Source organism: Eleutherodactylus coqui, chromosome 4, assembly GCF_035609145.1.
Source record: "Eleutherodactylus coqui strain aEleCoq1 chromosome 4, aEleCoq1.hap1, whole genome shotgun sequence".
Taxonomy (NCBI): Eukaryota; Metazoa; Chordata; class Amphibia; order Anura; family Eleutherodactylidae; genus Eleutherodactylus; species Eleutherodactylus coqui.
In genome coordinates this window covers 174,390,164-174,462,252 of record NC_089840.1, presented here as the reverse complement: position 1 = coordinate 174,462,252, position 72,089 = coordinate 174,390,164, and the positions used below count along the sequence as shown (strand labels likewise).

Here is a 72,089-nt window from a genome sequence, read left to right as displayed (position 1 = left end):
GGCTTTCACCTTTATATATAGATATTGAGAGACAATACAGAAATCTCTCCCATGATCTATTTTACCGAGGATTGTACAAGGGGGTGCTCTAATAACTATATATAGATATATCAGGGGTCAGTACAGAGATTTCTCCCATCAACTATTTATACCCAGGGCTGTAACAAGGGGGCGTTCTAATAACTATGTACAGATATATCAGGTGTCAGTACAGAGATCTTTGCCATTATGCTTGGTCTCCCACTCTGGTCTGTGTTTACAGCAGCTGTACCACGTGGTTTAAGGGACATCACAGGGACTGCAGCCAATAACAGATGTTACGTTCGTCCTGGACTTCAGACAAGACCATGTGAAGATTTGCTACCTGAGCTGTCGGTACGGGTGTGTTTACTTTTTATTCAGATGGCTAGATGCAGGAGCTAACAGAACCAAGGGGTAACAAAGGAGGGTAACTCTGAACTCCTGCAACAAAATCCACCTCAGAACAAAGCACCTGTCCCGAAAGGGACAACCCCACTTCTTCCATGAGGACAGGTCCACGGTGAGAAGGGAACCAGAGTACATAAAACCAGGGGCAGTCAGAGGCTAATAAAAAAAAGACAAAAATACATTGAATACGAAACAAATAGGAACACAAAGGACTAACCAGAAGACAGGGAGCAGACTACCAACAGGAGAACTGAGCAAACTGACTTGACCAGAGCAACTGAAAATAGCCAGCAACTCACAGCCAGGAAAAACTGGATTATATAGGGAAAAGGGAGTAGCTAATTGGCTGACACAACTGTCAATTACCAGACACTACCTCAGCTAACAGCTCTGTAGTGGCCCAGAGTTAGGGTACCTCTAGTTGGTGTCTGTCTACCCCTGTTGGATTGTCTTTGTGCCTTTGTGTGTATGTTGGTCTCTGTACTGTGTTCGTGTTGGTGTTACTATTCTTGGTAGTGTTGGTGTGTCTGTCTCCCTAATCTGCTCTGTGTGACATGCTTGGTTGTTAGAGAGGTTGGGCGCGAGCTAGTAGTGTCGAGCGAGAGTAGAGATGTAGTCGGTGGAGGAGGATGTGTGAGCAGGTGGCTCTGCTGCTTCTGCTTGGGCAGAGCCCTGAGCCTTTTCCCAATTGCTATGGGAAGTATCCCCTCCAGGTTCTGGAGCTCAGAGACCGAATCCTGTGTAAGGAGTTGGCGGATAGTATCACCCCCCCCCCCCCCCCCCCCCCCCCGCTTAGCTAAATGTTGGAGAGAAGGCACTGACTCCACTATTGCAGGTCGGAGGACAATTTTTATGCAAGCAACTACACTGCAAAAATGCCGCTAGAGAAGCAAGCTCAGGGACATAACGGGGAATGAATGAGGAATAAGTGTTTCCCCTCCGTGTCTGGAGTGTTCTCTCAAAAGTTTTACCATCAGATAACTGAGACTGATGATGACTGTACAACAGTAGAAGAGTGACTCCTGATTACCAAAGTTACTGTCTGTCCATGTAGTTCTTAGAAAATCAAAGTTGGAAATTGTGAGTAAAAGAAAACTCTGTGCCTCCGGTTTTTAAACGGTCCGGGCCATGTTTTGTTTTTGGAGGTACCGGGAGGAGAAAGTAGCTCCATTGTGACCTTGCACCATCTTGCATCCCCGCTGTCTGCCCTGGCCAAAGGTCTGACTCTGGCTGCTGCAAATGCAGAACTAGTAAGCACAGGAGATTACCCTAGGTAGTCAGGATAGAACGCACAGTAGCAAAGGTGTGCTGGCATAGACTTGATAGAGCTCAGCGATCGATTGATTTTATAGACCTAGGGTAGGACCACTTTTAGGACCTGAGGTGGCAAGAACGTTCATCTAGCCACACCACAACTCAAATCATTTGCATATTGGCCTGAGATGTAACTGCATGCCGAGTTTCTAGGGACAGAAGTTTTTATTTACAAAGTGTGCATCTTTTTTCAGCCTTACACACTATGGTACTATGTTATGAAAATCTCACATCACTGCTTTCCATGCATTAGAAAACTTGTTGAGCATAATTTTCTTTCCTAAATAGTATACAATTTATACAATAAATAGTATACAATAAATGAGATTCAGTATGAATTATCAGTGTTGTGCAAAGTAAATCATTGCTTAACTAGAAAACTTTGTTCAGTCTGAAAAATGACAATGTTTCACATTTTTGCATATTATGAAATTGTCTTCTTGTGCTTATCAAAAAACATATCATTGAATAGAAAATGTTTTCAGTAGGAAATCTTGCTGATGCAATTGTAGCATCCTGAAATGCTGTTTTATCAAACATTTTACAGGAATCCCTGTAATTGGCAAAGCTTTGTCCTGCTTGCATGCAAATATCTCCAAAGTATGAGCAATTTTGAAGTCTAGGTTTAAAGTGAACCTGTCAGACCCTGTAAGCACTTAGAAAAAACCTGACTTGAAGTAGTTCTCCCATAAAAAATATTGCTCATGGTTAAGTCCAGCTCATAATTTCAAACATTTTTTGCATTTAAACTTAAAAATTAAAAAACATGTTTCTATCCCCAGATATTGCACAACTAATGTTAGAATAGTGCCACCTTAGTAATTGTTCCTTGGTGGTCACACATGCTCAGTCTTGCTTCTCTCTCTGCTCCACTAGGTATGTGGAGGGATTCTGGTGTGGTGAGTTGAGTTTCTACTTCTGAAGTTGTCTGAACCATGCATTATTACTAGTGATGAGCAATTATTGCAATAATCTGGTTGGGAGTGATCGGCTCGGTCTTTCAAAAATGATCAGAAATCAGAGTGATCCAATGCCAATCCCCATTTAAGTCAATAAGAGTAAAAATCGAGTTCACTAGCTTGGTCTCCAAAAGGTTTGTAATGCAGCCAAATGTGCCTAAATTGCATGAGAATAAAGGTTGTTGTGGTGCCTCTTCAATGAATGTGGCTTAATTACATAACCAGTCTAAGCTAATTTCACAGGAATAGCTGCATTCCAGTACAGAGTAATAGCACATTCAGGGTGCGGGCAGACGAGCGTAGGCGTATTTACGTTCGCACGAGCGCAACGTATAATCACCCGAGCGATCGTTTTTCACCGATCACGACCAGAGCTAGAAAGCGTATTTTCGTTTGTTCCTACTTTGCAAACGGTCTTTTCGGCGATCGAATATGCGTTGGCGCGTATTTCGGTCGCATATGTTCCGTTTTTTTTCGAATTGCCGTTTTTACGCGCCGTAAAATCGCCCATGTGAACGAATACATTCGAAACCATTGCCTCAGATGGTCACGTATATACGTTTGGTCGCAAAAACGCGCCGTTTATGCGCTCGTCTGCCCGCACCCTCAGGGTGCGGGCAGACAAGCGTAGGCGTATTTACGTTCGCACGAGCGCAACGTATAATCGCCCGAGCGATCGTTTTCACCGATCACGACCAGAGCTAGAAAGCGTATTTTCGTTTGTTCCTACTTTGCAAACGGTCTTTTCGGCGATCGAATATGCGTTGGCGCGTATTTCGGTCGCATATGTTCCGTTTTTTTTCGAATTGCCGTTTTTACGCGCCGTAAAATCGCCCATGTGAACGAATACATTCGAAACCATTGCCTCAGATGGTCACGTATATACGTTTGGTCGCAAAAACGCGCAGTTTATGCGCTCGTCTGCCCGCACCCTCAAATGGGCATATTTAAGCTGTGTATTTTTTATGCTCGGAATACGCAGCTCTGAATCTCATTGATTTTTCACTGGGGTAGATAGACCTGTGCTTTTCCCTTTTATATTTACACGCGTGAAAAAAATATGCAGCATATCCTATTTGGGTCCATATTATCGATTGAAGTGAATGGAATCGCGCAAATATGCATTGAATATGCATGATACATGCATATTCACTGCATATTTACACATGAAATCAATTGTGCTTGTAAATTTGCAGTGATTATGCCTGCAAAAGAAAAAGCTAGCCGAGTCAAAATATGCAATTAATAGGTCCATTTTTGGTCTGCATAAGCACGGGCCAAAAATAAATATGCTCATGTGATTGAGCCCTAATAACTAGGGTTGTTTTTTGTGATCTACCAAGTGGTAAAATTGGGCCAATTTTTTCAGAATTGGATCCCGCTAGCCTGACTCATTTTTGACAAAAATTGCTAAAAAAAAAGCAGAAAAACAGGAGCTCAGTATTTAGCACTGCCGACTTGCAGTGCTGAGTTTTAGGTTTAATTCTCATTAAGGAAAACATCTGCATGGACTTTGAAAAACTCCATCCAGATGTTGCCCTTAGTCAGATTTGAACCTATAACTCCAGCACTGCAAGACAGCTATGCAAACATCTGAGTTACCACATTTGTTCTTTCTCTTGCAGAGGAGGAGAAGGAGAAACACAAGGCAAACATAAAAACTCCATACAGATTAAGCCACCACAATTCTTCTCCAAAGAAGGAAAAGAAAAAGAATAAACACAAAGAGAATATGCAAACTCCAGGCATATATTGCTCATAGTCAGATGTGAACCTAAAACTCCAGTGCTACAAGGCAACAGTGCTAGCCACTGACCCACCAAGCTTCTTCCTTCTTCCTACTATGGTTTCCTCTTCCTCTGGATGAGGAAGAGAACGAGAAGGGGATGAAGGAGATGATGATCTCCTCTTCTGGAGAATAAACAACAAGTGTAGTGTCTCCGTTGTTAGCCCCGCTGCCTTGCAGTTCAGAAGTTCTAGTTTCAGATATGACCTAGGGCAGTGATGGCAAACCTTTTAGAGACTGAGTGCCCAAACTGCAACCCAAAACCCACTTATTTACCGCAAAGTTCCAACACGCCAGGGGGCGGGGCTTATCACAACATATGATTTTACCCCCGTTGTTCTAAAAAGGACAGGGCCGCTTCAAAATAGACAGCGTGCAGATTTTGACTGCTTTTTGGATGTGGAAATACTGCAGAATGTCCTCAGCGGAAAATACTGTGGAAAATTCTACAGCATCTAAAAAGCAGTCAAAATCTGCACGCAGTCTATTTTGAAACAGCCCTGCCCATTTCTGCCACATGTAAACATACCCCAGCGGTAATAGTGACCCCCCAGCGGTAATAGTGACCCTCTCTCCACAGCGGCCCCCGGTATAATAGTGACCCCCCCCCTCCTACAGCGGCCCCTGGTATAATAGTGACACCCCCCCACAGCGGCCCCCGGTATAATAGTGCCCCCCCTACTGTGGCCTCTGATATAATAGTGACCACCCCCCACAGCGACCCCCGATAGAATAGTGACACCCCACGATGGCTCCCAGTAGACTAGTGACACCCCACAGTGGACCCCAGTAGAATAGTGACACCCCACGGCGGGGCCCAGTGTAATAGTGACATTCCACAGCGGCACCAGTGTAATAGTGACATCCCACAGCGCCCCCCATTATAGGTAAGCCTCACTGGAAAATAACCCTCCAGGACAGGTATAATGAAAAGCAAAATTAAATGCATACACTGACCTATCCTGCAGCGTTCGCTGCCAGCGAGTGTGGTGCTGCCGCCGATGCTCAGTGTCCTGGTACCACTGCCGCTCTCTTCAGCATCTGCTGCCAGCGACTCTGGTCCTGCCACTCCCTGTCCTCATCCTGCCAGGGCTGCATGTGCTGCTGCCGCCGCACCAGCCTCTCGTGATGCCGCCGATGCTTCCTCTCCTCAGGCCACACACGCCCCCAGCCAATCATAAGCTTGGGGCGTGACTACATGTTAAATTTCTGTATTATGTTGCCACCCCTAATTTCTGGTGGTGACATAATACAAGAATACTGACGTCCAGAGGGGGGAGGAGGATCCCGGCTGCACACTGATGTCACAGTTTGTGCCGGGATCAGCACTGCTAGTGAATGCTGGCAGGGGAGCCACGGCCCCTGCCGGTATTCACTAAAGTGGTGAGCGGCCGACGGCGGCGCATGCCAGGAGGGAGGGCTCAGCTTGCCGCCTCTGGCATGCGTGCCATAGGTTCGCCACCACTGAGCTAGGGCAACATCTGTATGGAGTCTTATGTTCTCTTTGTGTCTATTCTTCTCCTTATTCTCCTCCTCTGGAGAAAAAAGAACAAGTATGGTGGCTCAGTTGTTAGCACTGCTAGCATCCATACCAGACTTTTTCTCTGTATTTGAGCAATAACCATTTGGGCCTAAAAATTCCATCTTATATGAGCGAGAGAGACGTAGCCTTTTTAGAGCTGTTCCTTTTGGCTGATGCAGTCTTGGGAAATATTAATACTATGACTTACTAAAAGCCAACATGAAAAAAAAAATACTTTGCTGCATGTAACTGCTTGTCACCCCAGGAAAACAAAGGAAGCTATTCTTATAAGTAAATTATGTAGAGCAAGAAGAAATTGCTCTGATGACACCAAATGGTCAAAAGAGGAATTGTGTGTTTGCAATAGACTGAAGTAACGGCGATATCTTAGGAATGAGCTCAGGGTGCAGGAGCCAATGCAGATTTTTCCACATAGATTTTGCCTTTGAAATCTGTGGCAGAAATCTACAACTGAGATACAAATTGCTAATACATGTATGCAGGTGTAGAGCCACGGTTCCACATGAGGATTTACCCTTTTTAATTGGCAAATCCACATACGTAAATGATGAATAATAATGAGGATATTAACTCCTTCCCGCTCCTGGACGTACCTGGTACGTCATGGCAGCCTGGTACTTCCCGCAACATGACGTACCTGGTACGTCCTGGAGATAGCACGGGATCACATGTGATCCCGCGCTATCCCGCAGCGGGAGCCGGCTGTCAGTCACAGCCGGCGTCCCGCTCCAACAGCGGGGGGGCATCGGAGATGCGAAAGCCGCTGTTAACCCCTTCCCTGCCGCGATCTAAGTAGATCGCGGCAGGGAAAGAGTTCACAGAGGGATCGCGATCCCTGTGTGTCTCCGGCCGGAACTCGCGATGTTATCGCGAGAGCCCGGCCTGTCACCATGGCAACAGGACGCCAGACACTGGCGTCCTGTATTGCCTGTGCCTATAATCGCTGTACAAGCGATAAGGCATGGCAGAGCAGTAGCTCTGCCATGCCTTATGACAGCGATCATAGGCACAGTGATGTAAGTCCCTCAGAGGGACTCAAATAGTATAAAAAAAAAGAAAAGAAAAGTGTAAAAAAAAGAAAAATGTAAAAAAAAAAATGTAAAAAACCCCTTTTTTATGCTTTTTCTAATATTAGCATAAAAAAAGGGAAAAAAAACTAAAACCCCACATATTGGGTATTGACACGTCCGTAACGACGTGTACAAAAAGTTGAACACGCTTTTTATTTTGTACGACAAAAAGCGTAAAAAAAAACGCTAAAAAACAGAGGCAAAATGCTAATTTTTAGCATTTTGCCTCACAAAAAATGCAATAAAAGTGATCAAAAAAGCCGTACATTTCCCAAAATGGTACCAATAAAAACTACAGCTCGTCTCGTAAAAAATAAGCCCCTAAAGAGCTCCGTACATAGAAAAATAAAAAAGTTACAGGACTTTGAATGCAGCTATAGAGAAAAAAAAAAGATTTCCAAAAAAAGGGGGTTTTATTGCAAAAAAGTGTAAAAACCTAAAAAAAATATAACAATTTTGGTATCGTTGTTACCGTACCGACCCCGCAGAAAAAATTTAGTGTGTCATTTATGCTGCATGATTAACGCTGTAAAAAAAAAAAAAAATCTATGGCAGAATTGATGCGTTTTCTCTCCCTGTTATCATAAAAAAAATAAAATAAAAAATTTACGATATTGTCTATATACCCAAAAGTGGCACCGATAAAAACTACAGATCGCCACGCAAAAAACAAGCCCTTACACGGCCGCGTCCACGGAAAAATAAAAAAGTTATGGCTTTTGAAAAATGGAGATGGAAAAATACCAAAAAATCGCTTGGTCCTCAACGCCAAAATAGGCCATGTCATTAAGGGGTTAAAACTAATGATCATCTTAAATGAGTTCTCCTATATAGGGTCCACCAAAGATACCTTTTTTTTATCTGTGCATCACTGATTTTCAGGAATATGTATCTTAAGGATATAAATTGATTACTGTATTAGAGTTCTTTCTGAAACAAGGCTCTATATGTAGTGGGGGTAAGTACATTTTCTGTGGATGTTAATATGGAATTGGTCTTCACTTTGCTAGGAAGGTTTTCATCAAGAATCTGGCACATGGCTTTGGAGAGTCATATTCATTTAGTTGCAAGACCAATAGTGAGGCTTAGAAATAGCATTGGGTATTAGGGTGATCCATGTACTAGTCATACTAATTATTCCACAAAGTGTGAGATGGGGTTCAGATCAATGCCTTGTGGCACTGGACTATCAAATTCACTCACAGAAAATGCACAAATCTATGTATTTATCCGCTTTGTGGCCATGCAATAATAACTGCACAAATGTTTCAAGCATAAAGGTATATTTAGCTGAGCAGTGAATAATAAGTGCTTAAAAATAGTTGCATTTAAAACAACATAAGGCTTTATTGTGGTTTTGCCATGTAGTAATTGGCCACACAAGTTGTATTTTTTTACAGGTGAAACAGATATCTATATTATTTTTAACTATCAAAGTTGTATTGAATTTTTTCAAAATATTACAAACAGAGGTACTACAGAGGAAAGGGAAGGGACAAAAAGTAAGAAGGACAAAGGGGAGACGGGTAAGCAGTACATATAATAATGATTTTTGTTCATCTACAATAGTACATATTACTGTTCCCAATGGGAAATTAAACACTTACCGTATTTTTCGTTCTATTAGACGCACCGATCTATAGGACGCACCCCCGTTTTAGAGCCGGAAAATAGGGGGAGAAAAATTTGAACTCACCCAGGGACAGCGCAGGGTTAGTGCTGGGTGACGGAGCAGAGGGAGCAGCAGAGGTCTGAAAAAACGGCGCTCCATATCACAGCGGCACTTGTGTGCAGCAGAAGGAAGGAAGGAAGCCGTTTGGTGGAGGCGGGGAGCAGCAGTAGTACCCGCCGGCGCTCACGACCAATCAGGGGTATGTATGGGCGGCAATGGGGAGGAGACTGGTCGCACATTTGTTTGTGCGATCGCGCGTTTAACACGCAATCGCGCTAACTAAATCGCGTTCGCGTGTTAAATTCGTGATCACGCTAAAAATGGCGATCGGAACAAATTGTTTGGCACATTCCATCAAAGAATTCCTGCACTTTCACACTGGAGCGCTCCTGCTCTGTTGAGCATTTTTGGCTCCTCCCGGTAGCTGAAGGTGGCGCCATATAGCGCTAGCTGCCAGTAGGAGCCTAGAATGGTCTACAGAGCAGAGGCGCGCCAGAAGGAGCCTAGAATGGTCTACAGAGCACAGGCGCTTCAGTGCTGAAGTGCAGGTACTCTTTAGGTGTTGCAATAAAAAAAAGAAAGAGAGGAAAAACATATTGCCCCTAAGAATGTGAGGAGAAGAGAGAGTAATCAAGTTAGCATTGAAAATTGTAGATAGAGCTTGACTTTAACATTATTTCTGTTGAAGATCATTATATGTAGAGGTTAAATGTAGAGTTTTTTTTAATCTTACCAAGGTCACCATGTATTCAAACAGGTGTCTGATGAGCTTTTAGAATCAGCTAGGAGTTCCTTCATTCTTTGAATATGAAGTATTTCTTGGAACCACTCTGGTAAGTAGATTTGAGTTTTTCTCATCATGTGGGAACACAGTGTGTACAACCAAGGATTATGGTAAGTAATGAGGGACACTAGGTCATTGGGTATAGAGATATCTGTAGTAATATTAGTATGTTCCACCACTTCAACCCAGGTTTGTAGGATACAATCATACATGTGTCATTGTGCCTTGGAATCATCCATATCTTAAATATTAAGCTGAGACATCCAGGTACAGGGAATGTAAGGTCACAGGGGCCCTATACCATCTCAATGGGATTTTTAAAATCGATTTCCTTAGCTTTGCAAGATATTTAGAGTTTATGACACAGGATAAAAGCTTTTGACCAGTCTTAAGAGTCTTAACTGATGAATGTGGGGAAAGTTTGAAAATTATAAGCTTTATAAAAATATAGAGATTGGTGCTATGATAGATACGCAAAGAAATTTGAAAGGAGTGGAGACAGAAAAGAAATTTGTTGGTATTGTAAAAATATTTCAAAGGGAGATATTCCCATATTTCTCCACATTTTGGAGAATTCAGAAGTAATCCAGAATGGAACCCTGAGGCATTGTAAAAATCGAGATGTGAATGCTTCCTAAGAATCTCTAACTTTCACCATGGAACTGTTACGTCTTCCAAACGACCAAACTCAGGAATTCAGACAGAACTCAGACGGCAGGAACTCAGACACAATCACAGAACGGAGAAACAGACTACATACTTGCAGACAGGCATAAACCAAAGACTGCCAAGCGCACAAAACACTCACCTACATACCTGCACACCTAGCCAGATGGAATAATTATAGCATGTATGAGCTTTTCGATCATATTTTGGCCAAGATACTTAAGCCCATGAGCCCACTTTAAGGGTCTTCGTTGTCTCACGAGTCCCTCACGAGAACTTACCCTAGAAAAACCTGCCTGCATGCGGGGTGATTGTCTGAACAGGGGCGACCCCACTCTGGAATATAGGAACTTACCTCATTTTAGATGATAAAGAATCCACAGCAAGACACAGAAAACCTGCACAGACATGCAGGAATATCCCACTGTTCACACTGAAAGCTGCACAGACACGTCCGTGGGCATGAACCCTTATTGAGAAGAATTAGCATCAAATATAGGTGTCATAAAAGCTGAGAATCCACAAATTATGCTTTGGTGTATATATACTTCACGTATAACATCCACACTTATACGCCTGAGTTATGAGAATAGAATATATATAATAAAAGGCTAACAAAAAGTTGCATGTACCCCAACATGGTAGAAATGGAAACTACAGCTCATCTCACAAAAAACAAGACCTCCCACGGCTCATTTGATAAAAATGCTAATGGTCATAGAAGCTGGCAATCCAAATGCAATTATGTTTTTATGAAAAGGAAACAATAACATTTGGAATTGTAATAATCATATTGACCAAAAGAAAAAGTTAACTTAGTATTAATATCTAAAAAAAAAAGACATTGAAAAACTAATCTTTAGGCAACGGTGGAATTTCAGTTTTTTCCATCCCCCATAAAATTAATAAAAGTTAAACAATACACTATATATACCCCAAAGTGGTATCATTAAAAGATACAACTCATCCTGCAACAAACAAGGCCTCGTCAACCTGTCAACAAAAATATAACAATGTAAAAACTGAAAAAAATGTCATTAAGGTGAGAGTTGCAAAATAGGCCAGTCACTAAATGATTAGATTCAACCTAACAATAGAGTCAGTAGAGACATACTGCCAAAGCATTCCAATCTTCTAAGGTTGGCTTCATATGCACAGCATAGATGCTTCAAAATTTGTGCAGTGGATTTTGCTGCGGATATTTGCAACATTTATAGTACAAGTGTAGTGTCCCAGAACATCATTCTGGACCCCTCCATAATTGCCATACATGTCTGTCTTATGTGGATGCACTGAGCAAAACTGTCATGTCGTCAATATTTTCTGTATGTGTGTTGCACAGCTGCGGTGTCTCAAGTGTTAACTCCATTAAAATCATTCCCTGTGAGCTCTGCTGCATGTTGAATATATCTATCTTACAGCATCATGTGACGTGGTGTGGATGAACCTATAAGGAGGAGTGATTGGGTTCCAGTGGAGAGATCCATCTCGTCTGCTGAGGAGCACCCATCTTCCATCTGATGGTTTGCTACCACAGAGGTGCATGAGGGCACCATTAGCCCTTATGTTGCTGAATATGGAGGAGAAAGAAAGACCGCCTTACCGTATGGTAAGCGCATGGGAGTGAGTGAGCCTAAATGTTTTCCCCCAAAAGTCTCATCACCAGAGAGCCATTATAAGTAGTGTGACTAATCAAATTGATGGACTGTTAAAATTTTATTTGGCACACCCAAGATGGCGCCCATCATAATGGCTCTTCCCCTAGCTCACTCCGGCCAACAAATTCCCGCCAAACCCAATTGATGCTAAAAAGACAATACCCTGGTCGGGCGCAAAGTAGGGGGTGGACTCTCCCTGCTTCATGGACTTGCTGGTGCCCACAGTGGAAGGAGGTAACTGCAGCTGCAGACTCCTAGACCCAAAGCATTATCCGCCAGAGAGCAAGAGACATGTCTGCTGTTACAGACACGAACAGCCGCATGATACATGGGGTACTGGCAGGTTACCCACCCCCCGAAGCCCACTACTATTGGGGTGATGAACTGAACCTCCTAGAACTCATGAAAGAGATTACACGGGGACCAACTAAAAGGAAATCCGTCCCTCCGGGGACAATACAGCCGTGCAGACCACGGAAGACACCTAAGCCTGTAGAGGAGGCCACGTTACTACCGGCCATCCCATCTACAAATCTGTCAAGACCCAAACGAGTGCTGCTGCTGTGTCCACAAGGGAGGGAATAGCCACCACTCCCTTGGATAGTGGTTCACAAAGATAATCAGCTTGCTCGCGCACTGATACCCCTGCTGTTGCATCCCCTGATACAGGATTTTGAGGACCCGGGGATTAAAGTGCATTTCAGTGCCAGGGAGCACCTGCTCCCATGAAAGGAATTGAGGCCCCCATGGACTGGACCTCCAACAATTAAAGTACAGGACATGCCAGCCACGCTGCCCAAAGAGGTGCAGAGACCATGCCGGGATCCTGACAGCCCATCCTCAGTGGCATCCATGGGGATCACCTCTTGGGAAAGTTTACCGTCTCCCTCGGATTGGTCTACTGAATCTGAAACTGTGGAGATTTACATTTCCTAAATATTTAGAAAGACCCAGACCAGATTTGCCTGTTAATAGACTCTTTACGTAAGAGACATTTCTCCGTTTGTTTTCCACATTTTTTCATGTTCTTCATACTTTATGCAAAAGACTCTAAGGCACCAGAGACTGCAAAGTATTATTTTTCTCTCATGCTGCAAAGTATTATAAAGTTATGCAACGTTTAAGTATATGTGCTGGTGGAAGTTAAAGTTAAAGGAGGATACAGTTTAAAAGTTATATGCTAATGCACTCTCTCTTAAAGTCATTTTTCTTAAAGTCAATTTGTATATTTCAAGGAACTGCAAATTAATATCAAATTAATATCTAGTATAAAGTAAGCAGTTTAATGCTAATTTAATGCAAAGTGATTTAATGCAAATGTTTAGTCTAGTAATTTAATATAATGCAAAGTTAAGTAAATAAGTAATAAGAAATGCAAAGTAGTTAATTACATGTTAATGTTATGCAAATTCAAATACAAGTTCCCATATGCATGATATATGTGTATATATGGTATGGCTGTAAATGTGTATGACTGGAGGTCTTTTGTTTACCCCTTAGTCCATTCTTCTGTGTTTGCATTAGCCTGTCTCAGGGGGCGGGGCCTTCCTACCACTTTTTCATTCACAGACAGTGGTATTGACTGAAGTTACTGACTGATCTGATGATTTTTGTCTCTTTATCCAGGTACATCCTGTGTTCTTTCTCTGTCAATCACCTTTTCTAATTTTTGTGTAGGTCCCACAGTGTGTTTCATTCTCTTAAAGGGATAGTGATAATATTTCCACTGATCTCATTTTTCACTAGTCTTTGGAGTAAAGAGTTATGTATGAAGCTCCATAGCAATACCTATGGAATTGTGTTTACAGGTTTCACCTTGCACAATCTGCGAATGCGCAGAACCTTTCTAGTGTTAGTGAAGTAATACACTTAAGATGGCACGTCTCCAGATATATACACTGTGTTTTAGAGGCACTGGGGTCAGCTTATTTTTAAGTAGGGGAGAACTGTAGTGTCTGAGAACATCATTCTGGACCCCTCCCTAATTGTCATACATGTCTGGATTATGTGGATGCACTGTGCAAAACTGTCATGTCTATTTTCTGTACGTGTGTTGTACAGCTGCGGTGTCTGAAGTGTTAACTCACTTAAAATCATTGCCTGTAAGCTCTGCTGCATGTGGAATGTATCTATCTTACCGTGTAATGTGACGTGGTGTGGATGAACCTATAAGGACAAGTTATTGGGTTCCAGTGGGAAGATCCGTCTTGTCTGCTGAGGAGCACCAATCTTCCATCTGAGGGTTTGCTACCACAGAGGCACATGAGGGCACCATTACCCCCTATGTTGCTGAAGATGGAGGAGAAGGAAAGACCATCTAACCATATGTGAAGCACATGAGAGTGAGTGAGCCTAAGGCCTCATATCCACTCGAAAAATACAATCCGCACAGAATCTGCCGCGGATTTCCGTGGCGGATTCTGCGTGGATTTGCTTTAAATGTTTTTTTTTTTGCATGCAGATATCCGCACACATTTTTATCAATGTGATAGCAATGTTGCCGATCCGCGCGGAATCTGTGGCAGAATGGAGCATGCAGCGTTTTTTCCCCCGCGCGTGAAAAAAGCAATTCTTTTAAAATGCCATTCGCGGGTGCAAAAATCAATTTAATGGACCGCGGATGGCCAATGATTCCCTATGGGCAAAATCTGCTGCGGACTCTGCAATTCCATTTAGCTAGTGGACATGAGGCCTTATACAAGCCATGTGGATAAGATTTCTGCACATGGAGCAGACATTTTCTGCGACAAATAAAGAGTGTTTATGAAAAATGTTGCAGATTCCAAATCCACAGCATGCCAATTTTTGCTGTGACTTTATACTGTGGATTTCAAACCTTGAAATACAAGGGTTAAAATCAGCAGCAGATCTGCTACAAAAGCCGCAACAAATCCACACCATTTACCAGCATATTTGCAGTTTTCCTACAGATTTGCTGTGGGTATTTAGCTGCAAAAAACCCACAGTGATTAAGATGTGTTTGAAGCCATCCTAAAGCATCAAACATCTTAGGAAGCATCAGGATTCAGGTAGCATGTCTTTAGTTACTGGGTAGCCATAGGTTACGCTTGTGCTTAGCCTGGACAATCACACCTCTATTGATCAAAAAGAAGTCATCAAAGAAATTTGGTAGAGCTTATACCTCACCCTTTTCTATTTCTTCTCAACACATTAACCATATTTCTATCAATGCAATAAATGTAATAAACTACGTGTTATACATATATTTTTTCTAAGAAAAAATTGACAACATCTGAAAAAAATCTCCAATAACTGCACAGCTAGCCCCCATCCCAGTCCCCTCAACACTGCGTCCAGCACCTACTCACTTTCTATGTTAGAACCAACGATAGAGGAGGAAGTCGCCAAGCTGCTTTCCGCTGCCCGCCCCACCACCTGTGCCAGTGACCCTCTCACCTCCTCTGGTTCCTTTCCCCAGCTCTCATTACTAATCTCACCACAATTTGCAAACTCTCCCTAACCTCTGGCACCTTCACCTCCTCATTTAAACACTCCATCATATTCCCTCTGCTTAAAAACACAACCCTTGACCCGACTGATGCCGCCAACTACCGACCTATCTCAAACCTCCCCTTCATCTTCAAATTACTAGAATGTCTGGTCTACTCCCGCCTCACATGCTTTCTCTCTGACAACTCACTCCTCGACCCCCTCCAGTCTGGTTTCCACTCTCTAAAAGCGACTGAAACCGCCCTCACAAAAGTATCAAATGACCTGATGACGGCAAAGTTAAGAGGTGACTACTCCCTACTAATTCTTCTTGACCTCTCTGCTGCATTTGACACTGTCTACCATGACCTTCTTCTTACTATGCTCTGCTCTATTGGCCTAAAGGACACTGCTCTCTCCTGGTTCTCCTCCTACCTCTCTGACCGCTCTTTCAGTGTCTCTTTCGCTGGCTCTATGTCCTCTCCACTTCCTCTTGCTGTCGGGGTACCCCAGGGTTCAGTCCTTTGTCCCCTTCTCTTCTCTATCTACACAGCCCCAATTGGACAAACCATCCTCAAATTCGGCCTCCAATACCATCTCTACGCTGACAACACCTAACTATATGCCTCTTCCAGTGAGATCTCTGAACTATTCGTCCAAAATGTCACTGACTGTCTGTCTGCTATCTCTAATACTATGTCCTCCCTTTTTCTCACACTTAACCTCTCTAAAAACTGACCTTCTCGTCTTTCTGCCTTCCAACCGACCTCTCCTCAATATCTCCATTCCAGTGTCTGGCACCACCATAACCCCCAGACAGAATGCCCACTCCTTTGGGGTTACACTTGACTCTGACCTCTCCTTTACCCCCCACATCCAATCTCTGGTCCAAACATGCCACATACACCTCAGAACTATTGCTTAAATCCATCTGTTCCTCACCACTCGACTACTGCATCTCACTATTCATCAGCCTTCCCGCACCAGACAAGCTCCACTCCAATCCATACTAAATGCGGCAGCTAGGCTCATTTTTCTATCCAGCCATTACGCATAGGTGTCTGCACTATGCCAGTCACTGCATTGGTTGCCCATCCACTGCAGAACTAAATTTAAACTCCTCAACCTCACCCACAAAGCTCTCCATGGCGCTGCACCACCGTACATTGCCTCTCTCCTGTCCATACACCACCCAGCCTGCACACTCCAATCCGCTAATACACTCAGATTAAACACTTCTCTAATACGAAACTCACATGCTCGCCTATAGGACACTCTACCCCAAGGCATCCGAACAATTCCCGATGCACGAAATTTCAGGCGCACCTTTAAAACTCACCTCTTCAGGGAGGCATACCAAATGCCCTGACGTAGTCCCCTTGCCTTTCCCTATGCCTCCCCACACCTTCCACCCTTCCTATCACATACGACCTCTACCCTTGTACCCACCCTGTTTGCTTTCTAATAATTGATTTCCATATGGAATCCCCGTACTGCCTGTGTTCCCCCATGCCAATCCTGCCCCCTTGTACCTCCTGTATCACCTCCCAGCCCATTTGTTTCAAACTGATGGTATATCACATGTAATTGTTGTATTTTCTGTGTTTCTCCCATGCTTGAAAGCTCTGCGGAATAAGTTGGCGCTACACAAATAAAGAATACTATTATTAAGTTTGTTCAATTAAGCAAAAAAAATTAACGCATATTGTGAATGATTCCAATATTCATGTTGCTATTAAAATTCGCATATATTCAGTCTTTTTCCCTGACACCCCTGATCATTCCACCCCCCATTTAGTTTCATTTCAACACAATCTTCTTCTCCTTTTTGATTGGGCTCTCCAAGATTCCAGTTTAAATAAGTAATTGGTTTTCCATCTGGGTACCGAAAAGTACCTTCTGTTTGAATGTCAGTAATTCCCAGGAATGGAGACAAGTTATAATACTGTGCAATAGATAAAATAGCATTATTCTCTTCAGAATTTTTGGGTGAGGCTAACTGGCCTCCAGCTTTCTGGCAGTCTGCTTTTGACTCATCATAAGGTAGCTCTTTCCCGCTTGTAACAAATACTTTTTCTCCAGCGGTGGCACCTCTAGCATATAGTAAGGCTGAAATACATGAAAAAAATGCTATAAAAAAGTCCAATATCAACAGAAAAATGATACTTTGATGAAATTCCCAAACTGTCTCTAAATACTTAAAAAAATTGTTAAAAGTTCAACGCCAATAAGTAGTATAACTAAAAAATGTTCGCGTGGATTTTACTAAAATGTTCTAAAGTAAATTTAAAAATTGTTAAGTTTCATGCACCAAGTAATGCAAATTTATTGCCCATTTTGTTATGAATGTCATTTTCAACTGAATGGAGTTTGAAGAGTTGCATGCACATGCTGCAGAAACATCCCCTCGCTTGGAAGCAATATAACAAAGCTCCAAAGGATCCAGAATAGTAGGAAAATGAGGGAGGAGGAATTAATATCTGCATCATTTGACTTATCTGTAATCTGTTTACTGTTATAAGTAAGGATGAGCGAGTATACTCGCTAAGGCACTACTCGTCCGAGTAATGTGCCTTAGACGAGTATCTCCCTGCTCGTCCTTAAAGATTCGGGGGCCGCCGCAGAGCAAGGGACCTGCGGGGGAGAGCGGGGAGGAACGGAGGTAAGATCTCTCTCTCCCTCTCTCCCACCGCTCTCCCCTGCTCCCCGCCGCGACTCACCTGTCAGCCGCAGCGGTCCCCGAATCTTTATGGACGAGCAGGGGGATACTCATCTAAGGCACATTACTCGGACGAGTAGTGCCTTAGCGAGTATACTCGCTCATCCTTAGTTATAAGGCATTTGTGGGCTGTCACCCTCAGGGCTCCTTTCCACTGGCGATAGCGATATCGCTGTGAGAAAATCGCAATCTTAAAATCGCATCGCAACGCTGCAAAATCGCAAGCTTTTGCGTTGTGATGCGAGAATCTGTTTTGCCAGTGCACTGTATGGGCGACAGAAAAATGCAAAACCCTGAAACAATCCTCCTGCTGCAATTTTTAATCCTCGCATTGCAGCTTGCCCTTAAACATCGCTAGTGGAAAGGTTGTCATAGAAAAACATGTGTGGGATTTTCTTGCGAGAGCTCGCACTCTCGCATCGCACTGAAGACGTGCGATTACCTCGCAAGAAGCGCTAATACGGGATTTCTTCGACTATTACATGTATATGAACAATTTGTCTTTATTGCTGTTATGGTAGGTATTTGAGGCTGATGCTGTTATGTCAAGCTCAAAAACAGATCTTGTGCATCTTTGAGTTAAATGGGATTGCGCCTATAACTACAATTTTTCCTACATTTATCTCCCATCAACTGTGTGAAGTCACCACTATGCTCTTTCTGACCTCGAAAGCACATTGCAGACTTTCTGTTGTTCTGTTATGTATGACTAGCTGATATACCCGGCTTCGCCCGAGTTAATTTGGTACTGGTGTTTATCTGGTGTTCACACGGAAAATCTTATGAAGTCGTGGTTACTTTAGAGATACTGAGGAAAAACATATGTTCACCATTTTGCATAGTTCTCTGCGCTACCCAGGAAACACCATGTGGAGGCAACCATGCGACGTTTCCTTTATATAAAATGACATCAGGAAGTGAGAGAATTAGATTACGTACATAAAATTTGGACACTAATTCTTTTGCGCTTAGAATTGAATAATCGAGTTGGGACCCATTAACTTTTCATATTTATGACACAATCAATGCTTGTGCCAAATTTCATGTTTCTATGACATTGGGAAGTGAGAGATTTAGATTATGTACGTTAAATTTGGACGCTAATTCTTTTGCGCATAGAATTGAATAATGGAGTTGGGACCCATTAGCTTTTCCTATTTATGACATAATCAATGCTCGTGCCAAATTTCCCGTTTCTATGACACTGGAAAGTGAGAAAATTACATTCCACACGTAAAATTTGGACGCTAATTCTTTTGCGCATAGAATTGAATAATGGAGTTGGGACCCATTAGCGTTTCCTATTTATGACATAATCAATGCTCGTGCCAAATTTCCCATTTCTATGACACCGGAAAGTGAGAAAATTACATTCCGCATGTAAAATTTCAACGCCAATTCTTTTGCGCTAGGATTGAATAATCGAGTTGGAACCTATGAACCAATCCTATTTATGACATAATCAATGCTCGTGCCAAATTTCCCGTTTCTATGACACCGGAAAGTGAGAAAATTAGATTCTGTACGTAAAATTTGGGCGCTAATTCTTTTGCGCATAGAATTGAATAATTAAGTTGGGACCCATTAACTTTTCATATTTATGACACAATCAATGCTCGTGCCAAATTTCATGTTTCTATCACATTGGGAAGTGAGAGATTTAGATTATGTACATAAAATTTGGACGCTAATTCTTTTGCGCATAGAATTCAATAATGGAGTTGGGACCCATTAGCTTTTACTATTTATGACATAATCAATGCTCATGCCAATTTCCTGTTTCTATGACACTGGACAGTGAAGAAATTACATTCTGCACGTAAAATTTGGACGCTAATTCTTTTGCGCATAGAATTGAATAATCGAGTTGGGACCCATTAGCTTTTCCTATTTATGACGTAATCAATGCTCATGCCTAATTTCGAGTTTCTATGACACCGGGAAGTGAGAGAATTAGATTCCGTACGTAAAATTTGGACGCTAATTCTTTTACGCATAGAATTGAATAATCGAGTTGGGACCTATTAACTTTTCCTATTTATGACATATTCAATGCGCGTGCCAAATTTCCTGTTTCTATGACACCGGAAAGTGAAGAAATTACATTCCGCACGTAAAATTTGGACGCTAATTCTTTTGTGCTTAGAATTGAATAATGGAGTTGGGACCCATTAGCTTTTCCTATTTATGACATAATCAATGCTCGTGCCAAATTTCCCGTTTCTATGACACCGGAAAGTGAGAAAATTAGATTCCGTACGTAAAATTTGGACGCTAATTCTTTTGCGCATAGAATTGAATAATGGAGTTGGGACCCATTAGCTTTTACTATTTATGACATAATTAATGCTCGTGCCAAATTTCCTGTTTCTATGACACTGGAAAGTGAAGAAATTACATTCTGCACGTAAAATTTGGACGCTAATTCTTTCGCGCGTAGAATTGAATAATCGAGTTGGGACCATTAGCTTCTCCTATTTATGACATAATCAATGCTCATGCCTAATTTCGAGTTTCTATGACACCGGGAAGTGAGAGAATTAGATTCCGTACGTAAAATTTGGACGCTAATTCTTTTGCGCATAGAATTGAATAATCGAGTTGGGACCTATTAACTTTTCCTATTTATGACATATTCAATGTGCGTGCCAAATTTTAACTTTCTATGACACCGGAAAGTGAGAAAATTAGATTCTGTACGTAAAATTTGGACGCTAATTCTTTTGCGCATAGAATTGAATAATCGAGTTGGGACCCATTAGCTTTTACTATTTATGACATAATCAATGCTCCTGCCAAATTTCCTGTTTCTATGACACTGGAAAGTGAAGACATTACATTCTACATGTAAAATTTGGACGCTAATTCTTTTGCGCATAGAATTGAATAATCGAGTTGGGACCCATTAGCTTTTCCTATTTATGACATTATCAATGCTCATGCCTAATTTCGAGTTTCTATGACACCGGGAAGTGAGAGAATTAGATTCCGTACGTAAAATTTGGACGCTAATTGTTTTGCGCATAGAATTGAATAATCGAGTTGGGACCTATTAACTTTTCCTATTTATGACATATTCAATGCCCGTGCCAAATTTTAAGTTTCTATGACATTGGGAAGTGAGAGATTTAGATTATGTACGTTAAATTTCGACCCCAATTCTTTTGCGCTAGAATTGAATAATCGAGTTGGGACCCAATTACTTTTCCTATTGTGGAGATAATCTATGCTTGTGCCAAAATTCATGTTTCTACGACATCGGGAAGTTGGGGAACTTTTGGCGAGTCAGTGAGTGAGTGAGTGAGTGAGTGAGTCAGTCAATGAGTCAGTGAGGGCTTTCGTCTTTATATATATAGATGAATAAGGTTTATATCAGGACCGGCGGCTTGCGGGTCCTCCATGCCCTCACCGCTGGTCCTGTCACTCAAGCAGAGGTGCCCCGGTCCTGGTTACCTCCCCTGGCCACCGCACTCCTCCTCGCCGCCGGGTTGTTAGGGATGCGACGGGCGCCGCCTGACACCATGTCCTGGGCTCCATGGCAACCAGGCTCGCATTCTGAGCGTCGCCTATCCTGCAGAGCCGAGGGCTGTTCTCCAGCGCTGCCTGTCTGATATTCTGTTGCTGTCCGACTCCCGCCCCAATCAGCTGCTGGGGCGGGAGCTCTGATAGCATGTAAACCTGTCTATGTGTGCTGATCCCTGCCAGTGTTAGTTTGGTCTTTCAGCTGCATCCGCGTTTTCTTTGCTTGTCTCCCGTTTGACTCCTGATTTTGACTCTCTGCTTCCTGGACCCGACTTTGCCTATTGCCTGACTCTTTTGTACCGCGTACCCTCCTGCTGCCGACCCAGATTGTCTCACTTGCCTGGGTGTTTGTTTGTTCCAGTGTTTGTTGTCGTCTGCCCCCGTGTCCCGCTTCCCTAGTGAGTGCATAGACCATCGCCCAGTTGTTGCCCTGGGGCTTAGCCCAGTGGGGCAAGTAGGTAGGGACAGGGGTTGCGGGCAGTTTCAGGGACTTCCAGTATACCGGACCCCAGTCCTGACAGTTTAGTGTCCATCACAAGTGGATAACACCATAAGTTACACCTTTTTTCTGTAAAAAGTAAGAAATCCTACAAAAGTACAACATTTACAGATGCATACATTATGTGACTTGGAGCTTACATCACTTACACTGATAAGAGTGAAAGCATTAGTGTGACTGAGGCGACATTCACGTGGCTGAGAAACTTGCGCAAGATTTGTGCTTTGCGAGACAAATAAATCTTGCACGAATATATACCCCATTATACACGAGTGATGTCCTATCTCTTTGCATTCCTTGGCACACATCACCAATTGATTTCAATGGGACCTTTAATTAATCGCATGACTGTCGCATGCTGTGTGATGTGCATATGAGTGTGATGTGAGATTTCGCATTGAAATCAATCAATCGTCTATCATGCATGAAATCGGAATTTGACAGATACGAGGCGTTTTTGACTGAAAAACACCTCTTATCTGCATGTAAATAGCACACTTATGAGCGCGTTACTGGGCCGAGTATCACGGCCCAATATCACGCTTGCCTATGTGTAGGTAGCCTAAATATGGTGTTCAGGAAACACTGTTCTACTACAAGGATAGCTCAGTCAGACTAAATATTAACCCTTGGATAACAAGTGTAACAGATCCCGTTAATACTTTCATAGTGGCATACAACATAAGTAATAATAATATGGAAACAACTTTTACATTGCATCCTGTGCCTTTTCCTGCTCCGGTGGTGAGGTGGCATCATTTTGTCAGGTGATCTTGCTCTAAGTAAACAAAAATGTCCCAGGAACGTTTGACTACCTTAGGCCGGCTTCACACGAGCGTGACGGGCTCCGCCGCGTAATATTCCGCAGTGAAGCCCGTCACAGCGCCCCCAAGAGACCCCATACTTACCAGCGGAAGATAGCGTGAAGACGCTTCCCCGCCCACCGCCGTCGCGTCATGTGACACGCCCACCACGTCACATGACGCGGCCGGCCGTGTCACGTGACGCGCAGGCCGCGTCATATGACGCGCGGCAGTAGGCGGGGAAGCGTTTTTTCACGCTATCTTCCGCTGGTTGCAGCGGGAGATAGTGTGAACGGACGGCTTCCATTGACTGCAATGGAAGCCGTCAGCGCGTACACCCCGCGGCAAATAGAACATGCTGCAGGTGAGGACGGGAGATTTCACGGTGCGAAATTCCGCGGTGGAATTCCGCACCGTGAGCATTGTGCTATTAGGTTCAATAGAACCTAATAGCAGGGGGCAACGCAGCGGATTTTTGCCGCGAATTTACGCGGCGTAAATCCGTTCGTGGGAAGGAGGCCTAAACCTTCACCGTTCTAGTTCTTCACCATTGATGACAACATCTAATGGGTTAATCAGTTGGGGTTGGAGTTATCTCCAATGTAACCTGCTGCAGGCAGGTATCAGCTGTCACTAAGTGGGTAATATGTGTATTCAAATTGTATTACGCAAAATTGGATCAGTTTAATCTTATTCTTCAGGATTTTGAAAAATGGTCATTCTATAGTACTGTAGAATAGATAGCTAAGTGTAGTCTGGTGGAAGCCTAGCAAAGCTCCCTGATGCACGACTGCAGGGGGGAGTGAAGTATTACACAGTTGAAATGAATAGACTGTTCATGCAATAGTGTGTTTTCTCCTCCAAAATAAGAGATCCTCTTTTTATTCACATGATAGTACAATAAATATGCTGTGGGCAAATAAGCCTGCGTATATCATGGTCTTTGTTATCTTCCGGACTTGAAGGGAATTTTTCATTAGAGCGCTACCTGAGATATCGGCAATGGGAAGAATTTCATGTTGCTATAGTTTCTCTTTAAGATGACTGTAATTTGTATACTAAAATGCGTTCCTTAGTAATAGGACAGTAGTATGCGTTATAACTGGACTAACCTTTTGTCTTTGCTGATATGCTGAGCTGCAATTGTTTCAACGCATCTTCCATGGATGATACTCTGTCCTGCAAATCTGTGAGCCCTGTTATAAAAGAAAATACATTTATAAGTCTAGAACTTCCTGCAGACTTTAGTTTTTATTTTAGTTTGCCAATTATAACATAAATAAAAGGCTTAAAGGGATTGCTCAGGACCTTCTTGAATTTTTTCTATTGATGACCTGTCTGCTGTTTCTGGTGCTTGAGATCCCTACTGATCAGCTAATAACCGGCGTCACTGTCACTACGGACAGCTCAGGAAGCAGATCACACTGACCATAGTGCAGTGGCTTGGGTTGGTATTGCAGCACATTGAAATAAATTCACTTCAATTGCACCTGCAATACCAACTCGGCCCACTGCGTTATGGTGAATGTGATCTGCTTTGTGTGCTGTCCGTAGTCACAGCAGTGACGGGAATCAGCTGGTTGGAGGGGATCCCAACTAGCGCACCCCTGCCGATCATCTGTTGAGAACAGGTCATGAATAGAAAAAAATCCAAATCTATTAGCTATATGAGCAAGTAGATAGATATACAGAGCACTTGCAGCACTATTCTGAAGGCCAGGAGAGTGGAGCATACTGGGGAGGAGTTGGTCAGCATTTGATTCTGTAGATAACCAGCCCCTCCAGAATGTGCTATGTATTGGCCTTATGGATACTGCTTTCCTGGTTTTCCTCCTACCTCTCTGACCACCTTTTTCTCCTCTTCCCCTTGTTCTTGAAGTTCGTCAACGTCCAGTCCTAGGTCCACTCCTCTTTACTACCTACACAAGACCCTATTGGATAAACTACCAACAGATTTGGCTTTAAGTATGATCTTTGTGCCAATCACAACAAACTGTGTACTGCACTTTTTTTTTAACATCACTCCAGCAGGCCTACAAAACACCAGTGATTGTCTGTCCGCTGTCTCTAACATCCTATCTTCTCTCTGTCTGAAACCAATGCTTTCAAAAAAAGAACATGTTGTGTTTCCACCACCTACTTACAATATACAATAACTCCTATACAGCACATCCACTGCCCCGGGGCTATATATGACTCCCATCTTTCCTTCACTCCTTATATCTAATTACTGGCACTCTCCTGTCCCTGCACCTCAAATACATTTCCAGAATTCACTCTTTTCTTACTGCAGATACATCAAAACCGTGTATTGTTGCCCTGATCCATCTCATCTTGATTACTGCAAGTCATTACTAACCAGTCTTCCTCTCACTAAGCTCTCCCATCTCCAATCCATACTGAATGCAGCAGCCAAACTCATCTTTTTGTCTAACGGCTTCATTGATGCCTCTAGAAAGCTGTCAATCACAGCTGGGGGAGTGCTGGCTCATGAATAATCATCATCACTCTTCTGCTATAGGGTCAACATGCTATTTCTCAAAATACTTCACCAGTACATAACATTGGCCCATTAGTGACAGATGGCTGAAATCAGTGTATCTGTTATTAGTTTATGCTGCAGGAAGGTCCCCTTCAAGTGCTGGTTGAGATGTATTTGCCAAACTCTAATCAGTAATCACACATCACAAATATTCCTTTTGTTACTAGATCATATCTTTGTATAAGCACACTTAGATTTACCTGATTTTGCAGCACAGTCACAATTTTTCCCCTCTGGACCTGGTGGCCCTAGGTTAAAAAGTAATCTTTTTGAGTAAGATTAATATAAATTATCTTTAATTAGTACCATCAGTGAACGATATGTGATTGAAATGCCTGGAGCGACCATATTAAATACACTGGAGCAGATTTACTACTACTGTCTATTAGTTAGACAGTGTAAACTTAAACTACACAGTCCTTATTCCGAATTCAGAAATCTCATCCACACAGGGGGGCGAATCCGTCCCAGCGGCACGGATTCCCGGGGCGCGGTATGTTCAATCTTATTTTTTTCTGTTGCGGTTGCACTCTCCTCTATGGGAGAGTTAGTCGCCACAGAAAAGCATGCGGCGAAGCCGCTCCAAAACCCACGGCTAAGTGCAGTGGGTTTTGAAGCGATAAAACCACAAGATTGCCGCCGAGAATACGACCCATGTGACCCCAACCCTAGAGTTTTCTGAAAACACTGGCACATTTTCAATAGTAAATCTGCTCCATTATTTACTGTATACTGAATGGCCACTGTATTGCAGACACCATTTTGCAGCAAATTGGACCTTCTTTGGCCCATAGAACTGCAGTAATTTGCAAATTTATTTTTAAAATCATTCTCCTGGATTATTTGCTTATGTGGACAGGAAGCTTCTTGTATTTGTGAAAAATTATATGGAAGTTCTGACAAAAAAATGTTTGTCACTTCCTGCTCCGTATGCCAAATTCTGCCCCACCCATCAGGATGGTATAACAGAAATCTGGATTTATTTGATCAGGGATCAGTGATACAGTTTTTCAGCTCTTTTCCTCTCTGTTTTTCTTTCTTTTAAAAGTCAGATGGAGAGGCAGCGTTATTTTTTCCTTATTTTCTAGACTGTGCACCCCCTGTTTGTCAAAACTATTTCTTGGATCTTCCGATGAAATCTTACGGCAACCAGTTAAGTCCACATTTAAGTCCACCGGATGGCCTTTCCTTGATCACGCCATTCTTGGTATACACCCCACGCTGTTGCATGAGGAAATCCAAAAAGTTTGGCAGCTTTTCTAATACTAGTCTGGCACTGATGGTCATGTGTTGTTGGAAGTTGCCAAGATGGCTTGATTTTCACCTTCTACTGAAACTGCTCCATGGAATACTTATTCACTTAATTTTCTGCTGCACACTGCAGCCACTTGTTTAATTTTCATACAGATAAGTTTCACTTGCTAGGAGGTTGGAAATGCATCAAGCAATCATTGAAAAATATATACCGTACCCTAGGGCTCTTTCACACGAGCGCATATACACCGTGTTTTCATGCGCAGGCATATATACGTACCCATGAGAGGCATTGATTTTCAATGCATCCATTCACATGGGTGAATACACGCCATATAAATATGCCGGCAGTGTGAAAATTAGAACATATACAGTGTGAAAATTAGAACATATACGCAGCCAGCGCCCAATATATGCCGACGGGTCCCATACACGCCTATGGGAGCAAGGAAAGAGAAGGGAGGGGGAGTAATTTATGCAGCATTCAATGCTGTGAAAAGCTTACAGGTGCCTCTATGTAGGCATTGGAAGGCTTCTCGAGGATTTTGGCAGAGAGAGGGATTTCCGGGGTGCAACGTATTTTTTTCACTAAAAATGACGCTCACAGTCGTGTGAATGCACGAGAAAATGCTGGCCGTGATAGCGGAAAAACGCCCATTCAAGCACTTATACGGAGCAGGCATAAAAACGCCATCACCCTTTATGCGCTCGTGTGAACGAGCACTTATAATGTGTATCCTGCACTTTTTAATATTCTGTGGCATAGGAAGAGGGGGTGCAGTAGGTACGGGCCACCCTGGTTGCTATCACAGAATGGAATGACAGCTCAGCTGTGGTCCTATGATAACTGACTCTTGTGACTCCTCGGTGCCTCCATTGCACAGATGTTAGTGACCTACTGACTGACAACCCTCCAGCCTCGTCCTGCCATTCCTTGGGATTCTGATGCCTGCCAGCAGCTGCCAATTACAGACCCCACGGTGTAACTTAGCGGGAGCAGTAAAGACTGGAGCAAGGAGGGGTGGGGCATCCCTGTAATTGACAGCAGCACTGAGCAATAAGCACAATGCAGAGGAAAGTGTCAGCCAATAGGATGTGTTTCCAGGTTGGACTGAGCCCCTTTCTGATCTTTGCAGTCTATGTGAGAGGTGCTGGAAAAGAAGTAACACACCTTCTGGGGAGGTCATGTCATGCTGGTAATGAGAGTTTGGTGTGGGACACCTGAGAAGGAAGTGCTGTGCTTCTCCTAACCTTTACCAGCGATTTTTATGCCCCCATAACTAGCACATTGAAATACATGGGGGCTTAAAGGCTCTCTTATACGCATTTTTCTGCTGCATTTTCAGCCCGTTTTTAATGTGTGCTGAATACTCAGTATTAGGGTATGTTTACATGTCGCTGTTTTGCTGCAGATTTTGGTGCAAATCTGCAGCATATTTCACCTTCCCACTTGAATTGGAAGGGCGAAATATGCTGCAAATCTGCACCAAAATCTGTGACAAAATCTCCAGAGGCGCCGGAATAGTAGCCCCCCGGGGGATATATATGTAGGCAGTCCATGACGGGGTTAACGGGGAGGCCAGGGTTAATAGAAGTGCAAGGAGAGTGGGGGAGGGGGGGAGTAGAATAGGGCGGGGAGTAGAAGGGGAGGTTAGAGAGAAAGTGCGGGAACAGCGGTAGGCAGAGCATCCTTAGGCGGCAACGGAGGAAGAAGAAGCAAAAGAGGAGAAGACTGAGGCCACGAGGAAGAAGAGGGAAGACGCATAGAGGACCTGAAGACACGAAGGGCCCGAAGAAGATCGCCTGGAAGCGCCCAGAAGAGGACTTACCCGTCCTGGAGGGCGCGATGGAGAAGATCCGGGCAGCGGTGGAGGAGCGGGCCGTAGACTGGCTGCTGAGGATCCTGGACGTTGGGGCCCCGGGGCCCATCTCAGGAGGAAGTGGGTTCCGCACGGTCGGCAGCGTCGGAGGGAGAGGCGTCCGGAGTCCCAGCATCTGCAGTGGTGAGAGGAAGGGGACGGAGCTCAGCTGCTGCTGGGAGCCGCACGCCGGATGCAGCGGCAGGATCGCTGCCGGGGACTGCTAGTGGCCGGAGGGAGGAGGCTGGAGTGAGGAGAGAGACACCTGCAGCAGCGGCCAGAGTGCCGAGAATGAGGAGGGCCCACGCTCTGTCGCGTCTGAACCCCCGAACAGACTCCCCCGCGTCGGCGCTGCACAGAGAGTCCCTCACGGGCCCCTCCGGGCCCGCTCCCTGCACCATCCATGCAAATGGGGGAGCGTCCGTGCTGCCAGGGGGGCGGGGCCTAGCACCGGACCATTGGCTGGGAATACAGCAGCAGCGTGGGGCTGCTCAACAAGAGAGGCAGCGGCAGCAGAGCAGCCCCACAGTAACCGCTCAGGACAGGCAGACGTGCGGCCCGTGAGAGCCAGGCCAAACAACAGGCGGGCGGCTGCGAATTCGGAGGTGCGACTGCAGCCAGAGGAGGACCCCAGTTGCCAGCTCGGACCACCTTCCGATGAGGACTCGGATCCGCTGGAGGGAGGATCGGCGGCTGGTGGGACTACAGCCCCTACGCAGCCAGGTGAGCAATCACACGGGGACAGCACATACAATGCAGTTAGCCGCGTTGCACCCGCGGGAGAGAGCTATGGGGGGTGGACAGGGGATGGGGGGGCGACGGCAGGCACACGTGGCGCAGCGAGCGATTTTGGGTTATTTCTGGGTGGATTATGGGAGTTGTGGCGCAAGCAAGATGCAGGGCCAGGGCCGTCGCCAGTAGCTGCTTGGACGCTACTGTCCAACGCGTCGATTGCCGATGATAGCGCTAGGGGAGGTAGCACATCGGGGTCGTCGTTAGGGCAGCAGGCAACGCCTGTTACGGTAGAAGTCCAGACGGAAAAAGACAGGGATGGGATTCGCCTGGATGACAGAGCAAGGGGTGAAGTTTATGTGTGTTTCGAGGGCCCCCTAGGTGCAAACTTAAAGGAGGTTAGAGAAAAGATTTGGTGCAACGAATATGTCGAGATCTTTTCCCTTCTCCCTTTGGAGAAATTTCATTTAAACAAAGGGAAAAGAACAGAATATAAGAAGGAAGAGGAAGAGAAGCGTCGGTGGCGTTTCATTCCACAGACATTCTCTAACTGGATGTAAGCCTTTGCTATTCTGGCTAGCGTTATAGGTGAAAAGGCTCCAGAGAATTGCTCCGGCCTTTTTTGCTACTTCGATGCGATAGGTGAGGCGTACAGGGTATACGGGGGCAGATGTGGCTTAGGTACGACGAACTGTTACGTCAAAGAAAAGCGATCCGACCGTCTATTCGGTGGGATCAGAAAGACATAGGGCTGTGGTTACGGGTAATGGCCCCAGTTAGGTTTGGGCAGCCCTTTCAGGGGGGGGCCGGGACTAGCAGCTCGGCCAGTGGTTCCCAGGGAGGGGGTAAGGACGGACAGACGGGGAGTCACAGGCTCGGATTGTGTTGGCAGTTTAACGACGGCCAATGCAAATTCGGGAACAGTTGCAGGTTTAAGCATGTCTGCTCCCCGTGCAACGCTACGTCACACGGAGCAGCTAAGTGCTTTAAAAAGGGAGAAGAAAAGGGTTTCGGTGCGCCTGGAAAAGGGGATGACACCAGTGAAACTGGCAAAGATGGTGGCGTTTATAAATAGGTACCCCAACAGAGATAAGGCGAGTTTATTGTTAGAGGGTTTTAGGGATGGTTTTAGAATTCCCACCCCAGTTCATAGGGTTCCTGTCACAACCAAGAATTTACCGTCAGCGCTTCGGTATTCGGCGGTGGTGACAGAAAAATTGTGTAAGGAGGTTCAGTTAGGCCGCATAGCGGGACCTTTTCGTTCCCCGCCCGTGGCGGATTTGGTGGTTTCACCGCTAGGGGTGGTTTCTAAGAAGGAACCTAACAAGTTTCGACTCATACACCATCTGTCATACCCAAAGGGGGCGTCAGTAAATGATGGTATAGACCCGGAAATTTGTTCCGTGGTGTATACTTCATTTGACGCCGCAATAAAATGGGTTCGCAGGTACGGGCAAGGAGTGACGCTGGCAAAGGTGGACATTGAGTCTGCGTTTAGGTTGCTCCCAGTAGCGCCAGAGAGCATTTGCTTGTTAGGGTGCTTTTGGGAAGGAAGTTATTTTGCGGATAGGTGCCTTCCTATGGGCTGTTCCATTTCCTGCGCTTATTTTAAAGCGTTCAGTTCCTTTTTAGAATGGGTAGTTAGGGATTGCACGGGGGTTAGGTCGGTGATCCATTATTTGGATGACTTCCTATGTATAGGGCCAGCGAGTTCGCCTATTTGTGCAACTTTGTTGGGGTCACTTCAATGGGTTTCCGGTCAATTCGAGGTGCCTTTGGTGCCGGGGAAGACCGAAGGGCCCGCATCACCATTGACACGGTTGCAATGGAATGCAGACTGCCCGAGGAGAAGTTGTCAGAGTTAAAGGCAGAGGTAAACAGAGCAAGGGTTTTCACCAAGGTCACTTTGAGGGAGCTCCAATCGTTGTTGGGCAAGCTTAATTTCGCTTGCCGGATTATGCCGATAGGGCGAATTTTCAGCAGGAGGTTAGCATCAGCAACGGCGGGGGTTCAGTTACCCCACCATTTTATCCGACTAGGCAAGGGACACAAGAAGGATTTGGCAGTATGGGCGGTGTTTCTAGAGAACTATAACGGACGGTCAGTGATGATGGAGGAAGTAGTAGACAATTTCGAAATTTCGATTGGGAATTGTTTACCGACGCCGCAGGGAGTTCGGGTTTTGGTGTCTACTTCCAAGGCCAGTGGTGCGCGGGCGGGTGGCCGAGCGAATGGTTCTCGTCGGGCTTAGTAAGAAATTTGTTGCTACTCGAGCTCTTCCCCATCATAGTGGCAGTGGAGTTATGGGGCGATCAGTTCAGGAACAAGAAAGTGCGCTTTCACTGCGAAAACCTGGGGGTCGTGCAGGCAATAAATAAATTGTCTGCATCGTCCCCTCCAGTGGTGGCCTTTACTGCGCCACCTGGTGCTGAAAGCGTTATTTACTGAACGCTTGGATAGGTGCGGTGCATGTGCCGGGGGTAAGCAACTCAATAGCGGATGCTCTTTCTCGTTGCCAGTGGGAGCGATTCCGACGGCTGGCCCCTGGAGCGGAGAAGGAAGGGGTGTCTTGCCCGAGACACATCTGGAGCGTGGTCAGCGAGCAGTGAGGCACTTGATAGGTACCTCTCTGGCTTGGAGTACGTGGGCGTCTTATAGGGCAGCTTGGTTGGAATGGGTGGAGTGGCTACGGCAGTGGGGAATTGTGCGTTCTGACAAGGACAGGGTAGGGGCGTTGTTGGGATGGTTGGGAAAAAGTTCAGAGACAGGTTTATCAGTCGCGAGAGTTAATAAGTTTATGGGAGGAGTAGCTTTTGGCACTAAGTTGCGGGGTGTGATGGACGTTACCAAAAATTTCATAGTAAGACAGGCACTAAAGGGATTTAGAAGGGGGCGGAGGGGGCCAGATACGCGTCGGCCGATCTCGTTCGACTTATTAAAAAGAGTGGGTGGTGCATTGAGGGAGGTATGCGGGGACGGATTTGAATACTCGTTTGCTTTTTCATTAGCTTTCTTTGGGTCTCTACGGGTGGGGGAACTGGTTTCCCCCAGCAAAAAGAAAGGGGGGGGGGTTTACAAGGGGAGGATACAAAAGTTATAGAAGGGCGGTTAGAATTAGTCATCCGTCGCTTCACGACGGATCAGGAGGGAAGAGGTCGGAGAGTGTCGCTGGGACGAGTGCAGGGAGAGTCCATGTGCCCGGTTGAATGTTGGGAGGACTACAGTTTGTTAGCAGGAGTCAGGGTAGGGCCTCTGCTGCAGCACCAAGATGGTTGTTTTTTGTCAAGGTTCCAGTTCTAGGCGGTCTTGAGAAGAACGATAGGTACGCTGGGTTTAGACAGCTCTAGTTTCGGAACACATTCGTTTAGAATAGGCGCAGCGACGGAAGCTGCAGAGAGGGGATTGGATAGTCAAGCGGTGATGGGCATTGGTCGTTGGAAGTCGGGAAGGTATAAACGGTATACCAGACCGCATTTGCTATAAGGCGGGGGGACGGGTACTCGGCGGGGTTAATTACGGCTAGTTTGTTTTTCTTTTGTTTCAAATCATCGAACCGCGTTGGTGTGGATAATGGGCCACTCGTTCGTGTATTGGGGGGGGAGAGGGCTAAGATCAGGCCTAACGGTAGACAGTTAAGGTTGAGTAAGGAGACGGCGGTAATTCGATGGATCGGAGTGCAGGGCATGGCCTGGTTCCGGGTTTTACAGGACGTTCAGCGCCTAGTCTCTCTAGACAAGCCGCCTAACATCCTCGTACTGCACGTCGGGGGTAACGATTTGGGGCGTAGACCATTCAGGGAGCTAGGCAGAGACATACGATATGCTACGTATGTTGCAGATGTATCGGGGCTTGACCTTGGTCTGGTCTGAGATGGTCCCTTGCAAGGTGTGGCGCAACGTGCGCTCAGTGCAAGGGATAGACAAGGCCAGGATCAAGGTTAACCGGGAGGTGTCCCTCTTTGTGGTGCGTAATGGAGGAGTTGCCGTTCGGTACACAGACCTCGAAAAAGGAGTGGGAAACTACTGGAGGAGCGATGGCGTGCATCTCAACGAGATTGGGACGGATCTGTGGTTAGAAGGGGTGCAGAAGGGAATCAAATGCGCGTTACTTCTGTGGGGTGCTGCGCAGGCATGAGGTGGTCATGCCATGCTGGCTGTGGTGTTTGGAAGGGAGAGGGGGGAGTTCTTGGAGCCAGCTGATATGCGGGGCGGGGGGTGGGGGAACGGAGGGCTGATGGCTACCTTCCCCCCCCCCCCCCCTTTTGGTATAGTGTGTGGTCAGCCTGTCGCCTCCCGGCTCTGTCAGGCCGTAGTCCCTGCGGAGAAGTGTGGGCTAGCCTAGGAATGGCTAGCGGGTCTCTGAGTCGGGAGGAGGGCGACTAGGGGCAACGGGGTGTGTGTTGCCTCCCTAGTCGGCTGTCTTGCGACAGGAGGGTTTTAGCGGGAAGGATTTCGGTCTCCCGAGTCGGATAGAGGGAGAGCGGCGGGTTGCAGGACGGAAATCCTTTCCCTGTTGGTGAGGTGACAGAGGGGGTTGGAGGCTCCAGGGACTTCCCCCTTTCAGTGGGTAGTTTTTATTTAGATTTTTTTTTTTACCAAATTGTTAATAGAATTTTAATAAACGGCCACTGTGGCCAAAATTTATCCAAGCTAGAAGTTGCAGCGTTTTAATTGGGAAAAGGGAAAGGTTGGGTTAGGTCACAGACGTCACATTCGGTATACCCGCGTTAAGCAATCTCCAGCGCTGATTAAACATACCCTTAGGCTGCCTTCACATGAGCGTATGAGGGCAGCGGGTCTTGTGTTCTATCTCAACGTGTACAATGCACCAAGATAGAACATGCAGCACTAATTTTCACGGCCGCGGGGCACGCAATGAAGCAACACTTGTGTGAGCACTGCAATGTATTGCTATGGGAGCTAGTGTCAGCGTATCACTTGCGGGATTTACCCACCAGTGATACGCTGTCAGCACATGGTTGTATGAAAGTGGCCTAAAGGTTAAAGCTCCCATGTATTTCAATGTGGCCTCTCACCAGCGATTTTTCTATGTGCTCAAAATTGAACGCTGCGTGTCCTATTTCTTGCATTCTTAATGCTGAAATCGCCAATAGGAATCAAAGGGAGTGCATAAAAAAAACACAGTGAAGCGCAGGTTTTAAATGATTTTTAGTAATTTTAAAATTGGGCCATGGGAGTAAGGAAAAAAAAAATTCTACTCTGGGTACCACCTGACCTTGCTATGTCACCGGAGGCCAAATGTATGACAAAAGACCTCCTGTATAAACTGTATAATAGAAAAATTTTGCATAACAGACCCTCTAAAATAAGAATATAAATTTTCTAATTAATACGAGGAGTTGTGGAGCTCCTCTACCTTTGCAGAGCTGACGACTGGCAATCATGTGCTACATACATAATAATAATACTGTCTGGTATCAGTTCATATACATTGTTAAATTCAATTATCCCTCACATGTAACCTCCTAAGGGGATTGTTCAAGATTTGTTTTTTTTTAATGTAGGAAATGTTATAAAATAGAAAAAAGGAAACTCACTGATTTCCATCTTTCCATCGCCCTAAACGAGTACGTTCGCTCATCTCTACTGTCTACCCATGTGACTGCTATATCCAATCACTGGTCAGAGCAATCTTGTTGTGCAGACTGCTAAGATAAGTGATTGGCTGCTGTAGTCACAACAGCTATACAGGAGTGTCACTAACAAAGACTGGAGAGAAGGAATGGAGTGGTGGTGGATCAAACTAGGGAGAATAGCTTTTTTAATTTAAATATATTTATATAAGTTTATCTCAAACAGTCGCTTTAAAGTGACTCTCCAATTTCTGGACAAACTTTTTTCCCAGGAACAGAGAAAGCAAGGGATATATTACCTGTATTTGTTCTTTTCTGCTGTCTCTCCTATCCACCAGTTCCTAGTCCCATTATCAGCCATGCTAGATAGTCAACATACTCTTCAGACTACCTAATCTACCAGTGTGATTTGGTAAAGTTTAGATGTGATCAGTGTTGACCAATCATAGAGCAGTGCATAAATAAAAAATGGCAGTAGCCATCTTGGACAGACAACCAGACTGGGAAACGGTGGAACAGATGGATGGCAAACAAGAAAAACTACAGGTAGAATACTCCCCTGCCCACTCCAGTCTCAGGACAGAGAGTTGCTTTAACACCTTATCGTGTTTTTTACATCCTGCAGATGCAGGACATGTATGAAGGGAGATCACGCAGTGACCCCTCATCAAACATCCCGGGTGCCGGTTGTTTCTTACAGCCGACACCTGGTGGCAACAGCTGCGATGAGCAACGTGGCTGTTGAAATAACGCTGTCAGTTCTGACAGCAGCATTTAAATCTCCCGAACGATGTTCAATTGTCCCGATGAGATCGCAGGGAGCCATGTGGATGTCATGGCAGCTAGGGGCCTTCTGAAAGGGGTGGCTTGATAGACTGCCTGTCCAATCGCAGTTTGATGTAATGCTATGGCATTACATCATACTGCAGAAGTAATCAGAGCATCGCATGTTGTTGTCCCCTCTGGGAACTAAAAAAAAAAAAGTTAAAGTAAGAATTAAGTGTTATTAATTATTAAAATAAAAAAGTAATGAGTTCAACCTCCCCCCCCCCCCCTTGCCATAAATGTAATAAAAGAATCTAAATGATAAAACAAAAATACATATTTGGTATCGTTGCGTCCATAAACGTCTCATCTATCAAAGTAACGCATTATTTACCCTGCCAGGTGAACGTTATCAGAAAAAAAATATAAAAACGAACACCACAAATGTGCTTTTTTGGTCACCCTGTCTCCAAGAAAAAAATGCAATAAAAAGCAATCAAAAAGTCATATGTATTCCAAAGTGGTACCAACACAAACGACAGGACATCCTGCAAAAAATAAGCTCTTGCACAACTATGTCAACGAAAAAATAAAAAAGCTATTGCGCGCAGAAAAGAATTTAGGAAAAGTAAATATCTTTGCAAAAAAAAAAAATACTAGTAGTACAAAGAAAACCCCCAAAACTATATAAGTTTGGTATTGTAGTAATCGTACTGACTCATAGAATAAAGTTATTCCTGAATATCCTCTTCAGTTGGGTCAGGTGCACTCAATGTGACCACCAGGATAGAACTTGTCTCTCTCTGCTCACTCAATAAGTTATTATTTCAGTCACTAGAATTCCTTTATGATGAAACTGCATGGACTGTACCAAACAGGCTTTTCACAGAGGGAGACAGAAACTGGTCCCACAGTTATAATGAAGAAGATCACAGCTCATTCTCCCAGACTGTATACTTATGGTCTTTAGCTTATTAAGGTGGGAAAAGAAAGTAATGATAGTTACAGTGTCCTCCCAGTGATACTATTGGCTCTAGATGGTCACGTGATGTTGTGCTGAAGCATCATGAGTTTGCTAGTACAGCACAGAGGAAAATAAAGTAGGGAGAAATGTAAAGATGGTATCTAATAAGTATCAGACAGGAAGCTGCACTGCAAGGAAGTTAGTGCAATGTACATAAGAGATGTTCAGAGTGTGACAGACTATCAGATGCAGGGTGCAGGGATAGAAAAAAATGTACTTTTACTGGAGTGGCCTTTTAATTTTGCCACCTACTTCCATTACAATTATGCTACCACTGAATGTCAAAGTTCACCCACTTTGCAATCAATCCAATGACCTAACTCCAGCGCAATTAATGGCCCCGCCTACACAAACAACAATTAATTCTGCCACACAGTACAATCAATGTTGAAATCCACCACAGTGCAATTAAAGGGATTGTGCGAAGATGGTAGCCCCTTTTCATATCCTCTATTAAGGCATATGAACATCATAGAGAAGGATCCGCTGCTCTTAAATCCTCTCCGCCTCATGGCTGGAGTGTGGATCTGCTTTGTAAAAACATCTCTTGTAATTACATGGCGGGTTATTCATGTGCATGGCTATCCTGTAGTACCACATCACTCTTGTAATGACCATTGCAGCGGAAATGTCTCATTTGCTTCCCTGGAAAAATTAGCTGTTTCCGGGGGATGCCAAAGTCAGATTCTGGGTGGTCAGTTGACCGCTTTTGAGCCTCATATTCTGAAGGAGGATGTGCATGCTGGCACAATCCCATTTAATGTTGTCCCCTCAGACCAGTATGGTATTTTGCCACATACAATATAATCAATGCTACGATCAACCTTCAATACAAATATTGTCATTATCCACCCAGTTTACAATTAATATTGCCAGCTCCCACCAATACAATCAATGCTGCCACATATATTCTAATTTAGGTATAGATATGCCCAACAATTATAGAATATCCTGTGCGCAGTGGGGATCTAATTGCTGGGACTCCCATGATTGTCAGCATGGAGGTTCATGGAACTCTGTGCCATGTATGCGCACACAAGTCCCATTTAAGGCCTGTTTCACATACATCGCTACAAAACGTATGGATGTGAAGCCCATGGTTTCCAATGGGTTCTTTCACATGACAGATGTTTTAACGCAAAGCTTCCATAAAACAACTTTCCTATATTTATTAATTACAATAAAAGAATATTTTAAAAATTCCAATACAATAGAGATGAGTTTCCAATATCCATCAGACAGGCGAGAGGAAGGCATTCAACATATCAAATTCATAGAAATATATGTATTCTCTATATGCATGTATGCAAAAATATATGTCAACAATAATACAATTGTATAAAATGACACATCAAGCATACCAATAACTGCATCTTATCATATACAAGACAGTTACATAGTATATAAAGGCCACCTGTAGCCCGAAACATGTTTCGCCCCAGGCTTCCTCAGGGGGTACAATTCATAAATGAAATGGTTGTTCTTAAATAGCAGCTGATTAGGTCACATGATTAAATGGACACTCCCTTACAGACACATGATCAGAATGGTAAACCATTCCCAGGGAAGAGCCTACAAGCAAGATGGAGTTACAAGAATCACGATTGTGTAGACATTCCCCCAGAAGTGCATCATCAAAGTAGTAAATAGTCCCTTGAATGGTCAAATTATGTTGAATGTCAAATACAATTACCCACAACTAAAATGGAGTAAGGAGAACTAATCTATTATGTGATCACTATGTCATCATTCATCACTAAAACAAGATGTGTTTTGGTATATCTTTATTGCCTAAGAAAAACAAAACAAAAATGGCCACTATGGTCACATGCCTAACAAGTTATCAACAAACTCCAATTGTTGGGCTACACAAAAGACTATTAACATTGAGTATAGATATACTCAGATTAAGAACAGGCCACAAAAAAATGGCCCCAGGCATTAAAATCATGCCTCCTGCGTCAGGCTTAAAAAAATGGCTGCCATACACAAAAAAAGCACAACAATAAAAATCTAAATAAAACACCCCTGATTGAGAGATATATATTCTCCCCATTGTCACTATCATACACACTGTGTCTGACTATGAAAAAAGCTAAACCAAATATAACATAAACATAACTAAGTGAACCTAAACCTAGTCCCTCAGTAAATGGATTGGTCGTACTCATTGGCCCCACAAAATGTGGGGATGAAGGGTAAGAGCGATCCCCACCAATGTGCAGCAGAGCATGTGCTGCTGGTTGTGGGTATGGAACTGTGATTTATTTATTACATGAGAGATGTTTTGTAGCCTGAAAGAACCCAGTGAACACCATGGGCTTCACAAACATGCGTTTTGTAGTGATGTTGCATCGCTACAGAATCGTGCGATTTTGTAGTCCGTGTGAAAGAGGCCTTAATCAATTAGGAGTGATAAGAACATTGTTGCTCAGCTGTCAGTCTCCATTAATACACAAGGCAAAGGTGATGGGTCTACACCCCTACTCTGCTGGTGTAAAACCAGGGACTGGAGTCAATGAGCTCCTGTTCTGAAGGTGGAGGTCCCAGTTAATAATATAATTATAATCTTTATTTGTATAGCGCCAACTTATTCCGTAGCGCTTTAGCAGAGTCTTAGCAGTCAGGCATTTAGGCCATATGCAATGAGCATGCCAAAAGTGTTTATAGCAGGAAAACTCATTTAACGATTCATAAAAATAACTGTTAGGGTTTATTCACCGGCTGAAATTTTTACACTTTTCATGCAGCAGTTTTTTAAAAAATTGCACCAAAAAACTTGACAGAACCAGAATGTATGATTAATATGTACCGTGTATACTCGCGTATTAGCCGACCCGAGTATAAGCCGAGTCAATAAGTTTTACCACAAAAAAACTGGTAAAATTAATTGACTCAAGTATAAGCTGAGCTATACTCAAGTATATACTGGGTAAAAAAAAAAACCCTCCATACTCACCTCCCAGCTGGCAACTGTGTCCCTGGCAGTGGTGCGGAAAGCTGCTTCAATTTCTGTGTTCCCGTCGGCAGTGCGGCAAGCTGCTTGAATTCTCCCCGCTGTTATCCCCCGCCATCCTCTTTGCTCGGCTCTGTCATCTCTGTCAACGCTGTTTAAGTAAGCGCTGTGATTGCATCAAACACCAGCCAATCACAGCCGGCGATCGATCCAATCACAGTGCTTACTTACACAGCGCTGTCGGCGGAGGATTTAAAAGACAAGCAGTGAGATGACAGCAGGGGGAATTCTAAAGCAGCTTGCCACACGCTCCATTTTCATATGCCAGCCAATCACAGCCGGCACTCAATCACTTACAGTCCATCACAGCAGGGAGATGACAACGGGGAGAATTCTAAAGCAGCTTGCCGCACACTCTATTTTCATATGCCAGCCAATCACACCTGGCTCTCGATCATTCACTCACAGCCAATCACAGCCTGACAGTGGGGGAAGACAGAGTCGAGCAGAGAGGAGGGCGGGGAAAGACAGTGGGGAGAATTCAAGCAGCTTGCCGCAACGCCAACGGGAACACAAAAATTAAAGCAGCATTCTGCACCACCGGGGACACAGACGCCGGCTAGGAGGTGAATATTGAGGGTTTTTTTTAACCCTTCCCTGTCTCCAATTTAAGCCGAGGGGGCTTTTTCAGCACAAAAAAATGTGCAGAAAAACTCGGCTTATAATTGAGTATATACAGTAAAGCTGGCTTCCCACGGCCGTGACGGGCTCCACCACGGAATTCCGCGGCGGAGCCCATCACAGCGCCACCCAGAGACCCCAATACTTACCTGCGGATCCGGCGTCTTCCGTCCCGCATGACGCTTCCCTGCCCACCGCCAGCCGTGTCATGTGACGCGCCGGCCGTGTCATATGACACGCCCACAGCTGTGGCAGAGGAGAATGAAATTCTCCCATTGAATTCAATGGAGCCGGCAATACAGCTCACTCCATTGAAAGCAATGGACTGCCGGCAAGCGCTGCAGTGATTTTCGGGGAAGGGCTTAAAATATAAGCCCTTCCCTGAAAACCATCCTAAAAATGTGTAAAAAAAACATCTATACTTACCTCTCTGCATTTTCCGGGGCTCAGCCGCATCCAGCTGACTCTTCTCCTGCACTGCTCTAAGGAGTATTCAGCAGGTGGGGATTTAAAATCCCCGCCTGCTGAATGGGCTGCCTCTGATTGGCTGAACACTGTAATTATTGGCTGAGCCACAAATTATTTCCACAGAGACTCTCTGACCGCCCACTTTTCCCTAAGGAAGGGAAAGACAATACCCTTTGCAGCAGTTACAGGCCAATCTCGCTAATCAACAACAACACCAAACTATATGCAAAAATCCTCACTAACAGAGTTAAAGGGGTTGTCCCGCGAAAGCAAGTGGGGTTAAGCACTTCTGTATGGCTATATAAATGCACTTTGTAATATACATCGTGCATTAAATATTGGCCATACAGAAGTTATACACTTACCCCCTCCGGTGTTGGCGTCCCCGTCTCCATGGCGCCGACCGAAGCCTTCTTCTGCCTGGATTAGACGCGCTTGCGCTGTCTGCCCTCTTCTGTTCCGCTCCGGCGTGCTCGTGCCGCAGAGGTCTTCTGCGCATTCGCAGAAGACCTGTGCGGCGCGAGCACGCCGGAGCAGCCCCTTCAGCGGGACAGAAGAAGCAGACAGCGCTTAACCCCACTTGCTTTCGCGGGACAACCCCTTAAGCTGCTTCTCCCAAACCTCATCAAAATGGAACAAGTGGAATTAACCCCCCACAGAGAAGCAGAAGCCAACACTACTGGACTTTTCAATGTGATACACCACGCCAGATACACCAAGAGCTACTCACTACTGACGCAGAAAAGGCGTTTGATAGGGTAAATTGGCTATTTCTCAAAATGACCCTGCAAGAATTTAGTTCCCCTGCCAATTTCATCGAGAAGATCATGGCCTTTTACAAAAACCACGCAGCCAAAATTAAAGTTAATGGAAATCTCTACTCCTTCAATATTAAGAATGGTACAAGACAAGGCTGCCCACTTTCCCCTCTTCTTTTTGTTCTTTCGATGGAAGTCTTCCTGGAAAGAATTAGGCAAAACCAAAACATCATGGGTTTAAAATGTGGCAGCAACCTTTGCAGATGATGTCCTGATATTCATATCCAACCCTTACTCCTCTCTCAAACCACTTTTTTGGTCAAATATCAAATTTTAAACTTCATTTTTCAAAATCAGAGCTTCTCAATATAAAGATAGATAAGATTACATGGACCCATCTATCCAAAATATCCAAAAATACCTTCTCCCACATAACATATTTAGAACCCAAAATTTCCCCTACATAACCTGAATTTTATTCCGCTACTAGATAAAATTGAAAAAGATTTAACCACATGGATAACTCTCCAGACCTCATGGCTAGGAAGGCAGAAACTACCATATATACACGAGTATAAGCCTACTTTTTCATCACATTTTTTAAGCTGAAAAAGCCCGCCTTGACTTATACTTGAGTCGCCAGTTTCTCCCATTGCTTCCAATGAGTCCGTGACTGCCGTGACTCCCCATTGAGAGCAATGGACTGCCGGCATTCCTGCAGTGATTTTCAGGGAAGGGCTTTAAATATAAGCCCTTCCCTGAAAATGATCACTAGTATGCGTAAAAAATACATACTTACATCTCTGCCGCTGCTGGGGCTTAGGCTCGTTCAGCTGCTTGGGTCCTGTCACTGTAAAGAAGTTCTTACAGCAGGCAGGGAGTGCTCAGCCAATCAGACACAGCCTTTTCAGCAGGCAGGGATTTTAAATTCCTGCCTGCTGAAAGAACTTCATTACAGTGACAGTACCCAAGCGGCTAGACATGCCTGAGCCCCAGCAGCGGCGGACAAGTGAGTGTGTATATATATATATATATATATATATATATATATATTTTATTTTTTTTTATTTTTTTTTGCACATGCTAGGGATGATTTTCAGGGAAGGGCTTATATTTAAAGCCCTTCCCTGAAAATCACTGCAGGGGTTGCTGTCAGACCATTGCTTTTAATGGGGCCACGGCACCAGCCGCGGCCCCATTGAAAGCAATGGTGCATGGACCATGCATTTCCCACCCTAGGCTTATACTGGAGGCACCTAATTTTCCCAGTTTTTGTGGTAAAATTAGGTGCCTCGGCTTATATTCGGATTGGCTAACACTTGAGTATATAAGGTAATTAAAATGATAGTTTTACCAAAAGTCCTCTACCTGCTACAGGTTCTCCCTATGGAAATACCCCAATCCTTTTTTACTAAGCTGAAACGTCTAAATTTATCTGGCAGGATAAAGGGCACAGAGTAAAGTATGTAACTCTAATTAAACACAGGAATCTGGGGGGCATTGGCTTACTAGATTTCGAATCCTACCACAACGTTTTTTAGGTAGTCCGAATAATTGAGCTAACACACCTGTCCAACAACAAACTGTGGACCGAACTAGAACGCCAACCCCTAGGGTCCAAACTCCACTCATTACTCTGGTTAACCCCACATAATAAACCCTTAGTAAAAGAAATCTCTAACCCCCTCACCGAAACCTCCTTTAAAATCTGGCATGAATTAAATTAAAAACGCAGATTTATACCATATATAAACGGATATACTCCTTTTTTAAATTTAATGCTAAACAAACTAAAACACCTCGAAAGCTACCCTTTGCAATACTCTAAGTATCCCAACACACCATCTTTAAAGCTTTTCTATAATAACCAGTTCATCTCAATACAAGATTTTCAAAAGACGTTATGTTTACAGAAACCTAATGAAAGGGAGACTCAGTATGTGTTTTCCAGTAAGACATCCTTAATACTAATCATGGCTTGCCTGTTCATAAGCTTTATGGAAAAGGCTACCCCTTCAGAGGGATAATCTCTAAACTGTACCACACGCTCACATATAACACAGAATATCCTTCATATATCTAGCGTTGGGAGAGTCATCTCGGCATAGCACTCTCACAAGAGGAAGTTAAGACTATTTTTAAAAAATCACACTCAGTCTCAGCATCAATAAGATACCAAGAGCTAAATTATAAAATAATCTCCAAATGGTACAAGACCCCTTCTCTTCTCCACAAAATCGATCCAAAATACCCCCTCTATGCTGCACATGTCTCAAAGCAGAAGGTACACTCACATATCCTGTACTAATTATAGGACACATGGCAAGGCCTATAATGGAGGGAACACCCGTTGGATTGCAGGGCACAACTGAATAAATTCCAGGCCCCATTGCCCACTTGTACGGAATAAAAATTGACACCTTAAACCCTCCCCCCCCCCCCCCCCTCCACGCCCTTTTCGGCGTTCCCCAAATCTTAGATAAAAGTAATAATGCGAACTGTGTGGTATTTCCAAAGACCAGGGGTAATTACGGAGCCTGGTTGGAATGGGTACATGGGGCAATAAAACCGGGTATCCCCCCTCCTCTCATGCTTTTTGGGGGTATTTTGTGACCTCAGTAGCGGGTATGGGGTGAAAAAGGTGGCGCTCTGTGAGTCTCCGTAAGCTTGATGAGGTGCGGCGGTCTCACACACAAGATGCTCAACAAGCTGCTCCTGGAACTGCAGGAAGGTGAGCGTTCCCGGGGCTTCTTGTAAATTACGTATTACAGGTAGCGGTCTGAATAACGCCGGGCTCACACGGCCGTAGGTGGAATCCGCTTGCGGAGGCCCACAGCGGATCCCAGCTGTGAGCCGGCCGTGACCCTGCGTACGGCCATGTAATGTACTGCGCATAACTGCCTACTCACACAGGCGGTCATGTGCAGTACATTTCTTTTTTTGTTTGGATTTCCCGCACCGTCGTTTAGTGATGATGCGGGTACCCGCAGCCCGTATACAATGTAGTTGCGTATAGGCAGCGGGTATATCCACGACCATGGAGCACAATGGGCTCTATGTTGCGGATAGCCGCGGTAAAATAGAACCTGCTGTGTTCTCTTTTCTGCGAGTGAATTACGCAATTCCGACCCGCTAATGTGAGCGGAATTGTGTAATCCAATACGATTGATCTGCGTATTACCGCGGATCAGACGCATGCCGAATCCGTAATTCCTATCCGGTCATGTGAGACTGGCCAAAGGTAGATCGCTACCTTTTTATCACGTGACCGGAGACCGCACAACGAGGCCACCCGTCACTGCTCCAGGCTCTCGGCGACCGTTGGTCTCTGGGAGCAAGGAGATTTTAAATTTCCCGGGATCCCCGACTCCTGCGCATGTGTCCGGTGTTTTGCAGGCGGTCGCATGCGCAGAATCCGGGAAAGTTCACGGAAGAAGATCGCGTCGGGGTGCAAATACGGAGGCCTCCGGTAAAAAGTTTCATCTCCTCTCACCGATCGCATCGGTGAGGGGAGATGAACCTTCACCTTTTTTTTTACTTTTACGTAGAGATGAGCGAACACGTTCGTCCGAGCTTGATATTCGTGCAAATATTAGGGTGTTTGGGATGTTCGTTATTCGTAACGAACACCATGCGGTGTTCTGGTTAATTTAACTTTCTTCCCTGAGACGTTAGCGCTTTTTTTTGGCCAATATAAAGACAGGGAAGGCATTACAACTTCCCCCTGCAACGTTTAAGCCCTATACCACCCCCCTGCTGTGAGTGGCTGGGGAGATAAGGTGTCACCTGAGTATTGAAATCTGCCCCTCCCGCGGCTCGCTATGGATGCATTCTGACATGAGTTTAGGGAAAGCGCTATCGTGTTGGAGCTGCTATAGGGAGAGTGTTAGGAGTATTTTAGGTGTCAAGAACCCCAACGGTCCTTCTTAGGGCCATAAATCTTCTCTATATGCGCTCAATGGGGCCGGCGGCAGCAGCGCTGACCCCATTGAGAACATATAGAAGAGAAATCCTTCTTCTCTGGCACAGCTGTAACAGCTGTAGCAGAGAAGAACGATGTTTGCCCATTGAATTCAATGGAGCCAGCAATACAGCATGTTCCACTGAATGCAATGGGCTGCCGGCGATCGCAGGATGAATGGTCGGAAAGGGGTTAAATATATAACCCCTTTCCTGCAATTCATCCAGAAATGTGTTACACTAAAAATATATACCGGCGTATAAGGCGACCGGGCGTATAAGACGACCCCCCAACTGTCACCTTATACGCCGGTAATACAGTGGAGCAAAGAATAAAAATCATTACTCACTTTTTCAGATGATCTGCGGCGCTCCTGCAGGCTGTCGCTCCTTCCTGGTTCCCGGCAGACTATTCCTTTCTCCACGAAAGGCTTTAAATCCCTGCCTCCAGAAACACATGTGCCTTCAGCCAATCACAGCCAATGACAATGATGTCATTGAATGGCTGTGATTGGCTGTGTTTCTGGAGGCGGGGATTTCAAGCCAATCACAGCCATTCAATGACATCATTGTCATTGGCTGTGATTGGCTGTGTTTCTGGAGGCGGGGATTTCAAGCCTTTCGTGCAGAAAGGAATACTCTGCCGTGGATTAGGAGGGAGCGACAGCCTGCAGGAGCGCCGCAGATCATCTGAAAAAGTGAGTAATGCTTTTTATTCTTTGCTCCACTGTATTACCGGCGTATAAGGTGACAGTTGGGGGGTCGTCTTATACGCCCCGTCGCCTTATACGCCGGTATATATTTTTAGTGTAACACATTTCTGGATGAATTGCAGGAAAGGGGTTATATATTTAACCCCTTTCCGACCATTCATCCTGCGATCGCGGGCAGCCCATTGCATTCAGTGGAACCTGTTGTTTTGCTGGCTCCATTGAATTCAATGGGCAAACATCGTTCTTCTCTGCTACAGCTGTTACAGCTGTGGCAGAGGAGAACGATCTTTATGCTGACAGTGGGGGGGGGGGCACTCTTGCCGCTATTGTGGCTTAATAGTGGGGCCTGTGAACTTGAGATGCAGCCCACCATGTAGCCCCTCGCCTGCCCTATCCGTCACTGTGTCATTCCCATCACTTTCCTGAATTGCCCAGATTTTCACACATGAAAACCTTAGCGAGCATCGGCGAAATACAAAAATGTTCTGGTCGCCCATTGACTTCAATGGGGTTCGTTGTTCGAAACGAACCCTCGAGCATCACGGGAAGTTCGTTCCGAATAACGAACACCCGAACATTTTGGTGTTCGCTCATCTCTACTTTTACGTGATCGCCATTATCCATTAAATAACAGCGAACACGTGACCAGGAACCGCTCACTGTGGCTCTCCGTGAAATCTCCAGGCTCTCGGCTAAGTTTTGTAGCCAGGAGCAGGGAGATTTTAAATTACGCTGGCAATCCACAGCTTTTGCGCATATGTCCGCCATTTTGGTGACGGGCGCGTGCGCAGAAGCTGGGGTAAGGTCCGCGGATAAATCCGCGGGCCTTAGGTACGTCATTTCATCCTCCCTCACTGATATGATCTGTGGGGGGGGTGAGGAGACGTAAGATTTTTTGACTTTTTTTTTACTTTTTTAAACTTTTTTTTTTACTTTTTACACTTTTTTTTCTTTTACTTTTTTACACTTTTTTTTACTTTACATGATCACTGTTATCCATTGGATAACAGTGATCATGTCCCTGGTGACATCCCTTTGCTCCGGGCTACACATGGCAGCCAGGAGCAGAGGGATTTTAAATTTCCCGGGGCTCGAGCCCCTCTGTGCACGCGCCCGATGATTGACATCAGGCACGCATGCGCAGACGGGGACTTCGGATTCCGGGACATCGGGGAGGACTTATGTGAGTATTTTCATTTAAAACTTTTTTTAACTTTTTCGCGATCGCCGCTATCCAATGGATAGCGGCGATCGCGGGCCTGGGGACCGCTTACAGCAGTCCCCGGTAACACCTCCTGGTTCCCGGCTACCTCCAGGAGCCGGGAGCCAGGAGATTTTAAATTTGCCGGGGGCTCCCGGGCTTCTGCGCCTGACATCATCGTCTGGCGCGCATGTGCAGAAGGCCGGCGGCGGGTCCGGGAGGACCCGATCTCTGGGGGACATCGCAGACAAGCCAGGTGAGTATTTTCAGCTGCCCTGATGGATCCGATCCATCAGGGCAGCTGAATATCTAACTTTTTACGCACTTTTCTTTACTTTTTTGCGATCGGCGCTATCTATTGGATAGCGCCGATCGCAATGCCGGGGGTGACTGCCCGCATCCTGGGAAGACAGCTCAATGCTGTCGGCTACCTGCAGGCACCGACAGCATGGAGCTGTCACGTCCTCAGGCAAGTGGGCATTAATCCAAAGAGGACGCATAAAACTACGTCCTCTAGGATTAAAGCCCACTTGCTGAGGATTTAGTTTCCCGATGGGGCCGTCGTTAAGGGGTTAACCTACATAGGAAAGTGATCATACGGAAAATGGACCTAGATGAATTGGAAACCAGGTTGAAAATACGTGGCAGAAACATCAATAATCTCCATTACGCAGATGTTACGACTCTGCTTGCAGAAACAGAAGCCGATCTGATGCAACTGATATGTAAGATTAAAGCTAAAAGTGAAAAAATAGGCCTCTACCTGAATGTAAAGAAGACAAAATTATGACAACTGCAAAAAATGGCCAAATTTAAATCAAAATCGACAATGAGGCCATAGAATGCGTGCGAGACTTCTTTTTCCTTGGCTCAAGAATTGACCAGGATGGAGAATCTCTGTCAGAGATAAAACATAGGATAGCATTGGGGCGAAGTGTGATGCTAAACATGGACAAAATCTGGAAAAGTAGGGATATTGACATAGCAACTAAATGCAGGATAGTGCAAACCACTGTTTTCCCCATAGTCATGTATGGATGTGAAAGCTGGACTGTGAAAAAAGCTGATAGGAGGATTGATGCATTTGAGCTGTAGTGCTGGCGAAAGCTGCTGCCTATGCCCTGGACAGCAAGAGTAACAAACAGAGAAGTTTTAAATCGGGTCTTAAATCGTATAAGACCCGATTTATCACTGGAGGGCAAGATGAACAGACTCAGACTCACGTATTTTGGCCATGTAATGTGAGCAGAGTCGTTAGAAAAATATATAATGCTTGGACAGATCAGTGGTAAAAGAAGACCTGGCCGCCAAAGAACACGATGGCTGATACTGTCAAAGCTGATACTGGCATGGATAGCACACAACTGGAAGAAGCAGTGCAAAACTGAAAAACATGGAGGGGGGGAGCCTTTAGGGTCGCTGAGGGTCATGGACAACTAAAGGGATAACAATAACAGCATACGAATCCTGTCTTTTCTAACATCTGCAATTGTTCAGTCCACTTCTGACAGGGATATATATATATAAGCCCGCCCTATACTTGTCAGCATCATTTTTTCTTGAATGGTCCCTCAGTTTTAAATTACTGCAGAAGTGACACCGAGTTATCATTCCCCACCACTTTATTACAACAGTGCTGAACATCACGGGTTATGTACTAAGCCATATATTTTAAACAACTTTTCTGTTTTTTGTTTTTTTTAATTGTATTTTTGTTGTTTTTGAGCTATTCTCCTTCAGAATTGACCTCAAATAACAAAGTGTCCTCTATAGTGCTGCCTCATATGTATTTTCACTGTTTTCTCTCCATCATAGACAATTTGCATGTTTAGGTTCAATTACCAGATTCAACTTTACTGGAGGGGCTAAACATGCTTCAGTGCTATATCATCCAGAGGCAGAGTATTTTTGAGTAAGGCTATCAAATCTAAATACTAAGACAGCAATATGTTATTACACCCTACGTCTTGTATTATCCATTATATTTCCTTTATATATTTGCTAATTCTAGTCTTATTGTATCTTACGTTTAAGGACTTCTACCCACTAGGGTTTTTTTTAACTCAAGTTTGTGCTTTTGCGATTTTTGTGCGATGCGATTTTAACATTAGAAACTCCCATTGAAAAAAGCACAGCGACATCGCAACGTTAAATTAACACTAGTGGGTAGAAGCCCTTAGATTACTTCACTGATTTTTCACACACACACACACACATATATATATATATATATATATATATATATATATTTGACCTCTTCCAGCCCCAGTGTTTTTTTTTTCCAGGATCAACTATTGTTCAAATTTTAAATATATATGTCATTACAGTCTGATAATTGTCAACACAGTGTCATTATGCTGAGTGAAGTGTCATTATATTAATATAATAACTATTCCTACCTGATGCTCCCGTATTTCCTCTTTCGCCCTTTTGACCTGGTAATCCTAGGCAGATATACATAAATATGAACATAAAAATAAAATTAAACCAAACATGAAGTAGAGGGTATTTCCATATTCCTAAGCATGAATCAGATAGATATTTATGTTACCACTAGACCCAGGAATTCCTTGAGGCCCTTGTTTTCCTGGTGCTCCATTGCTGCCTTTTATTCCTTGTTTTCCTGGCTCTCCAGGGGGACCTAAAGAAAGTAAATATTCATGAGTTGTCTTGTGTTTCAAAACTCTTTTATTAGTGTTGTTCAATGGGCTTGGTGAACTATCATTAGTTCAAGATGATTAATTCCCAGTCATGCCAAAGTTTTGCAAACATGAATTGGAGCACAATGATATTTGTCAAGAATCCTTCTTGTCCTTATGGAGTATTTTAGGTCTGAAAGGAGTTCTTAGCTTTGGACATTTCCTGGACCCCCAAAGATCAGCAGTTATTTTTGGGGAAACCTGGCAGTGAGCTTTTAATTTCCTGGCAGCATCACTACAGGTAAAATTAAACATTACAAAACGCCTATGAAATCAGGGGGTTGTCGGTGAAATGTAGGGCAGGAGAAATCCTCTTGTCTGAGAGGTGGTCTTTGTAATCACTCTTTAATCTATGTAGTCTAGATGTTGAAAAATCAAAACCTCCTCTATTAACTCAGAATTTCTAATAAAGTGTATGAAAACAAATTTTTGAAACTGAGCAATCCCAAGAGAAACCATGAGAACACCAGAAAAACAAACTTCGACAATACAAAACTAAAAATTATATATTTATCGGATACCTCTGGTAGTGAACTATGAGCCACATCTTGAGGTATTAGGGAAGATGTGTGAAAACTAAAACCATTACAGAATTTTACAAAATATTAAATATTTAAAATAAAATATTTCTCAGACCTCCCTCTTCTATGTTATAGGTAGCCCCCTAATCTGAGAAACAATGTTGCGAAAAGCTCATTGAGCTCTCCAACAGCAAGAGCGTTACCTTGCAACCAGAAAAATCTCAGAATGACAATGAATGCTCATTGTCATAGAATATCTATCAGTGGCAAAGCATTTTTCTATCCCCAACCCACAGTCAGATGAATATAGTAGTGTTACATTTCAGATATCGAGGGGAACAAATTAATGACCAACTTAGACACAAAGCAAGAATAAATGTGTTGCATGAATTTATGTCATTCCTCATCACTGAAGGAATGTGGCCTGCAGACCCCATGGGGGCATTACAACCACAGACCAGACTACAGTGAAACGACAGTGAAACTTTCACACCACCTGGGCGAATTTTATTTACACATTGGCAACCGAATTCTGCCAGAAACTTGTAAATTCTGACAAACACTGCTTTTACCGAAAAATATGCCTTTTTTCATTTCGGGATTGCGCTCATTGGATGGGGCTTAGAGAAAAGTCATTATTTATTATAGACACATTTTCTTTTATTTATGACAAAAATTGTTATAAATTATAGTGCATAGATGCTGAAAATCAGCTTTTTTGGCACATGAACTGCACAATGATGTACCAAATTTAGTTGTGCACTTCTTAATCCTTACTCAAGTGCACAGCTATAAAGACTGGCAGAGCACCCCTGATTTCTGAATTGCTCCAATTATTTACAACTACAGCTGTTTACTCACCTCCTTTGTGTATAAATATTGCAAAAAAAATGTATGAAAAAAAGTTGTCCTTGCATCTTTCAAGGGCAAAGTGATTTTATCAGATAAAGTTGATTCACTTACTTCTATCTGCAGCGAGAAGGACCTGCAGGTCAGGTCCTGCTGGTAGTCTCTGGTGTTCTCTTTGTTATCAGCCATTCTCCCAGCTATAATGCTTGTATTCTCCTGTGAAGGCTTGCGTGGTATAAAGGCTTATTCTGCAGGATTGTTGGGTCTTCATGGAGGGGACCTCCCATAGAAGTAAGTGCATCAACTTTATCTGATAAAATCACTTTGCCCCTGAAAGAAGCAAGGACAATTTTTTTAATATTTGTTTCTTTGTCGAATTCTCCCGAGAACCTTTGGTCTTCCGGTGAAGACTCCCTGCAGCTCACCATTTCTTGGTTGGAAGGGAGCAAGCTGTTTGAAATTTGGAGTGATGCTTTTCATAAGGTGCAGCACTCGACTCCTACTTATGGGGTCAGATCACGGGCTCTCCCTCCTACTTATAGAACTTTAGAATATTTTTTCATAGATAAAATCATTTGAGCGCTGTTCCTAATATATTTTTTCTTGTGAATAAATATGTGACTCTTCATATTTTCTGTTGAAGAGACCTAAGTAGTCTAGAAATCTTTCTATATGTTATCATCTTTTCACTTAGCCACTATCAGAAACTGATGATTCACTTCTTGTCCTTCTTCTGGTTACATGATAGAAAAAAAAAATGTTTTCCTTTAACACATATGGATATAGTAATAGATCAACTTGTGAACTACTCACTTAAATATATTCTAGAGTCCTGTGTTGTCTTCATATGCAGAAACATAAACAAGATGGACGGTGATGTTCCAACTTGTGATTTAAAATGTCCTAATGTTCTATAATCTAATACTTCAAGCTGGCCTACACAGCTCAATACCCTACAGTTACACACATTTCAGAGCACAGAACGAGTTGACTAATAAAATAAAATAATTCCTGTTGAAACTCTCATTCTTTCTGACTGAAGCACAGATGGGATCAGCTTGTACTGTATGAAGATATATATATATATATATATATATATATATATATATATTCCTCTCATGGGGCTGACATTAGTATAAACATTCAGGAGAATAAAATAATGTAGGGTTAATATTATACGTATTATTGTTGTACTATTGATCATCTATACAGAATGGTTTTCATTAAAAGCTCTTTATTACCCATTTTTTAAAAACCAAATCTATACAAAAATGGTGTTAACCCTTTGCAATCCAATTTTGGATTCAGGGTTTTCTAGGGTGCGTTCTCTTTCTGCCATTATACAATGGTGCCATCTGCTGGCTAGAGCCAGTACTGCAGTATGGGACATGCTGGAGAGGCCCCTGACAACAGAGTGGCCAGTAATATACAGAAAGAATACCCTGCTGGACATCTTCCAACATCGGAGCTGTACTGGCTTCAAACAGAATGTCTTCAGACAGTGGTTTGGAAAGGGTTAACAAAGCAAGATAAGTGTTAACAGGTGTTCAAAATTTATTTTCGAATATGTAAAAAGCCTGTGACTTAACTAACTAATGTTCATGTGAAAGAACGATATATTTCATTTAATTTTATGTCTGTTTTACAAAACAAATTAGGACCTGCAACCATTTTAATGAATGCTACAATTGAGAGATGACTGTCCATTTAATATCTTTAATTTTATCTTTGTTCTCAATCATATTTCAAAATTCACTTTAAAGATATCTTGTGAATTATGTCTAATGTATTCAGTTATAATCAGTGACGATTTGTAAGCCCCAATTGTATATATTTCTTACCTTGATCTCCTTTTAATCCATTAATGCCATCTCTTCCATCCCGTCCATTGAGACCTGGAAGTCCTTGTATTACTGAGCACACAGGTGATGTGTCTGATAGTGTCCCGGTGAATAACATTATAAATAGTGCAGCAATGAAGCTGATGATTTGTGCGGGAAAATGCATGTCTGACCTAAATAGAGAAAATTGTAAACCTGCCAGATAAGGGTCCTATATACTCCAAAATCTTACAAATATAATGTTCTGGTTCTCCAATATAAAGTATCACTCCTATAATACTTTGGTCTTTTTTATGCAGAATTCTAAGCAATAAAAAGACATTTGCTCCCAATACCACTCACCACTCACCTGTTTCAGCTATTCTACACAAATTGTCCCAAATCACCTTTAAAAAGTAGTATGGTGAAACTTTTCAACTATGACCATGGCCTGCAACATACTCAGTTATGCCCGGCGAGTGCATTACATTTTATATCCCACTATTTGTGAACTTTGAGCTGTTAAAGTCAATAAAAGGATTTTGTTTTGTTTCATTATCTTTTTTAGTAAAAATTAGTAACACTTTAATGAAATGTAGTGTGTGGTTTTAGGGTCAAATATGCCAGTGTGAAGGTCATATTGTTTTGTATATCTGCTGAGACTCTGGGGAGAAATGTGCCATTTCATATAATAATACATACATTAATAATCATGCAAAGCAAAAGCAGTTAACACAGAAATAATAAATTACTAGTCACAAACAGCTGATAATCATTTGAATGTATTTTTATATATTTTCATTAGATTTTGAGCTTTTTTGACAGGAGGAAGCATAAAACAATGTTATTAGTTATAGGGTATTTTGGCTGTGTCCCCTGTATTGCCCCCGCAGAGCTGTTACAAGGCATTAAAGGCTGCTGCCCAGACTATGCAATCAGGCTGCTATGAAACAGCTTGCACTCTCTGCTGAATGAGGGGATGCCATAAGGTAATTGAAGATCTATTGCTCACCCCACTGCAGTAATAATATGTCTAACAGCCCACCTGACCGCCGCAGCCAATCACTGGCCTCAGTGTTTTGCAATGTGGCAACTCAAATATTTTTGTTAAAGATTGTATTGTATAAACTAGTAATATAAAAACTAAATTAATTAAAAAGTTACACAATAAATTATATGTACTGCAAAATAATGCCATTAAAAAATATTGCTCCCCCCACAAAGAAACAAAGCAAAAAAACAAACAAACCTGCTCCTTTTGTCATGGCTATGTAAAAATTATTTTTTATATGACTTTTGAAATGTGACAATTAAAAAAATGAAAAATTGACTTAAATGGGACCAAGCTCTATCAGTTTAAAACTCGGACTGAACTTGGACGCTAAAATCACCTGTGTGAATTCACTATAAGTCAAAGTCATATGAACTCTCAAACACACATTTGCAAAGTATGTGAATGTACAAGGCCTTAGTGCAAGTGAGCTGGATACCTTTTCTTCTTTTCAACAATATGATCAGAAAGCCTTGGGCTTTTTTAAGGAATCATGGGTAATTTTCCCATACATATCACAAGGGCTCCTGTTTTTCTTTATTCTTATATGCCCATGGTGGTGAACCTATGGTACACATGCCAGAGGTAGGACTCAGAGCTCTCTCAGGTAAACGACTGCACGAGTGCTGATGTCACCGCTAAGAGATTGTCGTCCCATGTCAATGACCATATTGGCACTTTGCAATGAATAAGTGGGTTTTGCATTGCAGTTTGGGTACTTGGTCTCTGAAAAGATATATTATATACCATTAACCACATTGATTGTGGCATGTACAGAGTTAAATTGCAGAGATCAAATGTTTCTCTAATCTCTGTTGCTAGAGTAAGGCCTGTGACACACTTCCTATGTGTGCGAGTTGAGTCCGCGGGACTTCAATGCAATATGCATCAGACAGCACATGGACACCAGTCCGTGTGCTATCCTATTTATGGACAGCCAATTCAATTACTTGGACTATTCAAGTAGAAAACAAGCTCATGTGAGTACACCTATTCCTTTGAATGGTTTCTATTTTTGTCTGTTTCTCAGACTGAAAAATCGGTCAAGAAATCAGATGGAAAAATTATCCATTCACAAGTAGCCTAAGGGCTCATGTCCATGGGCAAAATAAGAATTAAAATCCGCAGCAGATTTTAGCTCTTCTTCTGCCCGCGGATCCGCACCCCATAGGGATGCATTGACCACCCGTGGGGTAGATAAATACCCGCGGATGGTCAATAAAAGTGATTTTAAAAAAAATGGAGCATGAAAAAATCCGGACCATGCTCCATTTTCGTGCGGGTCTCCCGCGGGGACGGCTCCCGCGGGCTTCTATTGAAGCCTATGGAAGCCGTCCGGATCCGCGGGAGACAAAAATCGTGATTTACTCACCCGCTCCGTTTCTTCTCTTCGCTGCGGCGCCATCTTCTCTCAGTCGCGGCCGGATCATTTTGCTTCGGGCCGGCGCATGCGCGGGGCACGTCACCGACGTCATCATGCGCTTCCGCCGAGCCGAAGAAAGAAGATCCGGCCGCGAGGCAGAGAAGATGACGCCGCGGTGAAGAGAAGAAACGGAGCGGATGGGAGGTGAGTTAATTCTTATTTATTCTTATTTTCAGAGCTCATGTCCGCGGGGCAGGAGGGACCCGCTGCAGATTCTCCATGGAGAATCCGGAGCGGGCCTGATTTTCCCCGTGGACATGAGGCCTAAGGTTGTGGCTGTGTATTGCAGCTGTTGTAACGCTCTTGATTACATACATGTCGCAATGTAGCCACTGTCTGCCACCCATGAAAATCATACTCATAATATGTCATCAACTGGTTTGTATCATCTTAATTTTAATATAGCCCACCACATTTCATGGAGGGACAGGCACAAGTTTTAAACAAGGGCCTTTCTTTTATTCCCTCTAGAGGCCCTAATTTGTTTAAACTTTTTATTAATCCTAACCATTTTATCCATAAAACGACATTACATAGACATTTTGTATTGGAAAGAATATACATGCATCGAATTTGAGGATGCAGTGGAGGTCTTATTGGAGGAGCCTATTACCTTGAACCTCAAACCCACTAGTACTTTCTAGCCAATTCAAAGTGAGAGGCTTTTATAATAAAGTTTAAAGTAATTTTATAATAAAGTTTATAATAATACCTTTTATAATAATTAATTTTAAAACACTATCTAAGCAGAGAACCAGGAGTAGCCAATATTTAAACAGTTTAAAGATGGGCATTATTAAACAATTATCTATAAATAGATTGTAATACAAAAAGGGATGATAAAGGAGAAAATGTGGTGATTATGGCAGGAAATTGTATGATAATGAAGGATTATTGGGAGACTGGAAATATTACAAAATGCCAGACAGTAACCCAACATCCCATTTGAAAGTATTGTTTGGGATAATCATAGAAAAAGCTTTTTATTATGAATTGCATCACCTAGGATGAAAGAGATTATATTTGTCCTAAACACCCGATAATTGCCTATTTTTATTTTTTACCCAAAATCCACTAATCTCTCACACACCTACTGGGAAACCAATTCATAGCTGCATGGGTTCTGTGTAACCTGTTAGAATACATTGATAACCAATTACAGAGGTTTGTTACATACCTGCCAGCTTATTTGAGTGATACATGGCATCTTTTATCACTACTCAAGGAAGTCATGTAAAAGGAGTACTTCCTTTGGGTTACCCTAGATGTGAAATCACTTTATTTTAACATCCCGCATGAAATGTGTGTCCAGGTGGCCAAATATTTTCTCCAACAGGACTCTGTGAGGGCTTTTATACTTAAAGAAATCCATTTTATCCATAATAATAATTATTTTACTTTTGACAATAAATTTTATTTGCAGACACAACTGGCTGCAATGGGAGTTTAATAAGGTACAAGTTACAGTACTAGTGGGATGCGCAGGTACACACTGAGCAGGGCTCCCTGACCGGAGGGATAAACAACTTCAAAAGGAATTTATGAAACACCCTATGTACCCTCCAAGAACCCAGTAAATCCAACTCATAGGCTAGAGGATTAATGACTTTATGGCAAAAGGACCGATAAAATGTGGCACAAGATTTACCAAGGGGAACTTCAATTTTAAATTCTTTGTGGGCAGATAGACCTTCTGCCCGAACTGAAATGGCTCCAGAGTCCCCTGGACCCCCGGATGCCCTGCAAAAACGGAGGAATGAGACTCCTTTAGATCCAACAACCGCAAAGACATCGGTACAATTAACTTCCCTGCCGGAAACCCATCTGGAGATTCTTGTTGATATTCCTGAAGCTGAGCTGGAAGGTTCCGTGTCAGGGCTGCCACCACAACACCGGGAGGGAGGATGCCTTCCGGAGAAGAGTCCCTAACCTCCAGAGTCCTGAAACTGTGGGAGAGGGTGCCAGCTTTCACATTTTTATCTCCCAACAGGTACGGGACTGTAAAATTGAATCTTGAGAAGAAAAGCACCCACCTGGCTTGCCGAGCATTGAGCCGCTTAGCATTCCCAAGATACACAAAGTTCTTGTGACCAGTGAAGACTGTCACCTGGTGTTGGGCCCCCTCCAGAAGATCTTGCCATTCCTCAAATGCTCATTTTATTGCCAACAATTCCCTATTCCCAACATCGTAGTTGTGCTCGGCGCTACTGAATTTACGGGAAAAGAAGGCTCACGGACTATACCTTGAGCGGCCCCCCAATTCCTGGGAGAGGACTGCACCCACCCCAACCTCCAAAGCGTCAACCTCCATGAAAAAGGGCTTCTGAGGGTCTGGCTGAGCTAGCTCCGGCGCGGTTGAAAAAGCCCTTTTAAGTTGCTCAAACGCCTCTGAAAACCACGATGTCACGTCTGCTTCTTTTTTAGTGAGCTCAGCCAGCGGTTGAGCAATCACTGAAAAATTTCTGATAAGATTTTCTGTAAAAGTTGGCAAACCCAAGAAAGCGCTGAAGAGCTTTCAAATTATCTGGTTTAACCCATTGTGTGATTGCAGCAACTTTGTCTGACTACATACACACATCAGTTTGAGTGACGATATACCCAAAGAATGACACACGTTTAACCCCGAATGAGCACTTCTCCAATTTAACATACAATTGGTACTCTTGTAGCCACTCTAACACCAAATGGAGATGTCTGACATGCGTGTCCCAATCCGACGAGTACACCAAAATGTCATCCAAATAGACAACCATAAAAACCCCTAGGTAATCATGTAAGACCGCATTAATAAACAACTGAAAAACCGCAGGGGCATTATATAACCCTACGGGCATGACCAGACACTCGAAGTGCCCCAACAGGGTGTTGAACGCGGTTTTCCACTCGTCACCAGCCTTAATACGTATAAGATTATAAGCTCCCCGAAGGTCAAGCTTAGAGAACCAGCGTGCTTCCACCACCTGATTCAACAGGTCAGGGATCAGAGGGAGTGAGCACTGATTCTTTATGGTGATCTTGTTTAAAGCCCGATGGTCAACACAAGGCCGCAAAGACCCATCTTTCTTTTCAGCAAAAAATAGGCCTGTTCCAGCTGGTGACTTTGATGGTCTGATATGTTCCTTGGCTAAAGCCTCTAAAATATAGGATTTAATAGCCTCATGCTCCCGACCCGACAGATTAAAAATGGCCCCCTTAGGCATGGGACTATCTGGGACCAGATCAATCCTCCAATCCCATTCATGGTTTGGGGGCAATACCTCAGAAAGCTTCTCAGAGAACACATCTTGAAACTCCCGTAAATAGTTTGGAGAACTAATAGTATCGGTGGAGCTCAATGTAACAGGCACAAGATGATCCTGACAGGACCCTCCCCACCGAACTAGCTCAAGTGTAGTCCAATCGAACTGAGGATTGTGCGTCCTTAGCCACGGCAATTCCAGAACGATATCCACGGACATCTTCTAAATGACCAGAAATGAAATAACCTCCGAATGTAATGCGCCCACCATGAACCGAAGTTCTGGTGTCCTCCACTGCACTACCCCAGAAGACAGAGGGGTTGCATCGATACTGGGAAAGTGGATCGGCAAACCTAACGTGGTAACACTTGACAACTGTGGTCTTATGAACTGTAAATGGATAAGGTTCGGGGCCGACCCAGAATCTATAAATGCCTGTCCCACCCTGTAAAAAGCCTTGTAAGACACACTACAAGGCACCAGTAATTTAGGGAGTATCTGACCTCCAAAATGACCCTTTCGACAGTCACCTAGGAGCTGAAGTTTTCCTGCTTCTTCCATAGCTGCATTTCCTGGCAGGATGTGATGCGATGACCAGCCTTGCAGCAGTAAAAGCAGAGTTGGTTAGAAACGCAGAAGCGCCTCCGCTCTCCAGGACTCAATCGGTCCACTTCCATATCATCATCTCTGGGGGTTAACAATGGGGTACAGGCTGTAAAGGTCGCCAGAGACTTGGCACTACATTCTTGACGAGCCTCTAGCTTAGCTTCCCTTCTAGACCTGAGGCGACGACCAGCTCTGACTGCCAGTTCCATAGCCTGATTCAAGGTAGATGTTGACGGATGGGACAGCAATAGATCTTTACTAGAAATGAGCGAACCTACTCGTTTCGAGTAATTACTCGATCGAGCACTGCGATTTTCGAGTACTTCAGTACTCGGGTGAAAAGATTCGGGGGGCACTGGGGGGCGGAGAGGCATGGCGGCTTGGGGGGTAGCAGCGGGGAACAGGGGGGAGCCCTCTCTCTCTCCCTCTCCCCCCCACTCCCTGCTGCAACCCCCCACTCACCCACGGCGCCCCCCGAATCTTTTCGCCCGAGTACGGAAGTACTCGAAAATCGCGGTACTCGGGCGAAAAAGGGGCGTGGCCAAGTAGGTTCGCTCATCTCTAATCTTTACTGATTCAGACAGGCCCACCGAAAATAAATCTTTGAGCGCACAGTCGTTGCATGCAGATTCACCAGAATACTGCCTGAAACTAGAGCAATATTCTTCTGCCGAATGCTGCCCCTAGCGTAGGGCCAACAACTTACTGACTGCATAACCCGCATGATCGGGTTCATCAAAAATATTCCCAAGCTCAAGGAAAAAAAGAGTCTACTGACTTCGACATCCGGAATCAGCCGGTAAAGAATAGGCCCATGACTGAGGCCCTTCTCTGAGCAATGACATAACAATCCCCACCTGTTGGGACTCAGACCCAGAGGAACGAGGCCGCAAGCGGAAAAACAAATTACAAGCCTCCTGGAATACAAAGATTTTTTTCCGGTCCCCCAAGAATACCTCGGGTAATGGGCATTTCGGTACTGGATCAGCGAGTACAACCAACCACTGCTCATGATGGCTGAGACGCCACGACAGGTCCTGAATAGAGATGAGCGAGCACCAAAAACTCGGGTGCTCGTTACTCGGGACAAAATTATCGCGATGCTCGAGGGTTCATTTCGAGTAACGAACCCCACTGAAGTCAATGGGCGACCCGAGCATTTTTGTATATCGCCGATGCTCGCTAAGGTTTTCATTTGTGAAAATCTGGGCAATTCAAGAAAGTGATGGGAACGACACAGCAACGGATAGGGCAGGCGAGGGGCTACATGTTGGGCTGCATCTCAAGTTCCCAGGTCCCACTATTAAGCCACAATAGTGGCAAGAGTGGGCCCCCCCAACACCTTTTACTTCTGAAAAGCCCTCATTAGCAATGCATACCTTAGCTAAGCACCACACTACCTCCAACAAAGCACAATCACTACCTGCATGACACTCCGCTGCCACTTCTCCTGGGTTACATGCTGCCCAACACCCCCCCCCCCCCCCCCGCACGACCCAGTGTCCACAGCGCACACCAAAGTGTCCCTGCGCAGCCTTAAGCTGCACTCATGCCACACGCTGGCCTCATAGCCACACCACCCTCATGTCTATTTATAAGTGCATCTGCCATGAGGAGGAACCGCAGGCACACACTACAGAGGGTTGGCATGGCTAGGCAGCGACCCTCTTTAAAAGGGGTGGGGCGTTAGCCCACAATGCTGTACAGAAGCAATGAGAAATATAATCCTGTGCCACCGCCATCAGGAGCTGCACACGTGGGCATAGCAATGGGGAACCTATGTGCCACACACTATTCATTCTGTCAAGGTGTCTGCATGCCCCAGTCAGACCGCGTTTTTTTATAAATAGTCACAGGCAGGTACAACTCCGCAATGGGAATTCCGTGTGCACCCACAGCATGGGTGGCTCCCTGGAACCCACCGGCTGTACATAAATGTATCCCATTGCAGTGCCCATCACAGCTGAGGTAACGTCCGATTAAATGCAGGTGGGCTTCGGCCCACACTGCATGCCCCAGTCAGACTGGGGTTCTTTAGAAGTGGACACATGCAGTTATAACTCCCTGTGGACCCACAGCATTGGTGGGTGCCAGGAAGCCACCGGCGGTACATAAATATATCCCATTGCATTGCCCATCACAGCTGATGTAACATCAGCTTTAATGCAGGTGGGCAAAAAATTTATTGGATTACACTGTAGGCGAGGGCCCCAAAAAATTGGTATACCAACAGTACTAATGTACCTCAGAAAAATTGCCCGTGCCCAACCAAGAGGGCAGGTGAAACCCATTAATCGCTTTAGTTAATGTGGCTTAATTGGTAACTAGGCCTGGAGGCAGCCCAGTTAAAATAAAAATTGGTTCAGGTGAAAGTTTCAACGCTTTAATGAGCATTTAAAACGTATAAAAATTGTTTAGAAAAATTATATGACTGAGCCTTGTGGGCCTAAGAAAAATTGCCCGTTCGGCGTGATTACGTGAGGTTTCAGGAGGAGGAGCAGGAGGAGGAGGATGAATAGAATACACAGATTGATGAAGCAAAAAGGTCCCCGTTTTTGATGGTGATAGAGAACGATGCTTCCATCCGCGGGTGCAGCCTACGTATTGCTTAGGTTTCGCTGCTGTCCGCTGGTGGAGAAGAGAAGTCTGGGGAAATCCAGGCTTTGTTCATCTTGATGAGTGTAAGCCTGTCGGCACTGTCGGTTGACGGGTGGGTACGCTTATCCGTGATGATTCCCCCAGCCGCACTAAACACCCTCTCTGACAAGACGCTAGCCGCAGGACAAGCAAGCACCTCCAGGGCATACAGCACGAGTTCAGGCCACGTGTCCAGCTTCGACACCCAGTAGTTGTAGGGGGAAGAGGCGTCACCGAGGACGGTCGTGCGATCGGCTACGTACTCCCTCACCATCCTTTTACAGTGCTCCCGCCAACTCAGCCTTGACTGGGGACCGGTGACACAGTCTTGCTGGGGAGCCATAAAGCTGGCAAAGGCCTTGGAGAATGTTGCCCTACCTGCGCTGTACATGCTGCCTGATCTCTGCGCCTCCCCTGCTACCTGGCCCTCGGAACTGCGCCTTCTGCCACTAGCGCTGTCGGATGGGAATGTTACCATCAGTTTGTCCGCCAGGGTCCTGTGGTATAGCATCACTCTGGAACCCCTTTTCTCTTTGGGTATGAGAGTGGAAAGGTTCTCCTTATACCGTGGGTCGAGCAGTGTGTACACCCAGTAATCCGTAGTGGCCAGAATGCGTGTAACGCGAGGGTCTCGAGAAAGGCATCCTAACATGAAGTCAGCCATGTGTGCCAGGGTACCTGTACGCAACACATGGCTGTCCTCACTAGGAAGATCACTTTCAGGATCCTCCTCCTCCGGCCATACACGCTGAAAGAATGACAGGCAAGCAGCATGGGTACCCTCAGCAGTGGGCCAAGCTGTCTCCTCCCCCTCCTCCTCAACGCACTGAGATATAGACATGAGGGTGCTCTGACTATCCAGCGACATACTGTCTTCCCCGACCTCCGTTTCCAAGCGCAAAGTGTCTGCCTTTATGCTTTGCAGGGAACTTCTCAAGAGGCATAGCAGAGGAATGGTGACGCTAATGATTGCAGCATCCCGGCTCACCATCTGGGTAGACTCCTCAAAGTTTCCAAGGACCTGGCAGATGGCTGCCAACCAGACCCACTCTTCTGTAAAGAATTGACGAGGCTGACTCCCACTACGCCGCCCATGTTGGAGTTGGTATTCCACTATAGCTCTACGCTGCTCATAGAGTCTGGCCAACATGTGGACCGTAGAGTTCCACCGTGTGGGCACGTCGCACAGCAGTCGGTGCACTGGCAGATTAAACCGATGTTGCAGGGTCCGCAGGGTGGCAGCGTCCGTCTTGGACTTGCGGAAATGTGCGCTGACCTGGCGCACCTTTCCGAGCAGGTATGACAAGTGTGGGTAGCTTTTCAGAAAGCGCTGAACCACCAAATTAAAGACATGGGCCAGGCATGGCACGTGCGTGAGGCTGCCGAGCTGCAGAGCCGCCACCAGGTTACGGCCGTTGTCACACACGACCATGCCCGGTTGGAGGCTCAGCGGCGCAAGCCAGCGGTCGGTCTGCTCTGTCAGACCCTGCAGCAGTTCGTGGGCCATGTGCCTCTTCTCTCCTAAGCTGAGTAGTTTCAGCACGGCCTGCTGGCGCTTGCCTACCGCTGTGCTGCCACCCCGCGCGACACCGACTGGTGGCGATGTGCTGCAGCTGACACATCTTGATTGCGAGACAGAGGTTGCGTAGGAGGAGGAGGAGGGTGGTTTAGTGGAGGAAGCATACACCGCCGCAGATACCAGCACTGAGCTGGGGCCCGCAATTCTGGGGGTGGGTAGGACGTGAGCGGTCCCAGGCTCTGACTCGGTCCCAGCCTCCACTAAATTCACCCAATGTGCCGTCAGGGAGATATAGTGGCCCTGCCCGCCTGTGCTTGTCCACGTGTCTGTTGTTAAGTGGACCTTGGCAGTAACCGTGTTGGTGAGCGCGCGTACAATGTTGCGGGAGACGTGGTCGTGCAGGGCTGGGACGGCACATCGGGAAAAGTAGTGGCGACTGGGAACTGAGTAGCGCGGGGCCGCCACCGCCATCATGTTTTTGAAAGCCTCCGTTTCCGGAAGCCTATACGGCAGCATCTCCAGGCTGATCAATTTGGCTATGTGCACGTTTAACGCTTGAGCGTGCGGGTGCGTGGCGGCGTACTTGCGCTTGCGACGGCTGGACGCTGCGCTGAGAGACATTGCTGGATGGGGCCGAGGACAGCGGAGGTGAGGGTGTGGGTGCAGGCCGGGAGACGGTCGTGCCTGTGTCCTGAGAGGGGGGTTGGATCTCAGTGGCAGGTTGGGGCACAGGGGGAGAGGCAGTGGTGCAAACCGGAGGCGGTGAATGGCTTTCGTCCCACCTTGTGGGGTGCTTGGCCATCATATGCCTGCGCATGCTGGTGGTGGTGAGGCTGGTGGTGGTTGCTCCCCGGCTGATCTTGGCGTGACAAACCTTGCACACCACAGTTCGTCGGTCGTCTGCACTCTCAGTGAAAAACTGCCAGACCTTTGAGCACCTCGGCCTCTGCAGGGTGGCATGGCGCGAGGGGGCGCTTTGGGAAACAGTTGGAGGATTATTTGGTCTGGCCCTGCCTCTACCCCTGGCCACCGCACTGCCTCTTCCAACCTGCCCTGCTGCTGCACTTGCCTCCCCCTCTGAAGACCTGTCCTCAGTAGGCTTAGCAAACCAGGTGGGGTCAGTCACCTCATTGTCCAGCTGCTCTTCCTCCGAATCCTCTGTGCGCTCCTCCCTCGGACTTACTGCAATTACTACTACCTGAGTGATAGACAACTGTGTCTCATCGTCATCGTCCTCCTCACCCACTGAAAGCTCTTGAGACAGTTGCCGGAAGTCCCCAGCCTCATTCCCCGGACCCCGGGAACTTTCCAAAGGTTGGGCATCGGTCACGACAAACTCCTCCGGTGGGAGAGGAACCATTGCTGCCTATTCTGGGCAGGGGCCCGAGAACAGTTCCTGGGAGTCTGCATGCTCCTCAGAATGTGTCATTGTAATGGAATGAGGAGGCTGGGAGGAAGGAGGAGCAGCAGCCAGAGGATTCAGAGTTGCAGCAGTGGACGGCGTAGAAGTCTGGGTGGTCAATAGATTGCTGGATGCACTTTCTGCCATCCACGACAGGACCTGCTCACACTGCCCATTTTCTAATAAAGGTCTACCGCGTGGACCCATTAATTGTGATCTGGGGACCCCTGAAACTTGCCTCTCTCCTAATCCTGCAGCAGTCGGCTGCGATACACCTGGATCAGGAGCTCGGCCTGTGCCCACACCCTGACTTGGGTCTCCGAGTCCTTGCCCGCGTCCACGTCCTTTAGGCCTACCCCTACCCCTCAGCATGATGTATTACGAGTAGAGCAGAAACAGAACGCTGTAATTAAATGTGCCGCTTATTGGCCTGTGGTTGGAGGCTGACTTCGCTTACGGAACGCACAGCAGTGCCAGGAAACAATTTTGTGCACGCCTGTAGTGAGACGTAGGTCAGTATCACTCAGCTAGTGGAATTCACAGCGCAGAAGCAGTCAAGTCGCCAAAGGGCAGTGGTACGCCTTAAGTATTTGGCTTCCCTTTTTTTAAATGGTGAGCTGAAACAGCAGACAGATACTGTATGCAGCGTATATTATCTTTACTGTTTCCCTCTGGCGCTATCACGGCGGTGATGTAACGGAGACAGCAGAGCCAGGAAACAATTTTGCGCACGCCTGTAGTGAGACGTAGGTGTGTATCACTCAGCTAGTGGAATTCACAGCGCAGAAGCAGTCAAAAGTGATAATTTGTTGCCATGTTCGTCAGTAATTTTTTTACTGTACGTCTGTCTATTCTCTATGCGTCTCTATTATTTACGTTTGCTTTTGTATGGCTTACATGTGCGTTTCAGTCTTATTTCCATGTGTATAATTTTTTACACTTTTGTATAGACCAGCTAAAATTTTTTATCTATCTGGGAAATCGACTTTTGAATTTCTGAACCAATTCCTGTTCACTGGGCTTCACAACTGGTGCAATATTTCTGGGCAATTCGGTGGCCATTGAATGCCATGAGATAGCCATCTCATCTTTAGCGAACTGCATGATTTCACGAATGATGTCACTTAGAAATACCATGGATTTTAGTTCATAAAGAGCTTTCAAAATCCACTCCTTGCGTGCTTTTGAGTAATCTGGTCTTCGCTCCCTTCTTGTGATCCCGGTGTTCCTCTGATCGACTGAATTCTACCGACGTTATGATTGTGGTCTAGAACAGCAAGTTGTGTTCTAGCCACCATTCCATCATAAAAAAATGTATACGTTTTGGTCTGTATTTCAGTACACTGGTGTGAAAAATCTCCAGATCACCAGTGTGACAAAAATGCGATAGGTGTCGGATGTCTTTCAGTAAGTTCTTATTTAGAACAATGGATTTCACTTTGACGTGGGCTGTACTGTTAGGGGCTAACCAAGCAGTGCCTGGTTCCAGAAGTGCGTGAGGGCAGCGGTGATATAGGGTATTGTTCTCCCACTCGTGCACGTCTATTACATGGCTTGTTTCTCGACCAGTAAATCGGGATTTTCTTTACTGGTACTCGAACTCCACCAGAGATGATTTTTGATGCTGGATATCCATGGGGCTATGTTTGAACAGTGAGCGATTTTTGAAGCCCCAAGCAATTTCTTGCCTACTGCTTTGGCCACATGCCATACGTCAAATTCGTGAATTATTTCGGGGAACTCCTCTCGCATAACTTTCCGGATGGAGACATGCCTATCGGTTGCCACAATTTGCACGTTGACTCCCTCGGCAATTAATTCACGGAGTGTTTTTCGGAATGCAGTAGTTTCCAGCTAAACAGATGTAGCTGGTGGAACAACTTGTTCCACCGTAAAGCCCCAAAATTTTTTGCTTCTCACCTCCAAAACTGTGTATACGGTGTACTTCGCAGAAAATCCTGGGCTATCAGAGTGCCCGTCGCCAGCTATACACACGTGTGAGGTTTTCATCTGTGCAATTAGATTTGCCGTATGCTGCATCCAATGATTATCTATCACTGGGAATAATAAATTGTGTTGGTGCCTGAAAAAAGTCGCTTTCGAGATGCCATGGAGTTTTAAAATCTGAAGCATATTTCTAACTTTGGCAAAATTGGAACCGCTCAGAAGTATACTTGACGCCAGTAAAATATTCACCGCCGGACAGTTGTGGATAAGGGGTTGACTTCTCCACAAATTGCAGGTGTGACCTCCTTGGCAAAAAGATTTGACAAATACCATCGATCCCTTAGGAAAAATTTTGACGTGGGTTAGTTTCAGAAAGCATTGCTTTCTGTATGGGCAAGGGATCATGGCAAATAAAGCCATCAAAGAGCTTTTAACCCCTTCATGACATGGCCTATTTTGGCGTTGAGGACCAAGCGATTTTTTGGTATTTTTCCATCTCCATTTTTCAAAAGCCATAACTTTTTTATTTTTCCGTGGACGCGGCCGTATAAGGGCTTGTTTTTTGCGTGGCGAACTGTAGTTTTTATCGATGCCAATTTTGGGTACATAGACTATATTGTAAAATTTTTATTTTTTTTTTAATGATAGCAGAGAGAGAAAACGCATCAATTCTGCCATAGATTTTTTTATTTTTTTTTTACACCGTATATCATGCAGCATAAATGAGACTTTCCATTTTTTCTGCAGACCGGTACGGTTACAACGATACCAAAATTCTAACATTTTTTTTAGGTTTTCCCACTTTTCTGCAATAAAAACCCTTTTTTTTGGAAATCTTTTTTCTATTCTAAATTGCTGCATTCAAAGTCACGTAACTTTTTTATTTTTTGATGTACAGAGCTCTATGAGGGCTTATTTTTTGCGAGACGAGCTGTAGATTTTATTGGTACCATTTTGGCATACATACGACTTTTTTGATCACTTTTATTGCGTTTTTAGTGAGGCAAAATGCTAAAAATGAGCATTTTGCCTCAGTTTTTTAGCTTTTTTTTTAGCGTTTTTTTCGGTGCACAGTCAAAAGCATGTGCAACTTATTGTACGCATCGTTACGGACGCGACAATACCAAATATGTGGGGTTTTATTTTTTTTTAACCTTTTTTTATGCTAATCTGAGAAAAAGCATAAAAAATTGTTTTTTTACTCTTTTTTTTTTACATTTTTTTAAATTCATTTTTTAAATCTTTCTTTTTTTTACACTGTTTGTGTCCCTCTGAGGGACTTTAATCACTGCCCTGATGATCGCTGTCATAAGGCATGGCAGAGCTACTGCTCTCCCATGCCTTATCGCTCATACAGCGATCTCAGGCATAGGCAATACAGGACGCCAGTTCCGGCCGGAGACACAGAGGGAGCTGCGCTCCCGCTGTGAACTCTTTCCCTGCCGCGATCTACTTAGATCGCGGCAGGGAAGGGGTTAACAGTGGCGGGCGCATCTCTGATGTCCCCCCGCTGCTGCAGCGAGACGCCGGCTGTGACTGACAGCCGGCTCCCGCTGCGGGATAGCGCTGGATCACATATGATCCAGCGCTATCTCCAGGACGTAAGTTTACGCCCTGTTGCGGGAAGTACCCCGCTCCCAGGACGTAAACTTACGCCCTGCAGCGGGAATGGGTTAAAGACCATGTATTTCTCTTCTGCCGAAGGATCCATGTCTGTTGTTGCTAAGATTTCAAATTCTGGTAAAGGGTTGGTTAAGGGGTTATCGGAATCTGACGGAATGGTAATATCTTCACTGCCAGAACTGTCCGATGCTTGTGAGAATCTAAAGCTCCTGTCGTTGGGATCATCAGAAATACCGGTTGAAACACTTTCATCCAAAGTAGAATCAATATTGCTACCTAAAGGTTGCATATTGATTCTATCTCCATCATTGACAATTTTCGTAATTGGGCTTTCTCCGGGGCTCTCTGGGAAGGCAATATTTCCGATATTTGATTTTAATGGTGTTGAAGAACATGGAGTAGCCTGTGGAATTTTAAATAAACCGGGATTCTGGCGTATACTGGCTTCCATCGCATCGCATTGGATGCCAATACTTCTTGACTGTATTTGTGTCTTCGTTTGCGATTTTGTTGAAGCTGCTTGGCAGGACTTGCATTTACCCCTCTCTGCATTGCTTGCTTCTGGGTCGGTTCTTCTTTCTTCTACATTTCTTTTAATATTGAGGATTACTTTTGTTTCTACAGCAGAACCGTCGATGAATATTGAAATAGGAATTTCTACCTGGGTTTCTTCACCTTGTAAATATACGTCGGCGGTTATTTCTGACACTGCGCTAGCTTCTTCATGGGAAGTTTCTGCTCGCGAAGTTTCTGCGCGCGAAGAGTCTGCCTGCGAAGTTTCTTCGGCTGAACTTTCCCGTTGCTGTGTCACCACAATTCTTCGACGTTTTCGATAAGGTTCCCCTTTCTTCGTTAACTGGTTGGTGACTCGTGTCTCAATTTCCAACGTTGTTGGGGAAATGCTTGGCACAGCATTGGGCTTCAATTTTTTACGATTGCCAACTTATATGTAGCAATCCTCTTCGAAATGTTTGCTGCATAACCGGTAAGCATCGGCACCTTTTTTTGTGGTAATCTTTGTAACCCACTCTTCGATGTCATCGAAGATGTGAGGAGCCTGATGTAGCCAGAGTCTCGTTTTTTCCAAATTGATTGGAAACACATGAAGACTAACACTTTCACCTCCCTTCTTCCAGTAGGTGGTGCAGGCAGGAACCACACAGTTTGGCATAGTGCTGTTGTGTTTTAAAGAAACTGTGATCTGCTGTGTGTGGGAATAAGAAGATGTGGTGCAAATACTCACCCTCTTGCAGTGACTTTGGAAGAAGATCACGAGTGTGAACCCGAGAAATCGACACTGGTCACCGCTGCGCTACATCGTATAAACCCTGCATTTTAAAATACAGGAAGAATTAGAATTACCTAGATGCTAAGCTATAACACCCACCCACCGATAGCCACACGGACAAATTCATCCATCCATCCACACATATACATGCATCCATTCATCCCTACACACACACACCCTCATCCATCCTGCCTCGCCCATACACGCCCCCGCCCATTCATTCATCCATTCATCCTGCCTCATTCATCCATACATGCATCCCCGCAAACGTATACAAGCATACATACACACACACACCCATGCACACCCCAAAAAAATTCAAAATTTTGGCAGTGTATATATAATAGAAAAAAAGGAACTTTCATCGTGGATTACAAGCAACATGTAATACTGCTAGTGAACCAACTAATAGAGATGGACAGAGAGAGAGAGAGAGAGAAAGAGAGAGAGAAAGAGAAAGAGAGAGAGAGAAAAAGAGAGAGAGAGAAAGAGAGAGAGAAAGAGAGAGAGAGAAAGAGAGAGAGAAAGAGAGAGAGAGAGAAAAAGAGAGAGAGAGAAAAAGAGAGAGAAAGAGTGAGAGAGAGAAAGAGAGAGAGAGAGAAAGAGAGAGAGAAAGAGAGAGAGAAAGAGACAGAGAGAGAGAGAAAGAGAGAGAGAAAGAGAGAGAGAGAAAGAGAGAGAGAGAAAGAGAGAGAGAGCCAGAGAGAGAGAGAGCCAGAGAGCGACAGGCCCCGGGGCCCAGCGGCAGTCCCCTAACTACAGATGTAGGCCCTGGGCCACAGTGGTAGGCCCCGGGGCCCAGCGGCAGTCCCCTGACAACAGATGTAGGCCCTGGGGCCCAGCGGCAGTCCCCTGACAACAGATGTAGGCCCCAGGGCCCAGCGGCAGTCCCCTGACAACAGATGTAGGCCCCGGGGCCCAGCGGCAGTCACCTGACAACAGATGTAGGCCCCGGGGCCCAGCGGCAGTCCCCTGACAACAGATGTAGGCCCCAGGGCCCAGCGGCAGGCCCCTGACAACAGATGTAGGCCCCGGGGCCCAGCGGCAGTCCCCTGACTACAGATGTAGCCCCCGGGGCCCAGCAGCAGTCCCCTGACTACAGATGTAGTCCCCGGGCCACAGCGGTAGGCCCCGGGGCCCAGCGGCAGTCCCCTGACTACAGATGTAGGCCCCGGGCCACAGCGGTAGGCCCCGGGGCCCAGCGGCAGTCCCCTGACTACAGATGTTGGCCCCGAGGCCCAGCACAGCAGTCCTCTGACTACAGATGTAGGCCCCGGGCCACAGCGGGAAGCACCGGGGCCCAGCGGCAGTCCCCTGAATACAGATGTAGGCCCCGGGCCACAGCGGGAGTCCCCTGACTACAGATGTAGGCTCCGGTGCCCAGCGCTAGTCTCCGGGGCCCAGCGCTAGTCTCCGGGGCCCAGCGCTAAGCCCCGGGGCCCAGTGGCAGTCCCATGACTACAGATGTAGGCCCCAGGGTCCAGCGTTAGGACACCCGGAGTAAAGCAGGGGCCCACGCCAGTTAGTCCGGGGCCTATACAGTCCCCCCAGCGCACACATCACCCCCGACCCCTCACTTACATGGGCGGCTTCTCGGCAGGGCTGGGCGGCTTCTCGGCAGGGCTGGGCGGCTCAAGTTTCTGCACCTTTCTCTAAGAGAGGATGGTAGCAGAATGGCCGCTCCAGCGCGCTCCCGAGAAGTTACAGCTCGTTTGCGCATGCGCAAAAGAGCTGTAGCGGCGAGCACCCTGAAGCGGCTCGTGCTCAGAGCAGAAGACCGGACTGCGCAAGCGTGTCTAAAGCAAGCAGACAGCGAAATTAGACGGAGCCATGGAGACGTGGACGTTAGCAACGGAGCAGGTAAGTGAATAACTTCTGTTTGGCTCATATTTAATGCACGATGTACATTACAAAGTGCATTAATATGGCCATACAGAAGTGTATAACCCCACTTGGTTTCGCGAGACAACGCCTTTAAGTATTTGGCTTCCCTTATTTTAAATGGTGAGCTGAAACAGCAGACAGATACTGTATGCAGCGTATATTATGTTTACTGTTTCCCTCTGGCACTATCACGGCGGTGAT

General features: G+C 44.9%; 1 protein-coding gene across 1 annotated transcript; it reads right to left on the bottom strand.

Moving 5' to 3' along the window:
• Positions 1-16,933: 16,933 nt before the first annotated feature.
• Positions 16,934-53,456, bottom strand: LOC136624789 (pulmonary surfactant-associated protein A2-like). The gene is made up of 6 exons (XM_066598725.1): positions 53,291-53,456; positions 49,932-50,021; positions 49,780-49,824; positions 25,617-25,664; positions 23,987-24,070; positions 16,934-17,440 (listed from the first exon to the last, which is right to left on the bottom strand). The coding sequence occupies exons 1-6, from the start codon at positions 53,454-53,456 to the stop codon at positions 17,067-17,069; spliced, it is 807 nt and encodes a 268-aa protein (XP_066454822.1). The 3' UTR covers positions 16,934-17,066.
• Positions 53,457-72,089: the final 18,633 nt, after the last annotated feature.

What these genes read in the sequence shown, in the direction of transcription:
- LOC136624789 (XM_066598725.1), bottom strand. Translation starts at nt 53,456, where the DNA reads ATGCATTTTCCCGCACAAATCATCAGCTTCATTGCTGCACTATTTATA. An exon ending in TGGATTAAAAGGAGATCAAG is followed by an intron (nt 50,022 to 53,290) that starts GTAAGAAATATA and finishes TACTTTCTTTAG; the next exon opens with GTCCCCCTGGAGAGCCAGGA. An exon ending in CATATCAGCAAAGACAAAAG is followed by an intron (nt 17,441 to 23,986) that starts GTTAGTCCAGTT and finishes CATGTATTTCAG; the next exon opens with CCTTACTATATGCTAGAGGT.